The following is a 72,089-nucleotide window of genomic DNA, read 5'->3' on the forward strand; positions in this document are numbered from 1 at the left end:
AACGAGAAGTGCTTACCCTTTTTATTCAGCCCGGAAACCCTTATTTGAAGTGTTTGTCTTGTGTCCTTTATTTGTTGATCTCTTTTCTTTTCTGTTGTCACTAATGGTTTCGAGTGTGCTCTTTTTATCTCCCCCCCCCCCCCCATTTTTCTATAGTTTTTTCCAGTTTATAAAACCACATGTACAAAAATTAAAACATAGAAAAACAAATGTATTAAAATCATCGGTAGTTTTCGTGTATCAATATTAATTGGTGCATACTATTCCCCAAAATCATAACAGACAAAAAATCTATCAATTAATATATTTATTATCTTACCCTCATTTCATATACATGATATACATGATGAATAATATAAGCTAGTTAAAAATTATTCTAAAATGATAAAATTATATAAATATCTTATAAATTATATAACAACCATGACTTTGTAACATTCATTTATACTTATTCACACACAATGATATGAGGTAAGTTGTATCATTATAGATTGTACTGTAAATTAGGATAAACGTTCTACACTTCTCAACCAGATTCGAGAATTTTTCAAAATGGTATTTATATTTCTCATGAACTCCAAAATTGTAACAATGATTTACAAAAACTGAAAAATGAGACATGTTTAAGGTTTGTAAAAATATAAACTCCAATTCATAATTGTTATTGTAACCTTCTCTGTATACCAATATATCACGCAATTAGATCTGACATTTTACCAGTAATCAATAATTTGCAATATTACTGCACTCCATAATTTCTGAATTTACAGTACTGTTTTTAAAAAATTTGGATGTAAGGAAAAAAATACAGAACAAATATAACTCATTGAGACTGTTAATAACATACATGTTTTAAAAATGTCAAATACTTTTTTTAATACAATAAGCAACTCTAAATTCCAAGTGAACAAGTAAAACGGAAAATCTGTTTTAGGTAAAATTGTTTATGTTTGCAATAGGTAGGAAAATCCCTAGGGACATCAGGTAAGACTAATCTAGTTGATATGAAGTGTAGATATGAAGCCCTCTTCAGCACTCTTTAGTCAATCATGAGGTAAGATTGTTGACATTTGTCATACACATTGTCATGTTTTTTTTTACAAATGAGCAACTAACAAGTATGCATTGTTTTATCAGTGTTTTACTGCATATGTGACCTTAATGGTGTTTATTATCTACTGTTAATTCAGTAATTATTGCAATGTTTTTGTTATTGTGAAAAATGGGGTATAATGGCAATAATTTAAAATCGCATTTTATAATTTCTCATGGCAGTTTGAATTTTTTTGTAAAATAAAAACAAAAATTGTTACAAAAATCTAAAAATAAAAACACATAACTTTTTGAAAATATCTGTTTACAAAAGAGAAGACGGCTCACTAACTGAAAAGTCTTTAATTTGTTCCACTTAATATGGGTTGTGAATGTAGGAGATTTATGCATCAACTAAACATGCAAATATTTTTCTACTGAAATAAGTCCTAAAGGCTCTAAATCTCTGAGTATTACCAAACGCAAAAAGTAACTATAAAAGACGACTACCCAAAAAGAAGTATATATAGAAAAGGTGCCTTAAAAATATACATTTAACATCATGTCTTGCATGTGAACTAACAAAATATATTGCTTGCTATAATATAATTAACTATAATCGCATTTCAGTTACATCAGAATCTGTAATTTTGATTGGTTGAGGCATTTCAAAAATAAAAATTCTAGTTTTGTATACAAAAAATGCTTTCGTCAAAACTATTTACACCTCAAAAAACTTACAAACATGAAGCATTCATTTCTTAAATAAAAGACTCATTCCCACAATAAACAGCATATATATTCAAAGCACCCATACATTTCAATTCCTGAATACACCTTAATAGCTATTCCGGGTTGACCCAAGAATCTGTCCTGCTTGAACTATTGACAGTTTACATCAATCGCCTTTCCATTGTGGCATCAGATATTTTGTATTATGACGTCAAATTTTTAGGAGAACCTGTGTGATGTCTAGCAATGGCAGACAAATAGTTATAAGGTCTATTTATGTTCCCTATTAATTATTGAATGCAATAAATAATTGTCATTGAAATGTCAAATGGCAGCTATTTTGATCCAATATGCACATACATTCTAAGTATTAATTTGATTTTCATACATGACACTGACAAAAGGTGTTTTTGACAGATACATGGTAGATTAAAAAATTCGAAAATCTACTCTCAGATATAATCTAATAAAGTGATGAACAGAATTTTTTAAAGGAGCTAGATGGTTTTCTTGTTCTATGGAAAATTGTCCTTGCTACAATACGTACAATCAGGAACATATATATTGATGGGACTTGGACACTACCTGATTGTAGTCGATTTTGTTGTCGTGCCATCATTAATAAAGATACAATATGGAAACAGACATGTGTTTTAAATGGACTCACTATTATCCTAAATATTTCTGATAATATCAATAAAATGTCATTCAAACTAGTTTTATAGTGACGCTAGTGTATCAAACTTGTATTCTGTCACTTCAAATTTGTTAAAATCGCAAGCAGTTCATCACAGAACTGTGCAAAATGCAAACAAGGTAATAAAAAAATGGCAGCCATTGCCGCGATGATTTACAAATTCCAAAACTATTATAAAACACTTCACGTCAAATAAATCAAACTTATTTTAGTAATTTTATATGAAAAAAATATATCTTCTAAATGATACAATTTGTATTTATTTACAATTATAGAATTATGTGGTTTATTTATTGAGCAGTTCCAAAAGTTTTTCAGTCAGACACTACCAAAATCCATAAATCTCTGGAAGTCTCAGGGAGTACGAGATTTTTTCAATTTTATACTGAAAAGTGTATCAGATTCATTTCCAGTTAGGTATACTGTTCCCAGGTACAATGAAAACAGTTTGTGGACTATTATAAATTATAAACTAAAAATTTCCAAAATTGTTTCGAACACTCTGCCCACTTAAAATCTAGATTGTTTGACAGGTTACCTAAATGCCCTTTGTATGAAGGCATCTTTGTAAGCCCTTCATTTTTGGGAATAGTGTCTTGTCATGTATAGTTTTAAAAGCTCTAAAAAAAATATTTTTTTACATAATGTATTTTGAAAACTTGAACAACATTTCAAAACATTAACACTTCAGTTAACAATGAAAACAATGAATTTTAAAAACGAACATATCTAAAGAGCTAACATCAACATCATTTGGATCCGGTGGACAGTTGTCATATTGGCAGGTATAACTGAAATACTTATTCAATATTAAATGTATGGTAAGCTGTCACTGGCATAATCAATACATGTATGAACATTTGCATAGTATGTCATTTTTATCTTGAACATTCAAAATATAGATCTTCAGCTTATATCAGCTTTAATCGTTATAATATATGTAGGGCTATCAATAACACAGTATTTAAATGTATAGAGGGCTATCAGTCACATAGTATTTAAATGTATGGTAGGCTGTCACTGACATAAATAAGACATGTATGAAGATTAGCACAGTATGTCTTCTTTTCGATAAAAATGATCTTGAACATTCAAAATAAAGATCTATCAGCAGGTATTAGCTTTACTCATTATAATGTATGTAGGGCTATCAATAACACAGTATTTAAATGTATGGAGGGCTATCAGTCACATGGTATTTGAATGTATGGAGGGCTATCAGTCACATATTATATGAGTGTATGGTAGGCTGTCATTGACATAAATAATACATGTATAAAAATTTGCACAATATGTCTTCATATCTATAAACTTATCTTGAACATTCAAAATATAGATGTATCAGCTTTAATCATTATAATGTATGGAGGGCTATCAATAACACAGTATTTAAATGTATGGAGGTCTATCAGTAACATAGTATTTAAATGTATGTAAAGTCAAGAGCAGCAACCTTTCTTTTCTGTTAAAGAGGAATCTTTGGGACCATTTAATATTATTCTATCAGTGTCAGCCTCGTCTTTGGCTATTGCTTCGTCATTCTGTAGAATCTGAAAAATATTTGTTACAACAAATGACAATGAATGAGTGAATGGCAGTGTTCTCCCTAGGGCCCCTTAGCATCATGACAATATAAGGTGATTGCTAGAATGTGATGCTATCTGAAGTAGTTTTCTCATAGATTGTGTTATAGATGTGATGCTATAATTTTTAAAAACAAGATGGTATTTCAAATTTCTCTTTTTTGCCAGGATGCTATATAAGATAACTTGGGCTAGTTTCTTAGCGAGCATTATCCTTTAAATTCATGGTCCACTATGAAAATTCAGAAATTATTGAAAGTTTATAATTGAAGATAATGACTTGACTGTGTGAGGGTGGTTGGAATTTGTACAGTAGATTCATCTTTTTTGTGCATACGAGCTATTAAAGCAATGAGGAAACATTAAATTTTGAAGAATAGCTAATTTTCTGGTTTTGGCAAAGTCTGCATGTATGCAATAAAATATTTGTACTTTATTGCACATTGTAATCTATGCTCAACCAAGATCCAAGAAATCTTGGAAAACTGGTATCAATCAAATAAAAGTGGCCTCACAATATATGAAATATTGACTTGACCACTAAGTATTTCTCATTGTTAAAGGTGGTACAGTTACCAGTTATTGCTAACATCCACCTTATTTGAACTCAAGAAGATAGTTGTCTAATTAAAAATATTGGGTTTTCATGAATTTTTAATTTACATTACATAATTCATTTTGATACTTATCATGTGTATAACATTTCAAGATCATGAGATAACAAACTACTTTAATCTGATTTAAACTTGATATAGAACAGACACCAGACTAGGAATCTAATGTTCAGTAGTTGTCCTTTGTTGATGTGGTTCATAAGTGTTTCTTGTTTCTCTTTTAAAAAAAATACATTAGACAGTTGGTTTTCCCGTTTGAATGGTTTTACACTAGTAATTTCTTGGGACCCTTTATAGCTTGCTGTTCTGTGTGAGCCAAGGCTCTGTGTTGATAACTGTACTTTGACCTATAATGGTTTACTTTGACAAATTGTGACTAGGATTGAAATTTTCTCATTTATTCCAGGCACTCACACCACATCTTCCTATAGCTATATATAGAAAACATTGAGTCATTATGCCCCTCAATATTTGTAGGCATGGTATCAAAAAAAACAATTCTTACCCTGGTGACAAGGAATCTAGCGGCTTCTTCTATATTTATATTTTCTTTTGCTGACGTCTCAAACCATCCCACAAAACCTTTCTCTTTACAGAAATCATCCATCTGTGAGACATTGTTTACTAATCCTTCCTTGGCTTGATCACACTGAAAAATAAACAAAACCTTTCTCTTTACAGAAATAATCCATCTGTGAGACATTGTTTACTAATCCTTCCTTGGCTTGATCACACTGAAAAATAAACAAAACCTTTCTCTTTACAGAAATCATCCATCTGTGAGACATTGTTTACTAATCCTTCCTTGGCTTGATCACACTGAAAAATAGAAGGAATAAAACAAGTGTAGATAAATTAAAGTTACAAATGAAAATAGAAAATTACAATTTTAATGTAGAATATATATATAACATCAACTTCAATACTTTATCTCAAGAAGGTTATAAATGTGTAAACTGCCTAATTGGACACTAGAGTTTTCCAACATCCTGCTTTAAACGACACATTTGTGCAGTCCAGAAATATAGCTATCCTTGCAGAAAAACCTGAGTATTCTGACACTATGCTAAATCTGATATTTTTTTCTGATTCCCCAGTGTGTCTGATAAGACAGGTTTCACTGCACTAGTTTTCCCAGAGGCCCTTATAATGCACATTTTGTTTTTTTGAAAAACAAAGTTCCAATACCTGTACATGGTAAAGAGCCTCAGTGTCCCTCACCTAGGTCTTTGTGCATATTCAACAATGAACTCTCCCTAACATTAAAAACAAAAATAGACTTCATGACAAAAATCTCTTTTTTGTTGGTGAGCAAATGCAAAACAAAATGGTTTTAAATCGTCACTAAAGGGAAAAAACTCCAATATCATTAAAGGACAATAACTCCAAAAAAATAGTCTTTGGAAAATATCTGACAGAGGACATAACTTACTTTATTTATCAGAAAAGCACATGGTACAGGCCTAGGTGACAAGATTTCTGGCAGGGGAAACAACTTAATTTATTAGCCAATAAAACACATGGTACAGGCCTAGGTGACAGGATTTCTGGCAGGGGAAATAACTTACCTTATTAGCCAATAAAACACATGGTACAGGCCTAGGTGACAAGATTTCTGGCAGGGGAAATAACTTACTTTATTAGCCAATAAAATACATGGTACAGGCCTAGGTGACAGGATTTCTGGCAGGGGAAATAACTTACCTTATTAGCCAATAAAACACATGGTACAGGCCTAGGTGAAAAGATTTCTGGCAGGGGAAATAACTTACCTTATTAGCCAATAAAACACATGGTACAGGCCTAGGTGAAAAGATTTCTGGCAGGGGAAATAACTTACCTTATTAGCCAATAAAACACATGGTACAGGCCTAGATGACAAGATTTCTGGCAGGGGAAATAACTTACTTTATTAGCCAATAAAACACATGGTACAGGTGTTGAATCTGATAGTGTTACTTTACTATCTAAATCTGCTTTCCATTTTGTGACCGCTTCAAATGTTGATGCTCTTGTAACATCAAAAACTATAAAACATCCAACAGCTTCCTTGTAATAAACACGAGTCATGTTACCAAATCGTTCTTGACCTAGAAATAGAGCACATGAAAAGTCAAATATTTTTATTTAATGGTTGGTGCTGTTTGTGTTGCCCATGATCAGTCTTAAGTTTTTTATGTTGTGTTGTGTGTACTGTTATTAGTCTGTTGGTCTTTTCTTTTTAGCCATGGGGTTGTCAGTTTATTTTTTGACTTATGAATTTGAATGTACCTTTGGTATTGGTCACCTCTCTTTTATAGAGTATTGAGAATTTTCATATGGAATTGTACTTTGATTGGGGGTATCACATGTGAAGCAGAAGTTAGCTTTTATTCAGACATCAGGTTTTGTCTTGGCTCTTTGTGCTGGTTTTGCTGTGTAGTGTTCTTGTCTTTTGCTGTTTGTTTTTTATTATTTTTTGACATGGCATTGTCTGTTTGTGTCCTAATGCGACTTCTATGTTGTGTCATGTGTACTATTGTTTTTCTGTTTGTCTTTTTCATTTTTAGCCATGGCGTTGTCAGTTTGTTTTAGATTTACAAGTTTGACTGTCCCTTTGGTATCTTTTGTCCCTCTTTTCTAGTGCTGAGAGAATTCAGGTTAAGGGTTATGGTGATGTTATGATTTTTTAGCCTTCCACCTTACCATATGCATGTTCATGGTTAACAATAATTTGTATGAAGAAAAATAATGAAAGTTTGAGCAAAGACATATATCCAATATATACCATGTATACTCTTCACCCTTTTAAATGGTTCTTCAGTAACTCAATCTTTTCATATATTTTCAATAACAATTATTAGTTCATACTCTATCATTTTTTTTTTAATTTACCCAAAGCTATATTACACTATTTCATGGAGAGAAAATAATTTTTTTTATATAAACTGGTGCATTAAAACTGTAGTTTTAAGGATGTTTAAATTAATCATTTAATTACAGATTATACATAAACATCAAAAACAAGGACTCAGACCAGTATTTTTTTCTGCTTTTTAAGGTCTGTTATTAAATACTGTCAATTTATAACAGTCTTTTCAAAAGTTTGTTATTTCGAAAAGGAGGGACAAAACATCCTTATTAGGATCTTACAAAAATACTTCAAATACTTATTTTTGAAACAATTGAATAGGAGTTGCAGGTCATACAAACATGCCAATTCAGCTATACTACAAATATATATTAACCACATACCTGCAATATCCCATAACTGTAACCTGACAACTGTATCAGCATCCCAATTTAAAACCTTTAATGCAAAATCTACACCTATCTGTAGTCACAGCTAAGGAAAGCAAAGTTTCATAATATATCAATTCATATTAGAACAATTACAATTTACATGTATGTAAATCAAGCCTTGTGGTCACTTTCCACAGTGAAATAACAATAATTATTATTCTAACAGGAGCCAGTTGTTTTGTAGTTTTGGTTTGTTGCTGCATGCCATTAAATTGAGAATAGAAATGAGGAATGTGTCAAAAAGACAACAACTCGACAAAAGAGTAGATATATTTTTTATTTATTGATTTGCACATGATGATGACAGGCTGTTATCTTACATTTTTTTTATATTTCTGGGCCGTGTTAAGCTTGATATGTGGTATGTGCTTTGCTTATTGTTGAAGGCCCTAATTGAACTATTAACTCTAACTACTATGTTACATGGTCTCTGGTGGACAGGTTTCTCAATGGCAATCATACAACATCTTCTTAAATTTATATATTAATCATTGGCAATAATTCAAAGTTCCAATATTTCAACAGAGGTTTAATTAAGTTTAATTTATTTCATGACAAAGTTAAAATTGTGAGAATTAGTCTTGGTTTACAATACTATAAATTCAGAAATTATTGTGAGGCTTTTATTAATACAAATAATGCAACTGAGAGAGTATTGCAATTTATAATAGCTATTTCATTCTGATATCAAATACATATATCTGTATGTAGATTTTCATGAAATGGCAATAATTTAACTCAAATTTATGTCCATTATTCAACAGTTACAATAACAATTTCTGAATTTACAGTACTCTATATATTTCAAAAAATTTGTGACATGGTCAGTGACCCCAAGATCTCATACAGTTTGCAGTGGCGAATCCCAACCTTTTCATGAGGAGGGGGCGACGACATTGACTTACCTAAGGGGGACCTCCCCAGTCATATGATTTAGTGATTCCCTATAGAATCAATTTTTTCCCACAAAAGGGGGGGGGGCCCCATTGGATCCACCTATGGCTGGTATGTTTATATAAGGATACAGTAGCTCTGTAATGCTGTGAAAAGAACTGATGAACGTATCGTTTGATGATGCTGGTTTTTCCTGTTCCAAGTTCCCCGATCACTAAGATCTTGTATAAGTGCTCTTTTTTCTCCACTGCAGCTGCCTGTAAGAAATAATAATATGCTTAAAATTGTCATCAAAATTGACCTCAATGAATTTGAAAGAATATACACAATAAAATATTTATTAATTGATCATGTGTTGATACTAGGAATTCATATATCCTGTGAATTAAGGATACTCGATTCTGTGGCTATTACAAATTCCTCATACATCATTTATATATATGCCTGTAGACAGTGGAAAATTAATGATTTTTTTAATATTTCAATTCATCAAATCTCTGTATTATGTTCACCTGATTACCCATAATTCAAGATAAACAAAATCTGTATCCAGCAAAAAATAGAAGAACTCATGATAGATCAACATATACAAATACCTGTAAAACAGAACTACAAATGTATCAGTTTATAATTCTAAAATATAAATATGTTTTTTTGGTACAATTGTTTTTCTAAAGAAAACATATATATTTTAAGACAAAATAAGGTACCAGCTCAGTCTATTCTAACCAGATGTATAAAGAATTTTCAATTTTCAAAATGATAAAAAAAAAGGCATTTTTATGCGGCTTAAATATCCCCCACAGAGTAGTACAATGAATTTGATGTCTATACTTACACACATTTGACGGGAAACATGTTTGTATTTAACATGACCGTCACATGATGTAATTTCAGAAGTGGTCAAGAGTTCCTGCAGCTTTGGAGGCATTGATATCACAAACAACAAGACAGCATTTACAATAAAGTATACAGGCCCCTCTGATACATACCATAATACATTTACAATAAAGTATACAGCTGGCCCCTCTGATATATGCCATAATACATTTAATTGTATACATTTATGTAAATTCTATTAGTCAGTTAAATACTGACCACAATTATAATTTCATGATTGTGTAATTAGTATTGTACATCATGATTCTATTGAAATCTATAAATATTTCCTAACTGTAAATGATTATAGATTGTTTTAAATAGTTTAGGCCATGTAGGCCAAACAAATAAATATTTGTTTTGAATTTCCTCTTCCACATACAGGCCTCTTTTTAAAAACTTACATTGCTTAATGAAATTTATTTTTTTGATTACACGGTAAACCAATTCAAGGTTAAAAACAAAATGCAAACTACAGAAGAATTCCATAGCTAAACACACATTTTCTTTGATAAAATTGGCCTTTTAATATTATATTTAACATTAAAGTCAAATTTAAAAGTGGCCAAATTTGAATGGCTTTACACTAGTCATTTTTGGGGCCTTCACATTATAGCTTGCTGTTGTACTCAGTGTAATATAAGCCAAGGCTCTTTGTTGAAGACCATACTTTGATCTTTATGGTTAACTGTGCTTTTACAAATTGTGACTTGGACATGTTGGATAGAGAGTTGTATCATTGGCACTCACATCACATGTCTTATATCTATAAAGGCTTATTTTATTTTAACTATAAGTGACTGTCAAATTCTATGTTGACCTTGAGTTTTAATATCCTTAAGTCCTTTTATGGTCATTACATTTGAGGTCAGGATCAACCCTACCACATCTCACGTTTGGTTCATGTACATACTACAATAATTATAGACTAAATGTAGTTGACCTTTAGATAACCTTAAGTAGTAGGATCTCAGAAACTGACCTTGAAATCACAAAATCTAGTTTTGATTAAATATGATCAACTTTTGCCAATTACAAATGTGCCTCTTACAATAATTATCATAAATATAACAAATATAGTCAACTTATATCTTCAGTAACTGAATACATACTTAATATCATGTACGAGCTTCAGTGGTCAAGTGGTCTTAGTAGCTCTACTACTGTAATCACTAGCCAGTCAACACAGAGTTTGTTAGTTCAAACCCTGCTCTGATAATGATGGTACACTTTATTTTTTATAGAAGGTTGGTGATTTTCTCTTGGCACTCCGGCTGCCTCAAACAATAAAAACTTACCATCATGAAAGAGCCCAAAAGAGGTGCTTATAAGTATGTGGCATTAAAACCCCAACACTATCAATCAATCATTAGTATGCATAAATTCATAAGACAAAAACTCTGTACTAAATTTGTAGGAGAATATATATGCTACAAATTAAAGTTACTGTGATTAATTTCCAAAAGTCTTGCAACATAGTGAAGTTTAAGTAATCATTAGAAATCTGTGGGGACGAGACAAGTCAAACAATACGGAAAGTTCAAGAAAACGTTTGAAAATATTTTGCGTAAAAAGATGCACTATTTTCAAATGAGAAAGAAAATAAAGGAAAATGTTTGCCGCCAGTATTTGGCTATAAAAAAACTATCCACAATATATATTTATTTCTGAGATGAAATTCCAATTATATTCAATCTTACTTTTATTACATAATGTTGTGATGATTCAATCCATCTGTTTTGATCGATACATGTATGTGATTCAATAAATCCATCCATTTTAATTGGTTGATGATTCAAACCATACGTTTTGATTCAATGGTGGTTGACAATTATACAACACAGTACTCATGGTACTTAGTTCACAGCTGTATACACATCCATTATTATTGCTTATAATTTCATGTGTAATATCCTAAGACATCTTTATTTAAACACACAGTTAATTCACACATGTCACTGTATTCGATATAATTTTGATTTTTTTGTTTAATTCCTCTAATGATTAAATAATTCGATGCACTTAAACTTTCAAAAATAACTTAATAAATACATTCCATTTGACAGTAAATACTATAGTTTAGTTAATGACTAACTGCCAATCATATCACATCTTCCTTTTTTTTATAAAACAATAAAATTAAATGCACAAAATATCAAAATAACGATCCTGCCTGGTTTATCTCCCTTGCAGAAAATAATCCCAGCATGTTTTTTTAATTTCAGGATGTCCTCAGTTAAATATGGACTGAATTATTGATATCTTTTTATTTAACTTTAGTCTTAAATTTCTTAAATCATGCAATCTGTTTTAAAATCATGTTTCAAGCACTTGAATTTTTGGCGTATAGAAATCAACTTTGTAAAGTGCAGGCACGTAAACATGTTCATGTAAAAGACTTTGACAATCTTCACGCTGAGTGGCAGCCCAGGCTTGTAAAATTGCTCTTGGGACTGTAAAAATCATATATACAGGCCAACAGAATCTAACTAAAAATTTTCAAAAATTATCTCCGGGCCTGTAGATTCATTGTGAAGACTGCTTTGAGGCATTTAATTATGAAATAAATTATGAATTTTGGTCTGTTTAGTAGAATTCTTAATTAAATCAACTCATTTTTCCAACGATTACATGTGTACTTTGTTAAATAAGTTTTTTTTTTCAATCTAAAATAAGTAAATAGATGTATTGATAATCATCTGTATAAGGTTGATTTATATATGACACACAGATTATTTGCCTTGTTGACCTTGAATGTCATTACATTGTATTTATAAATAATGTACAGTTTTACCAATCAAGATTAGCAGATTAGTGATAGATCTGTCTGATCAGGATGTTATTAAACTTATTGTCATCTATCATGTCTAATCTCTATGTGAGTCATCTGTCAATGTAAAATCACAGTTATCATGGTGAAATTGAATAATTAAAATGAAGGGTAACCAGGTAAAAATTTGGAAAGGGCCATATGGACTTCTTTTGAACTGAATTTTAAAGTGCGTATTGTTGTGCGTTTACTTTTCTACATTGGTTAGAGGTATAGGGGGAGGGTTGAGATCTCACAAACATGTTTAACCCTGCCGCATTTTTGCGCCTGTCCCAAGTGACAGGAGGCTCTGGCCTTTGTTAGTCTTGTATTATTTTGATTTTAGTTTCTTGTGTACAATTTGGAAATTAGTATGGCGTTCATTATCACTGAACTAGTATATATTTGTTTAGGGGCCAGCTGAAGGACGCCTCCGGGTGTGGAAATTTCTCGCTACATTGAAGACCTGTTGGTGACCTTCTGCTGTTGTTTTTTATTTGGTTGGGTTGTTGTCTCTTTGACACATTTCCTATGTTTTGTTGTAATATATATCTAGCATTTAAAGTACAAGTTTAAAGTTTCATAACATTGCTATAATATAGGCAAACTAAAGTTACAGAACAGAAACCAACTTTGGGACAATTGTAAAGACAGACTTATATATATAGGGATCTACTGTAACAGACTGACAAGGGTTCATATTATGCCGCTCCGCTTTGGAGGGACCATAATAAAAAAAAGCACTCAAGTTTATGGGCTTAATATGAGGGAAGATAACTAATTGGAATCATTAATTTTTATTTCATTTTGCCTTAGTTAAAGAAAAATAATAAATTTGAAGGATTATGCCTATAAAATCCTTAATTTCATTTTAAACTGATGGTAGATTGATTGATTGATTATTGGTGTTCTAACACCACTTTTGAGTGCCAATTTTTTGCTATTTCCATGGTGGCCAGTTTTTATTGATGGAAGAAGTTTGAGTGCCTGGAGTAAACTACAAATCTTGGATAGGAAACTGACAATCCTAGTCAATTAAGATTAGAGAGGAGTGCACCTGCACGAGGAGGGTTCAAACTCACAACTTCAGTAATAGACCTATATTTAACTACATAAGAGCATTTGGTCATGCAGGCCACTATATAACTGATGATAGAGAAACGAGTTATAATGACACTAGACAATAAATGTCATTCTTACCCTGTTTACTTTTATTACATAATAGTCAGGTGATTCAATCCATCCATTTTGATTGGCTGCCACTTGATTATTACTATCCAATGACATTTTATATTTCACATTACTAATATCAGGTGACTGAATTAGACTAAGCCGCCCATTTCGATTTATTGACAATTTACATTATAAAGTAATTTTTAGCTCAAAATTTGAATATATATTTTTCTTCTCAGTTAGTATTATTGCTCTGACAATAGGATTTAAAAATATTCATAAACTATTCACAGGAACACATGTACACTTCCAATAATTCAGAGCTCATAAAAGTTGGTTCACAAAATTAACATCACATAACCATTATCATATATGGTCATTACGGTAACCTTGAATAATTCTTACATCCAAAAAAAATACACTTTCACAATAAAAATATGAATTTCATATTTGTTACAGTACTATCATGACTATAACACAGATATTTTTTCCAATTCTAATAAATGTCACATGTGTGCATCCCCTTACTAAGACTGATTATAACTTAATTATGTTAATGCATATAAATGCATGTAAAAGAATATATTGCAGCTTGGTCAAATCTTAAATTGTAATACACTTTTAACATGTTGTAAGAAGTTATCATCAAAGGTAAAACCTCATCCTATTGTTCATAAAGGATAAGGGATTATTTATGGTAAAAATGTGTAATTGTAAATTTTCAAGATAGTACATGTAGACTTTTTTTGTAGTACAAATAATTGTAATTATAGTGCTACCATAGCATTTTATCAATCTGAATGATTGGTGGGATTTTAACAACAGCCTTAAGATTGTGTTGATGGATCACTTTTCAATGTTTCATATAATCTACAGCCAATATAGTTCATGCTCTTACCTTTAAACAACTTTATATTTATTCAATGAAACAAGAATGTGTAGGGTGAAGTTCAAGCACATAGCTCCAGTATTTAAGAAGCGCACAGCAGAAAGCTATATAATATAGTACTTAAGGAGGCTCGCGGGTATAAAAAATTCAGCAAAAAATTAAACATTTGTTTTTTCATAACAAATTTTAATTATTACACTATTGGTTATTACTTTATCATGTGATACAAAAATTAACCCCAAAAATCGATTCCGTTTAGCCCCAGATGAATTTTAAAATGTTTATATCATAGAAAAAGCTCCAAATTATCTCCCTTTGGTGCAAAAATGCTATTTTTTGGCATTTAAATTGAAATATCTTTTTTTACTTATCGGTGACCTGTCTTTTTTATTATTGTTTTCAAATAAGCTATACATAAACTAAATAATTGTAAAATTTTAGCGATTTCTGTAATTAAGTTCTTTTTTTATTTCGATATTACCTTTTTTTCCCTATTAGTTCAACAGAAAAAAAGTACCTTTACAAAAATGTATGCTTTTTTCAAAGGCAGATTTTGAGCTTAAGGTGGTACCTAACACTACAGGGAGATAACTCTGTAAAATCAGCAGAACGTTTTAATGACGTTGTGTTCATAAGGGAATATTAAGCTTCTCAATGATCAAAATAAGTATTTGTCAAACTGCTATATAACCAGTGTAATTTTTCTGATAAAACGGTTGGTTAAAATTTTTTGAAATTTTTATATTTTTGTCAAAGGGGCAAAGGAAATACTTTGTCAAAATTTTAAGAAAATTAAACGAGCCAAATTATTTTTAGTTAAAGTGTTAGGTACCACCTTAAATGATCGGTGACCCCACTTTTTTATTTTATTTTTCTATTAGGTTTAAGATAAAGTTCATTTGTAGAAAAAAATAGCGATATCTTATATTAAATTAAAAAAAAAAGATTTAGACCCGCGAGCCCCCTTAAGTACTTAAAGCTTGAAGCCCAAATACATTTGCAGGATTTTCTCGCAGTGTTGAAGACCCAAATGGTAAAAAACAGAGCAGTTCATTCATAAAACTCAAAAACAGCTGAGGGCAGTTTATTCATAAAACTTAAAACCAGCTAGAGTAGTTCATTCAATTTGAAAACCACTGGGTAGTTTATTCATAAAACTGAAAACCAAGGCAGTATGTTCATTCATAAAACTGAAAAAAAGAATACAAACATGGATTTTGTACCTGACTGAATTTATATAATATCTTACCATCTCACTAGACAATTAAGCTTTTGATTATTTGTCAAATTTCAGTTATGCAACACAGATAATCCAAAAATTCAATATTATTATTTTAATTTATTCAAATATCTAAAAAGTGAAAAGAATATCATTCATATAAATGATTTAAACATCATTCCATTTATATCCCTTAAATAATGGTTACATCATATCAACCGAGTTCACCTACTTCATTTGGATTCAGAAAAATGAGGTTGAATTGGTTAATTTGATATTTTAAAATACATTGAGAAAAAAAATCTGAGAAAAAATAATACAAACATAGTATCTGACTGAATTTATATAATATCTTACAATCTCACTAGACAATTAAGCTTTTGATTATTTGTCAAAATTCAGTTATGCAACAAATAATTTAAAAATCCAATATTATTATTTTAATTTATTCAAATATCTAAAAGGTGAAACAAATATTATTCATATTTAAACATCATTCCATTTATATCCCTTTAATAATGGTTACATCATATCAACAGACTTCACCTACTTAAGGAAAAATGGGGTTGAATTGGTTAATTTGATATTTTAAAATACATTGAGAAAAAAAATCTGAGAAAAAATAATACAAACATAGTATCTGACTGAATTTATATAATATCTTACAATCTCACTAGACAATTAAGCTTTTGATTATTTGTCAAAATTCAGTTATGCAACAAATAATTTAAAAATCCAATATTATTATTTTAATTTATTCAAATATCTAAAAGGTGAAACAAATATTATTCATATTTAAACATCATTCCATTTATATCCCTTTAATAATGGTTACATCATATCAACAGACTTCACCTACTTAAGGAAAAATGGGGTTGAATTGGTTAATTTGATATTTTGAAATACATTGAGAAAAAAAATCCAATTTAAAATCTATTTATAATAGTATAAGATAAAGGTGAGAGTAATTGTTCGTCATTTTAATTCACAGAAAAACAATTACCATTGGAGGAATACATGTAGGTAAATGTGGGTCTAAGAAAAAATCCCTATCACCACAAATTTATAATTTTAACATTAAATTTTCAAAAATAATACCCAATATTAGATTTACTGCTTTTTGCTTTGTTCTACCAAGGCTTATTTCTTATTTCTAAAAGATGTGACAAGTTACAAGACAACAGTACATATTATATTGTCAGTCTGCTATATAATTTATGTTTGAAGACATAACAAAACATTGACCATGTTTACCTTGTAGAAGGGATGTTTCTATTCAAACCTAGCTATTATATAGTGTCACCTAATTATAGTCAATTAAACCAATAGCAATCATAAACTAAAGTCTGACAGCTTCTATTGTCAATGCAATAACAATGTCAGATGTGACTTCAAATGCATCAAACTAAAGAGAACAAGCAGATAAATAAACTTTGCATTATAATAGATAAGGTATAAATGCACATAAATTATGCTTGACCAATTTAATTTCATTGCTGAATTTATAAGAAGATAAGGAATCATCTTTCATAAACTCTGGACATTGTGACTCTCATAAACTCGTGGACAATTCAGAGCTTGATATTTTTCTGTTTTTGTTGTTGGGTTTCTGTCTCATTGACTTGTATCTCACATCTCCAATCTCATCAGTTTTATATCAAAACTTACTTCCCTTATTATATAAATAAAACAACATATATAAAAAAGAAGATGTGATATGATTGCCAATGAGACAACTGTCCACAAAAGACCAAAATGACACAAACATTAACAATAGGTCACCATGCGGCCTTCAACAATGAGCAAAGCCCATACCGCATATAGTCAGCTATAAAAGGCCCCGATAAGACAATGTAAAACAATTCAAGCAAGAAAACTAACGGCCTTATTTATGTAAAAAATTTGTAAGGGTTCCGCGGAACCCAGTGTCTCGCCTACTTTTGTTGTAAATTGCAGGCTCAACAACAATGAGGAAAAAAATCAATAAAAATATTCCTCTTGATACTATCTTTTGATTGTAAGAAGCTTCTGTCTAAGATTGGTAAAAATCTAGGATAGTTAATAAATCTTATAAATGTTTTGAAAATTTTAACTGCAGACTGTATGTACAAATGTAATATTAACTGGAAGAAAATTATAGACCATTTAAAAGTAAAATACAGAAAAAATGGAGTTATACTTTTACAAAATTTACTACTGGATACTATATTATAATAGTCCAAGTTTGGTACAAACCCAGGATAGTTAAAGAAAGTTTTTAAAATTTAACAACTTTAACCACAGAGTGAATGTAATGTTTCCCTGCAGAAAAACTAAGTCCATTTAAAAGTAAAATACGGAAAAATGGATTTATTTTTTTACAAAATATACCTCTGGATACTATCTTATGATCATAAACAAGCTTCTGTCCAAGTTTGGTACAAACCAAGGATAGTTTAAGAAAGTTATTAAAATTCTAAAAACTTTAACCACAGAGGAATAAAATTTTTCCCCGCAGAAAAAACTAAGTCCATTTATAAGTAAAATATGGAAAAAATGGAATTTTATTTTTACAAAATTTACTTCTGGATACCATCTTATGATCATACACTAGCTTTTGTCCGAGTTTGGTATGAATCCAGTATAGTTTAAGAAAGTAATTAAAATTTCAAAAACTTTAACCACAGAGTGAATATTTGTGGACGCCGCCGACGATGACGCCGACGGAAAGTAGGATCGCTTAGCCTCGCTTTTTCAAAAATGAACGAAAAACAAATATGTAACACATTTACAAACAACAACCACTGAATTACAGGATCCTAACTTGGGACATGCACATACATACATAACTGCTTTCTACATCCATCTTTAATATGCTCACCCTTCTGAGCACCCGAGGTCTACCCTGGCTTTGGTCAATCTTTAATTTTCTATGTTGTGTTTCATTTCAGTGTTTTATATACTTGACTGATTTGTCTTTGGGTTATTTTTCATTTTTTGCCTTGGCATTGCTAGTTTATTTTCTACTTTAACTTACATATGTTTAATATTATCCCTTTGGTTACTCAATCTTCAGCCTCTCTTCAAATGGGTTAAATTTCCTAATTTCATTTATAAAGATTGTTCAATTGATTTGTCATGATTGTCTGTTCGTTTGTATTATTTTTTTTAATATTTACTTTTATTTTGATTTGTTGAATGTATTTCATAACCAAACTGATAAATGATAACAATAGAAGGAAGTTTGGAAAATTTATCAAGTTAAAAATATTACTATTACATGTACAGTAAATTTAAAAATTATTGTGTACATTTATTATTGTGATTTTGTCATTTTTCACTTGAATGCGATTTTAATTTTTAGGATTTTGAGAAAAGTCATGCTAAATTCAGTTAAAATATTACAAAATGCGAGTTTTAATTATTGCGTTTACAACTTAGTCACATTATTCGCAATAATAAAAACCTTGCAATAATTTCTGAATTTACAGTATTACAATTGTATTATGTCATCAGTTTAATTTAACAGACGCAGATCAGTCATTTTGTGAAACAGGTAATTCCAACCACCCTGAGAACTATGAACCATTCTCATAACAAAAAAGAAAAAAGGAGAGGTTCTAATCTATGGATCACTCCCTGGATCTGCTAATGATGCAAGTTTAATACTTCACAGCTTATAAATCTTAACTTGCAGGAATAAAAAAATACCTTCATGACCTTATTCATGTTATAGTTACAACTTGATTTTTGCATTACAATTCAGTCAGTGGTTATATTAATACTTATATATATAAATACAAAATGTACAGGTGGGTCTGGGATTACAGGATAATGGACAACAATAGTGAAGAATAAAGAACATGAAGAACGATGGGAAAACAATTTTTTTTTTTTAGAATAGAGAAAAATAACCTAAAAAATTGAAGAATACAGAATTAAAGGACCTCCTATTCAGCTCCATTATACAAGTCAAATTTAGTTCAAACTTGTCAAAAGAAATCCAAGAAAAGCAGAAATTATGACATTTATATAGAATTAGTATATATGTTGTATACATAGTATATTATCATTTCTCTAATTCTTCGTCAATTTATCCCTTTCCGCATCCATTGTATAAAAAAATTAAATCAACGTGTTGTTCGTTTGATCTCAGACATGTCAGTTCTTTATTGGTTAAAATCGGATTGTGACTTCAATTTTTTTTGTTTTCCTCTGAATTTCATATTGTGACCCCATGAAAAAGGCGGCCATGCCTGATGACGTCACATAGAAAGAACACATCTTTTTGCAGATCAGTCACATGCAAAGAAGGAACAAGTTTGCCTGCGTATTGTTTGAAAATCATTAGAGAAACAGATTCCACCACCAAATCTTGTGTATTACGATATCTATCCATTCTCGACAATTAAATTTTAAATATTTAAAATGCTCGTCCAGCCTCGCCTAACAAGTCGCGTTTTAACTTTGAAAATTTAACTGTGACTTGAGTGGATAAATATCGTATTACACTCATTGGATGCAGTGGTAGATTCTATATGTATATATAGAGATAGTCTAATCATGCCAATCAACTGGTTAAGTTAGGGAAAATAGAGGATTCTGGATCATCCACATGTACAAATGTAGTACCAACCATTATAATATTGGAGCTGCAAGCAACTACTGCATGTACAAGCAGTTAATTTGATTTTATCAGGTATACCAAGTATATATTATGACCAACCAACATGTCAATTGGCAGATCCGCACAGCCCCCCCCCTTTTTCGTTGGAAAAATTTGGTTGATTATATAGGGAATCTGAAGCATGACTGGAGTGCCACCCCCTTTTATGTCAGACAGCTCATATCCCCCCCCCCTTTTTATGAAAAGTTCTGGATCTGCCATGGATGTCTGGGTCAGTTAATCATAAGTCTACCTTTAGATTTATGAGATTGAGATTTGGATTCCTGCTGGAACATTTGTTCTATCCATGTATTTACAAGTATATAGGTACATGTAGCATGTTGAACAGTTGTTATAAACTGTAATTTAAATGTCAAAATATAGGACAACGTGTTTGACCCAATAGGTTATTGTAAACATATGCGGATTTCAGATATATGATCATGTAATGACTTTTAATAAAAGCAGCGGTGGTCGTTTCATAGGAATATTTAGCTCTTCTACTTATTTTTAATAGGAGGGGGTCTGTACTTTAGACTGACTTTATTGTATCCACAGGTTATGCCGGAAGTTTTGATCTTGACAGTTTACTCTAATTGTACTTACCATTACAAATACATATATCGTATACAGTTCATGAATATATTCTGTGCTAAATTCCTTAATTAAGACATTTCTCTTCACTGTAAAAAGGGAAACTTGTCTTCTGATGTCTGTCACATGACTTGCATACGGAAAAGTTCGTAATCTCTTTGATATTTATATGGATTGCTTAGATAAGTCTAGAGAGTTAACTTATTTCCCGCGGTTACAGTCATACCAACAGTAATCATTTATAGACAGCGCACCCGAATGTACTTCCGATAATAATAGGGCCTATTAATAAAAGCGTTTCCGCTCTTTTTAAAGATTTTTTTAACTATAACAGAGACTTTAAGAATCTTGCAATCAACTTCAAAAATATTCCCTACATTTCTTTTTATTTTCTATTTGTTTGGTCATTGCGTTTTATATTTTATAATTGATTCATAATTAGGTAAGTCATGCGGGACTATTATACACGTTAATATTATAGTACTCAATACTAAGAGTCCCATGGTGTGTACATATTGTTTACTCATCCTTTTTAACTTATAAGTTTATTTTTTTTTAGTATGCTTATAAATTATCAATTGTGAATACATTAGTTTATCTTGAAAGTGTATGTTAAATTTGATGTTTTAATTTTAGTCACTTTGTTTACCTTTAGTTTTGCTTTTAAAAAAAGTGCTTGGCACGTAGTTCCATAAATGACCCAGTATATGTTAGCCCTTAACTATAAAATGTCATATGTTTAACATCCGGATATCAACATAAGAAATATTTTCTCATGTTTCTTAAGCTTACAACAACATAAAAATACTCAATTTCAAAATCTATTTTTTTTTTGCATGATCGATATGTTTATTCTTGTAACATTATTGTGTGTGTGTTTTTTCTCCTTTTTCTCGTTAGATCCGTGCGAATGAGCGTTAGTATAAATTGCAATGCTGTCTACTCGAAATAAATGTCCTGGGTTGAGTTCATTTTAGTATGTACGTAGCTGCTATCAATATCTATGTAACAACTAGTACTATGATATTGCTGTACACGCTCAACAGTCAAAATCTACGTAGCACTACGTAGCCGGCCTACGATATTGAACGCAACCCGGCTGTCCATTTGTCATCGATCCTTCTACATTATTTGACAAATAACGCGATTTGTCCCGGTGTTGTCTAGTTTCTATAGATAGTAGAGTAGAACAAAATGATAATTAGTTAAATGTGTTGTTTGTCATACTAGTACACTGAACATGCTGAAATGAGTCGGACAAAATATGACATGATCTTTTTAACTGTTTGTCCATCATAATCTTTTTAAATTTAAATGTTCATATTACCCTTGAATTATTTTTTTTTAAACCGGAATGTACCTTAGACTCTTATACAATTCAGATATTCTAAAAAAGAAACGAAAAGGGGGACATCTTTTACTCACAACAATGTGTTAGTGAAGTGCCATTTGTGTAATAAAGCGGCCTGACTTTGAGCCTCGCCCCCCCCACCACCACCACCAGCAAGCCATCTTGGGAGTGTGCTATCACTGCACATAATATTAACATGGAAAGCTAGATCTGATATTATTGGTTAGCTACAACATGAATGTTATTGTATTGTTCTCTGTTACCAGTCTTTTGTCACATTATATTGCCATAGCATGTTCAATATGCTTTTGCAAATAAAATTCATTCAATAACGAACTGTAAACATGTAACTGCGAGTACTCTCAAATCTGTTCATTGTGTCTTTTGTGTCGGGATGTACATGTATAAGTACGCGGCCACGTCCACTTGTATTTTTGTCCATCTGATGAGTTAAGCCTTTTTCAACTGATTTTTATAGTTCGTTCTTATGTTGTACTGTTATACCACTGTCCCAGGTTAGGGAAGGGTTGGGATCCCGCAAACATGTTTAACCCCGCCACATTATTTATGTATGTGCCTGTCCCAAGTCAGGAGCCTGTAATTCAGTGGTTGTCGTTTGTTTATGTGTTACATATTTGTTTTTCGTTCATTTTTTTTATATAAATAAGGCCGCTAGTTTTCTCGTTTGAATTGTTTTACATTGTCTTATCGGGGTCTTTTATAGCTGACTATGTTGTATGGGCTTCCCCCATTGTTGAAGGCTGTACGGTGACCTATAGTTGTTCATGTCTGTGTCATTTTGGTCTCTTGTGGACAGTTGTCGCATTGGAAATCAAACCACATCTTCTTTTTTATATGCATTATATAATATTGAATAGACATTTATTTTTCCCTATCTACACTCATGTTGACTTTCGATAATTTAATTATATAGGTATTTAGGTATAGGTAACTGATATATCCTCGATTATTCAACCATGCATTTTAATTCTATTTAAACTGCTCGTATACAGATTGAAATGTCTAATTTCTTCCGGGTTGTACAAAACAAGCCTTGTTTGAACTTCCTAACAGGACAAAAAGTAAGTTACTTGTATTTTTGGAGTAATTACTAAGTTTTTACGTTTCAGTAATGATTTCTTTGTATATTTTCCTAATTTACACATACTTCTCAGATTCATAATAGATCATCAACTACTAACGACATATTTTTGAAATTGAGGATATTTAGGAATAAAATTATTAATTTTTGTTTTTGACAAATAATTATACATGTATAACTTTGTACTTTCAATATAGTGTAGGTTTCAGTTTGAAATGTAGTTTTGATTCTGATAATAAATTGTTGTACTATCGATTTCCAATACATATGGTATCCCCAATGCGTGTTAGTGCGCATACCGTATTAGAAATTCAACAGAATATTAATACTGCGTAGATAACAAACATTATACAAATAACTCATATAGCTGAGAGGGTGGTAGAGCAGATTGGTACCCCGAAAAAACATTGTCAGGTTTGGCGAAACCAAGGTATATAATTTTACTGTGTTCAGTTGATTTGAATGAAGTAAGGAAGAGTTTGATTATTCCCTGCTGTCAAGAAACACAATCAGAAAACAAATGTTTTACATCTTTATTTGTTATAAGAGGTGCTTAGAAAAATCAAATACCTCCAAAGTAAAAAAATATTAGAGACAAACTGATATAACAAGAAACAGGTCGTCAAATCCATGAAACATATAGGGATATGCCTACCAATTGCAATCGAGAGAAGACCCATACAATCTAATGCATTTCACATTATTACTAAATATAAATGTATATATCCCAAAAAGTAAAACTATATATATTTTGTAAGAAAATATATCATGTTGAAAATTGGTACAAACTACCACAACTATGAAGACTGTGATAGTAGACTAACTATGTTCTCAATCGCCTCTTCTTCTTATCTTCATACTTTACTCTTTTCCTTCCTATTCACTAGTTCCTCTTTATATGTCATTTAATTTTCCTATCTCTTTTTTCATTCATCTCTTCTTCTCTGTCTATATCTCTGTTTCTCCTCCTCTGTCTCCATCTGTTTCACCCTCTTTCTTTTTACCCTTTTCCTTTCATCCCTTCTCTGTCTCTCTGTATATGTATATATAAAGTAGAACCCAGGTGGTCGTGCGGTCTAGCGGGACGGTTGCAGTGCAGGCGATTTAATGTCACGATATCACAGTAGCATGGGTTCGAATCCCGGCGAGGGCAGAACAAAATATTTGCGAAAGCAAATTTACAGATCTAACATTGTTGGGTTGATGTTAAGACGAGTTGTATATATATGCGAAAGCAAATTTACAGATCTAACATTTTTGGGTTGATGTTTAGACGAGTTGTATATATATATATATAATATATATATATATATACTAGAACACACCCGCGAAATCGCGGGCATTCAGAATATATATATATATACTAGAACACACCCGCGAAATCGCGGGCATTCAGAGCGTATTTGAAAGGATGTAAAGTGTTGTAGGAAGAAATTTGTAAAAGATTTAATGACTTGAGAATTTCAGGAAAAGTATCAAAATTCATAGGTACTTGGGGACAGGAAAATGTTTTTTTTTAAACCCTCCTCCTTTATTTCCAAAATTCCCATTTTTTTTGTTTTCTATTAATTTCATTATGAAGATACATTTAGTGTACATGAATTATGAACATTCCAGTCAGAAGCCTGTGATTCAGTGGTTCAGTGATATTTGTTTTTCGTTCATTTTTTGTTCATAAATAAGGCTTTTTTTGTAAAACATTTAGTGACTTGAGAATTTCAGAAAGGGTATCAAAAGTCATAGGTAATTTGGGACAGGATACTTGTTTTTCTAGCCCAGCTCCTCCTTTTTCCACAAAAAAATCCTTTTTTGTTTGTTTGTTCTCTATTAATTTTAATGACACATGAATAATTGTAGCGCTTATCTGTATATTATGAATATCCATTAAAAGGGGGGTCGGGGCAGAGGCGGATTTAGGGGGCCCGCCCCCCCCCCCCCACTTTCTGAAAATAATTGGTTGCTTATATAGGGAATCACTGAAGCATGACCGGAGCGGGCCCCTCTTAGGCAGTCAACGGGCCCCTGCGTATGAAAATTTCTGGATCCGCCACTGCGGAGGGGCCCCTATCCCAATATCCCGTGCTTAAAAACATGAAATCCCGAGGTTCTGAATTTATTATACAAATTAAATATCTCGACATCCCAAAATTCGAATAAAGAAATCCCGGATCCCGAAATGGTCAATCCTGAAATTTCGATCTTAAAAACACCGGTTCCAGACGTCCCGAAAATGTATTTTCTTTTTACAGTCAATTCTCAGTTTAATAATTGATCCACAGCGGTCATTGATATATTATTCAGACCCTCTCTATTAAATAAACCCTGTGACTGCCGTGGATAGTAAACTTGAGAATGATATCAGACAGAAAATACACTTTATTCGTAGTATATGTATTTGTTTCAAAGAAAAAAGAAAAAACGCAAACCAGAGGTATAATCTGACTTAAATTTCGTTCAATGACGGATTTAAGACAGAAAATACACTGTATTCGTAGTATTAAAGTATGTTCAAAGTATACAGAAAAACGCAAACCGGAAGACTTATCTGACTTAAAATTTCGCCCAATGACGGAAACATATCCGGACGTCTTTTTTCTCGTTTTTCACCCAAAATAAATCAATCTGATTAATCATATGAATGGATGACAAATGCGATTATGCACTGTACCCATAGGACACAGAGGCATGGTGATTAATTTATTGTGGAAAGAAGAGAAGCGACACCCAAAATGAGGTCTTCTCGATTAATAGTAATCAACCCAACAATCCCGGCGAGGGAAGAACACAAAATTTGTGAAAGCAAATTTACAGGTCTAACATTGTTGGGTTGATGTTTAGACGAGTTGTATATACATTATGTACACAGCAATGTATCACCATCACTGCTGGTGATCCGATGGATAGATCTGTTGTAGAGTTGTCACTGACTCAGACGTACTTATATGTATATATAACAAGTCAAAAAGGGTACAACACCACCATTAAATAACCATAAAATATACAAATATTAGATATTTCAAATAACAGATATCCTTCTTCGGTAATTGCACGATGACAAATGAATCATGTCAATTCAAATTAAGACTCTATCAAAATCTTGATTTATACAATTTAAGCGAACGCTGGAACAATTTTAAAATTTCCGCAAAGACTACAGAAATATGCCAAAAATAAAAATAGTAATTTACGATGTGAAATGGCACAACTCTAGATTTCCAAAGGTTGTGACAGTTGAGATGTTATAACTGCATTGAGGGCAGTCCTCAAAAAAAAAATCAAAAATGTCCTAACCAATCCAGGATGGTAAAAATTAGACAACGGTAGGGCAACAGAAACTACATATTTAAGCCTACCAAACGTTCAATTATTTTACCTCGGCCCTCATTATATAAAACTTATTTTTTCATTCATTATTAGACTGCTATTCGTTTAATTTATGAGCGCAAAACATTGTTTACTTATCATCTCTTAAGAATTAGATTACAGTGGCGTATATAAGGATGGACTATTGACTGATGGATTTTGCCTTGTTTATCGTCCAGCGGCAAATATTTCATTACAATATTTATAAACGAGCAGGAACTCTAGAAATATTTAATGTGCTAGGGCTTATTTCTTTATATATATAGATCTAGTCTTTGATCAGATCGGGTATAATTGTCTACCCACTTTTTGAAATAGTACAGATCTAGATACAAAAGTTTTAGTACGATGGCGATATGTCTTTTCTTTATATAGTATTTTGAGTAGTAAGTGTATGACCTTTCCGTTTTTAAAAAAGTACATATGTTTAAGTGATACTCAAAGTATAGTAGATCATAGTACACATGCCTAATAATAAGAAAAAGTCATTTTTCAAGTGTATTTCAAAAAACATATTGACTGAAAAATGAAAATGTGAGACGGTTGGAATTCAGACTAGTATCAGTCTGTTTATGCTCCCTTTATCAGAATAAATTGTCAAGAAAGTGTGTTGCCCTTTTGATGTGTGTTTTTCTTTCTAGGTTAAAATACACGACTTGATATATACTTGAATATTAATGTCTACTTTTTCTTCCTTTTTAATATTTTGAATAATTTTCTACTGAACATCCTATTGGGAGATTTTACAGCTTACTATCTAGTACGGATTTGCTCATCGTTGAAGGCACTACTGTGACCTGTGATTGTCTATGTTCATGGATAACAATACCCGGGTTTATCAATGTTATGGTAGGGTTTTCCCCATACATCAAAATAACTTTTACAGAGGTGTGATTTGGATAGATAGAATTACACCATCATAACAATGAAAATTGAATTGCATCCTGAACTTAATCGTTTTCAATTGATATATATTTTACAATATACCTGTGAGCTCTTTCAATAAAGCGTGTTTTAGCATGTATTTAAATAAAAATCGGTAAGCTTCCTCTTCAATAAACTATAACGGTCTGTGAGCATACATACGTTATTTATGAAAACATTTAAAGGAAGTAGGAAATATCAATTATCCATCCCTTTTTTAAGGGAGGGGTATAGCAGAGGATTTATTTCTTCCACTTTTTGATACAGGCAAAGTACCCGGCCACGTCCACTTGTATTTTTTTTTCCATCTGATGAGTTAAGCCTTTTTTAACTGATTTTTATAGTTCGTTCTTATTTTTACTGTTATACCACTGTCCCAGGTTAGGGGAGGGTTGGGATCCCGCTAACATGTTTTAGCCCGCCACATTATGTATGTATGTGCCTGTCCCTGTCAAGAGTCTGTAATTCAGTAGTTTTTGTTTGATTATGTGTTACAAATTTTTTTTTCTTCAGTTTTTTACATAAATAAGGCCGTTAGTTGTTTTACAATGTCATATCGGGGCCTTTTATAGCCGACTACATTGTGAGTGGTATGGGCTTAACTCATTGTTGAAGGCCGTACGATGGTCTATAGTTGTTAATGTCTGTGTCATTTTGGTGTCTTGTGGACAATTGTCTCATTGTCAATCATACCACATCTTCTTTTTTATAAACTCTTTTTTCAGCAATATCCACGAACAATATGTTCCTTATAACAATGTATAAAGCAGTATTGATTTTATCCCCTATCTTACCTCCTCCGGGGAACTTTATTATAAATACTTCCTATATACATGTACATATAAAAGCCATTTAATTTAATGCATTTGCATTATAAATGCTTTGAATTAAAAAATTTTATATATTTAAAATAAAATAATAAAAAAGCTATGTCACGTGTGTGAGAATACTAGCCTTAGATAACCAAGATAACGCATATATAAGGAAACGATGTTGGAAATCAGATAAATTTAGATATGATGTAAACGATACATTTTCTATTAAATATATTTAAATATATCCACTTCCTAAATTAAAGAAATCAACTGTTTATAAAAATCCATTCACCCCTTTCTATATTCAATTTGTTAATTCAGATGGAGGACTCAAATGATGTTCAGTTTGAAACATTATCAGATGAATACAGTGCCAGAAGTTTCTATGAGCATTACAAAGACAATCTACCTCAAATGGTCATGGTGACACAAGGATACATGGGAGAGGGCATCTTTGAGACTTTTGACAGGGGACAGGTATGTATGATGGTGACACAATGATACATGGGAGAGGGCATCTTTGAGAAATTTGACAGGGGTCCGGTATGTATGATGATGACACAAGGATACATGGGAGAGGGCATCTTTGAGACTTTTGACAGGGGACAGGTATGTATGATGGTGACACAATGATACATGGGAGAGGGCATATTTGAGACTTTTGACAGGGGACAGGTATGTATGATGATGACACAAGATTATTTGGGAGAGGGCAACTTTGAGACATTTGTCAGGGGACAGGTATGTATGATGGTGACACAATGATACATGGGAGAGGGCATCTTTGAGACATTTGACAGGGGACAGGTATGTATGATGGTGACACAATGATACATGGGATAGGGCATCTTTGAGACTTTTGACAGGGGACAGGTATGCCATGATGGTGACACAAGGATACATGGGAGAGGGCATCTTTGAGACATTTGACAGGGGACAGGTATGTATGATGGTGACACAAGGATATATGGGAGAGGGCATCTTTGAGACATTTGACAGGGGTCAGGTATGTATGATGATGACACAAGATTATTTGGGAGAGGGTATCTTTGAGACATTTGACAGGGGACAGGTATGTATGATGATGACACAAGATTATTTGGGAGAGGGTATCTTTGAGACATTTGACAGGGGACAGGTATGTATGATGGTGACACAAGGATACATGGGAGAGGGCATCTTTGAGACTTTTGACAGGGGACAGGTATGTATGATGGTGACACAATGATATTTGGGAGAGGGCATCTTTGAGACTTTTGACAGGGGACAGGTATGTATGATGGTGACACAAGGCTACATGGGAGAGGGCATCTTTGAGACTTTTGACAGGGGACAGGTATGTATGATGGTGACACAAGGCTACATGGGAGAGGGCATCTTTGAGACTTTTGACAGGGGACAGATATGTATGATGGTGACACAATGATACATGGGAGAGGGCATCTTTGAGACTTTTGACAGGGGACAGGTATGTATGATGGTGACACAATGATACATGGGAGAGGGCATCTTTGAGACTTTTGACAGGGGACAGGTATGCCATGATGATGACACAAGATTATTTGGGAGAGGACATCTTTGAGACATTTGACAGGGGTCAGATATGTATAATGGTGACACAAGGATATATGAGAGAGTGCATCTTTGAGACGTTTGACAGGGGTCAGGTATGTATGATGGTGACACAAGGATATATGGGAGAGGGCATCTTTGATACATTTGATAGAGGACAGGTATGTATGATACAGATGTTTGTTACAATTGCCGGAATTACTATCCAAACGAACCCCTAAAACATCATATTTGATTTCAATATCAGTTTATAAAAATCTAGTTTTAAAAATGTCATTATGTTTTCCAGTTGTAACATGCTCCCTAATCCTACCTTTTATGATTGCATTATGATTTAAAAAAACCTTAGTCTTTAGTTTATATCAACGCAACAAATCTGCGTTCCTAGGGTTTATTGTGTTTGATCCCTAGAGGCTTCGTCCTCCGTCTGTCCGTCAATCCGTCCCGTTCTTGGCATATCAACGCGTATAAAGCAACACAGCAGCATTTCATGAAACTTTGTTGACAATAGATCTTAATAAGGATGTTGTTTATGTAATTTAGTATACGTGTTTCTCGTTTCTCGTTTTTATATAGATTAGACCGTTGCTTTTCCCGTTTGAATGGTTTTACACTAGTAATTGTTGGGCTCTTTATAGATTTTTGTTCGGTGTAAGCCAAGGCTCCGTGTTGAAGGCCGTACATTGACCTATAATGATTTACTTTTATAAATTGTTATTTGTATGGAGATTTGTCTCATTGGCCTTCACACTGCATCTTCCCATATCTATATACCATGAAGATGTGGATTTCAATAGCAAGTTATGATTTTCCGTTTTTGTCTATGAGTTAAGTCCTTTGAATTTTGGATTTTGGCTTGAATATTCTACTGCTACAGTTTGTCTCTGAAACCATCTTATTTTGAACTCGCCAACATATATCGCTTTCAGAAATAAGTTTAACTCACGTGACACCCAACAAAGATTAATGATATATATTCTATTTTTATGTTAATACAATTGCAGGTTTTTAGAATACAAACATATACCAAACAGAAAAGAGTGATTGCACTGGTTGTTTCTGGTGAAAAAGGGATGTACGGGTTACAGGGAAGACAAATTAGTATTCCCGCTGATTATGACGTCAAGTTTCACGTTTTGAAACTAGGAAAATTCAAAGGTTACTTTTAAAAATTTGATACGTTATGTTTTTATAAAATGTGACGTTTAAAAAAACCATCATCCATGTTATTGTTTGAAGAAATTAAAAAAAAAGCAAAATGATCGGTTCGGCGTTTTGTGAATATAAAAGTTTTGATACAAACTATACTGTATTGGTATTTTCATTCTTTACTTGAAGAAATAAATATGTTGTTTTCCTATGGTAATTTGTTTTGTATATATACATATACATTTACTTATATAGTTTTGATTCTTCACAAACAATTCAACAAAAATTATGGAAACGACAAATAAGAAAATCTAGGTTCAGATAAGAACCTATTGTAGAAGGCTCATTCATTTTACTTCGTAACAAAACAATAGTTACCCCATTTTTTTCTTATTACTTTCAGAAAGCTTTTTTTAATAGCTGAAAATAGTTAAATAAAACAATTTTGTTACTATTTTATTTATATGGAAGTGACTTTTACCATGTTTTTAGTCCTTTCAAACTTTGTGAAAATTGCACCCCATTGTTGTTTGAAAAATGCGCTTGGTTACTTAATATCAAATCTTTATCTTTTTTAATAATGACAACTGTCCTAGTTTAAATAATATTTTGCCAAAATACAAAAAAGAGATTTTGTTCCCACACTATTTTGATCTTGCATGCAAAGACATATATTTGACAAAAGTATAACCCGATGAAAATATATCTCCAGGAAACATTGCAGTATCTTTATATCATTAAAGATAAAGAAGATTTTATTACGGAAAACAAGTTTTTCTAATAAACAGTCAGTTATCAAATGACATTTAACATCACCGAGGACAATTTTGTAGACAAATAGAAAGATCATGTAATAGCTATATCAATTTGTACTTTCTTTTCTATGTAACATTGTAGTCGGCAAACCAGCAAGTTTAAAAGAAATATTGGAGCGCAAAGAACTCCCGTTGGAAGTCCAATTTGCTGGAGACGAGACAGTTTTAATTGGTTCGACAGCAAGAGCGGCATCTTTTACCTTGACTCTTGTTAATACATATGAGGATTTCTATCTGCTTGGGAATTCTATTTGCGATGGTGAGTTTATTGACACACATACTCATTTTCATCTACCGCAATCTGCCATGTATAATCCATATTCAATCTGAGTAAGATAGTTGATAAAATCTTACACATGACTGCAAGACAAAGATGCTAATAAAAACATAGAGAAAACAATCGTTGCCATCAGAACTCCCACATATACCTTTTTATGCGTATAGTTGTACCTGCCTGAAAGTTTAAACAGTTTTTAAAAGTTTAATAAAAATTCAAAGAAATCATTAATTTAAACGTCGGATATATTTATTGACTGTACAATCACTTGCTTGTTCATTGTACTTTGGCCTGTCCTATACAATCGCTTGGCCATAGTCAACACTTTGGTAACCAAAAATGAAAACGATATAGAAATTATCTTTGTTATTTTAGAATAATTAACAAAGGAATTCGGAAAATATGGTTTTTTAGTTTTTATATTATTCAATCTCTGGGTCCATACAAGAAAGGAAATAACTGCTATTCAAATTGTAAACATTATGGTCATTAGATCTTTCGTTAATAAAGCGGACGGGTTTGTTTTGTACATGTAAGACTGAAACTCTCGATTCAAAGATAAAAAGTAAGTCAGTAGTGTATAAAAATTAATTTGATATTGCGAAGAAACACAAGAGTGTCTAATGTAAACATTTTCGGAAAACATCTGCAAACACTATATTTTGTGTTCCTGCTTACGTTTGTTTTCTGCAAGCTTGCAGCAAGTCTGCTGAAAGTATGCGGCAAACTTTTCAGTTCCATAAGGGATGTTAACGAGTCATAAAAAAATGATAATCACAAGTGAGCATTTATGATAATCCGTAAATACTCCGTTAAAAAAGTTAAATTAACCTTAATTAACAAATTGTTAACAAAACTGTAAGAGTCATTTACGGATACTACATGTATACGTAGCTTGCAGTTTTCTGCCACAGAAAAAAAACCACCTTATAAATGACCACAACAGTCAGTCCTCTGATTGGATAGATTTTCTTCGGCCTACCGAAAAATGACGATTCCCATATCGAGAATACAACATTTTCCCGCTATACTGAGCGAAACGCGGGAAAATATTATAACTCGTTGTTGCGATTGTTTTCACTATACTTACGATTATTTATGGGAAAGTCTGGATTCAGTAATAGGTATAGGTGGAACATACCATTGGCATCTATATCTGATTTAACTCGGAACTTAAACTTAAATTAAGTGAAGAAAACGGGAATGTAATTTTTAATTAACACCATTGTCATATATATTAGTTGAAGTGCAAATAAAAAAAATGTTGATGGCTGTTTAACCCTCCCATTTTTAAAATAGTCATACTTTTTTATCTAAATTAACTATTTGAAAGATCATTCCAGTCAGCTAAGAGGTATTTTTGAAAAATTAATTCTGTTTTGTCTTTATGTTTGTGTATGTGTTGCTTTGTTTGAATGTTATATATTGTACCTTGTTTTGTGGAGAGGACTTACATAGGCTATGCCTGTTGCCCAATCCAATTCAATTTATTTGAATAACAAATATTTTAAGCTAAACTAACCCTCCTATTACATCAGTTTCAGTGAGTGCAACTACACGGCAGAACAATAATAAATATCTAAACAATAAATACAATCATTAAAGGTAAAATCTTAGACAATCATAGCATATTAACTTTATGAAAATCATCCCAGGTCAAAATTCATTACAATAATTCATCTGAAATTTATGACCATCCTTAAAAGTAATGCTGGCGTCACACATTGGCGTATATACCGGCGTGTACCAGACGTACAAAGTACATTGACAACATCGGTATACGTAAGTTGCATGTCAGAGAAACGCTAAGCAATCGTTAAACGCGCGCTGCATAAGTTTGCAATAAGTCGTAATGTAAAGGTATTTGCTTGGTGAACGCTACAACTTCAAGAAACTTTTATGCAGCATACACATTTTCATCCACCTAAAGCGTTGGCCAAGCGTACACCTGTACGCTACAAACACATAATCCATACACTACAAGCGCGTTAAAAACGCTACAAATAAGTTGAAGACACGTTTAGGGCACGTTATATGACGTTACGCACAGTATTGGTGCTACGTTTGTAACGTCAGAAAACGTTCATCGACGGAACGTTGAGAGAACGTGATTGAAGCTAAATGTTAACGTTTGCATCTTAATCTTAGCATCCCGCTTTTTGTTCTCTTCTTCTTTTTTCCTTTCTTTCTTTATTTAATCTTATTCTTTTAGTGGTGGTTAAATTTGAACGTAGTTAATGCATAAACAATCAAAATGACGTTGAAAATCACGGAAAAATGTTACAAGATTGCACGGTAACAAATCAGACTAGACATTTCGATTTTCTTATTATTTTGTTGTCTTTCATTATTTATTCCTTTTATATGAGAAAGACTTTTAAAAACACATTACGAAAACTATACATAAATTAAAGAATAAGATACATAATTGATTTATATTTACGTTCGAATGTACAACATCTTTACGAAAACGTACATAATTTGTGCATTTAGCACACGGTAACAAAATGGACGAGACAAGCAAAAAGTTAAAATTCGATTAGAAAATTCCACTTCCAACCCATATTGTTGTACTATTTGTAAACGATATTAAAAGCACATTAAGAATATATGTTTTTTTTTCGTTAACATATTATTGCATTCTATAAAATTTCTTACCGTAGAATCCATTGTAATTTTTTCCCCTATTTCATATGTCTTGTTACATCCTCTTTTGGACATTTCAATGCATCTTCTAACTCGCATATTTGAAAAAAATGCCCAAAACGTCGGATGCGACGTCGTAGCGAATTGTGCTAAAATTTCGCATAGCATTTCCTGCTAATTTGTGTGCTAATATAAGATTTTCTGATTCAAATTACTAAAAAAACTCGATTTCCATGTTACAAGTTACGCTCATATTTTTTGACGTTTTTTTCCCTTTAGGGTTATTTGATTTAATTTTATGTTATAGTTTTATTATTTCAAAGATATTACTATAAATCTATAGTCTTTTAGACATTACATATCATACCAGTTTTCATTTATTCTAAAAGACATGCTCAAATTAGGGAGAAAAAACGCGGAACTAGTAGGGTTCACCAATACTGTGCGTACCGTCTAATACGCTTCAAAATAGTTCGACTTTATGCCGGAGTCACATATTGGTGTATAGACAGGCATGCACCAGAAGTACAGATAAAATTAGGAAAGTCCGTAAACGTTAGTGGCAAGCCAGTGGAACGCTAAGCAATCGTTAAACGCGCGTTGAATAAGTTTGAAGTACGTTGAAATGCAAAGATATACGCATAGTGAACGCTACAACTCCAAGAAACTTTTATGCAACATACACCTTTTAACCCAGATCAGGTGTTTGACAAGCGTATACCAATACCTGTTCTCTACACGCACGTAATATATATGCTACAAGCACGTTGAAAACGCTACAGATAAGTATGAGACACGTTTAGGGCACGTTGTATACGCTTCAAAATCGCTCGACTTTACCTAAAACATTTGTGGGTATGTTTTAACATACAACCAATAATTAAACGTCCAAGACACACCGAGAGCAGGGATCATCGTCCAATATACGAACGGGACGCGTCTGAAATACGTCCAATAGACTGTTTTTCCTTTGTAGTGTGCATTCCATCTACTTTAGACAAACACCAGCTCTACACAAACATACGTTAATTGAACGCCTGATAAACGCTTAGGTACGCTTCTCGTGCGTCCAATACACGCTTAAAGCTCGTTGTTCACACGATACAGATGTGATTGACAGGTTGAATGCAGCCAAAATTACTAGGGTATTGGCAGCGTACATGTTTTTAGCACGCCCGGCGTACGTCGGATATATACGCTAATGTGTGACGCCGGTAGCAACTAAAAAGTATACGGGTATGTTTGAAACAAACCTCCCCACAAATAAAAGTCCCAGACACGCTGCAAGCACGAATTATCGTCCAAAATACGACCGGTGTCCTATAGTCATTCTTCCCCCATGCCAATTTTTCCGGGGGGAAAAATTGGATCGGTCCAATTTTTCCCCCCGGAAAAATTGGCATGATCTAAATTCCCCCCTCATCGTAATGGGGGGAAAATTTGGATCAGTCCTATTTTTCCCCCTTAGAAGCATGATAAGCTACTTTTCCCCCAAGTAATATTACGTCGGCGAAAATAGTTACTTGTTTGATTAGTTTACCAGTACCAAACCTTCATCATACTAATATATTTTTGGGGCCCTTCATAGCTTGCTGTTTGATATGAGCCAAGGTCCTGTGTTAAAGACCGTACTTTGACCTATAATGGTTTTCTTTTACAAATTGTGACTTAGACGGAGAGTTGTCTCATTGACGCTCATACCACATCTTCATATATCTATGTAGAGAGTGTATTTTGGAATAATCACGCATCAATACATATTAATCAATATTTTCAACAATCAATTTCTTTCAATCAATAACTGTATGAATTTTAAAAAAAAAGTAATCCTGAGGTGAAAGTGTGAATCTAAACTTTTTACGATATCACTTTATCATCTGCAGTAAATATGAATAGGAAAACGCTTTTATGTCCACCATATATATGTGGTCGGTATTTTGACAAACTTTTTCGAATGAAGAGGGCACCCCTGTAACAAAGTTAAGGAATCCAATTCTTGATACCAGACCTTTCAAAGGACATGCAAACATAATGTATAATCAACAATTCTTAAAAGCATCAAAATTCGAAAAAACAGATTTTTTTAGCATTCAGATAGCATTGCAATATCTGTCATAAAGTTGTCAAATGTTTAAACGTATATAATATGTTAATAATATAAAATATTTTATGATTACTCAGCACAACAATGCTAGATCTGCAATTTGCGGAGGCTAATATTTGTTTTACAGCACAATTCATTCAGTATGTAGCTAATGGTAATATCTTCGGTTAGCTTGCTTGTTAGCTGAACCGTGAAGGCATTGTTAGGCAAGGTAAACCTCCCTCCTTTTAAAGTAGCTTAGTCCTACAGAGAGATAGATTTCTTATCTGTTGGGCTAGTCTACTGTTAAAGGAGGGAAGTTTACTTTATCTAACAATGACTTCACGGTTCAGCTAACATGCAAGCTAACCAAAGATATTATCATTAACTACATACTGACTGAAATGTACTGTAACCTCGCTGAGATTCTGCCCGACAGCTGTAGAATCTAGTGTTGTAACACAGTACATGCAATACATATTGAGGATAAAGATTTAATTGATTGCAGATGAGTTAAAATATATATCAGTCTTAAAATTTGCGCAGCGGTATTGATATAAGATATATATATTTTATACAATCGTGTTTATATTTTATATAGCGAATGTGGTAAAGTGCTCTAGAGCGCTGAACAGTTCATATCCCGCATAAAAATCTAATTCAACACTGTAGGGTTTAATTTTCAGACTTATATATAGTTAACTGTGGGGGAAAACTGGCACGGGGAAAAATGGCTATATGTATACGTATTGCCAATTTTCCGCGGGGGAAGAATGACAATGATCCAAATTTCCCCCGGGGGAAAATTTGGCATATGCCAGTTTTTCCCCCGGGGGAAAACTGGCATGGGGGAAGAATGACTATATAACACCGGGACGCGTCTCAACATACGTTACTTAAACGTCCGATAAACACTAAGATATGCTTCTCGAACGTCCGCACTCTTAAAGCCCGTTATGCACACGATACAGATATGATTGAAAGGTTGAATGGATCAAAAATTACTAGGGTATTGGCACCGTACATGAATTTGTACCATGCCCGCCGTACGTGGAAGCTATACGCTAATGTGTGACGCCGGTATTAACTTTATGACAATATTTATAGGTACACTTTGAGACAATCTTTACAAGTAAGCGTAATGACAACTATTTAAGATCATTTAAAAGGTAAACTTAATGACAATTATTACAGGCAAACTGTATTATAATCATTTCAGGTAAACTTTGAGACAATCTTTACAATTAAACTTATTGACATTCATAATAGGTAAACCTAATGACAATCATCACAGGTAAATCTAATGACAATCATTACAGGTAAAGTTATTGACAATCATTACAGGTAAAGTTATTGACAATCATTACAGGTAAACTTAGTGACAATTATTATAGGTAAACTTTGTGACAATCTTTACAGGTAAATTTTGTGAAAATCTTTACAGGTAAATTTTGTTACAATTTTTACAGGATTTGATTTGACAATTATTACAGGTAAACTTTATGACAGCGTCACAGCTGTTCCTGCATATCTACCTGACCTTAGGTTTTCTATTGTGAAATCTATAAAAGGATACAGCGATGACCAATATAAGACCTTCATGTCTGTCACTGACAAGTTTGTAAAGGATCAAATTACCTTTGACCAATCATTTGGTAACACAGGTAAGACGTTGGAGTTAAAGTATCATACATTACAATAGCAATGCACAACATACTTAGTCTTACGTTATAATAAACGATAAAACATAAGAATAACCCGTTAAAAGTTGTTTACGTCCGAAGCGCTTTTGTGTTATTTTACTTCACGAGGAACTATGGAAGCTAAATACTTGAAAGGTAAGGATGCATAGAAAACGAAACAGTCAAATAGTGTTAGGATCTTACAGGTCTAGCAAAAAATATCTGTATCCATCACAGGTCAACTTTGAAATTCGACAATGGTCGTTTACTTTTATAACACAGATCAGTATATCCATTATTAAGATAAAGCAAGTGCAGAACATGCATTTTTATAGTAAACGTTCACTCATAAAATCATGCATTTCACTAAAACTATGGTGCAACTCCTTAAAGGAAAATTGACTGTAGACAAGTTTGACTGATTAGTTTAAAATAAAATAACTGAAATACTGAACTCGAAGGAAAATCAAAAACAAAAAGTTCCTCGTTAAATGACAGAATCAAAAGCTTAATAGTATCAAACGAACAGAAAACAAATTGTCATGTTCCTGACTAGATACAGGGATTTTCTAATGTATAAGTATAAGTAAAAACTACTACGACAAAAAACACGAAAAACATGAAAAGAGACAGATCAAGACACATATTATAAGTTATATGGTTCGCTACTGACCCCGTATGGATCCACAGAGGGTTAGTAAAATCCATATGGATGAGGCCGGAGGCCGAGTTCCCTATGAACTTTACTTACCCTCTATGGATCCGTAGGGGGTCAGTAGTTAACCGTATAACGAATTTATCGGACGCTGGACTTTTTCTGCGGCGTTTTGTTGAAAAATAAACAATGAAACACAACACCATTAATAGATGACGTCGCCCATTAACGCGTCATGAACCCCATATGAAACTTGCTAACACCATACGGTCTCATATGGGGTCACCACGTGACGGCGTTTAACCAATCACATCGTGATAATTTATCTGTGGTCCGATATTGGTTGATATCACGTGTAGGTAAGGCACTATCTTCCATATTTATCATCCATAGTTCAAAGATGTTTGTCAACATCACAATCAGTAAATAGAGGTCGGAATTGAGTTTATGTCAATTTGTACAAATCCGTCCTCATCATTGTTACTGATATGTCATATGATTGCGTCTATAAAATTATTGTATAAAGTGTCTTTGCTAACAGCAGAACTTTATCAAGGATATCTGTAAGAAATGTATGAAGGTCTGGATGGGATTAGATAATACAGAATAATGAATAATATATGCTTCAAACAATTAAGATAGAAAAAATATGCCAAACAAAGAAGGATACGATAATAATGGGGTACTAACAGTGGGTGCTAACAATTGGCGATAAATAAAAAGATTAGAGAAAAATGGTCACGTTAATTTAAAGTGAAGAATTGAGGAACTCCCATCAAACATTCATGTATACGTATTGGTTTGTATTTTCAGAAATTGCGCTGTATTCAAATGAAAGAAGTCAGGAAGTTGAAAGCTCTGTTGTAGAAAGTTATGCATATATCTCACCATGTGAATACTATAACATCGGTGACCTTCTAAGACATGACAAACCAAAGCCTGCCACCAAAAAGGGAAAGAAAGGAAATGAAAAAGTTTACGATGTCTTACGGGTTTCAAAGTACGACAACCAAACTTACGCTTCAATGGATGCTGAGCAAACAGACACAGGTGATCTGTCGACGAGTGGAAAGAAAACTGAGGAGTCGACTCAAACAAACCAAATACCAAATACGGATGAAAAGGGAATAGCAGATAAAGCTAACACCCAATCTGAGACTGTAAAGAAAGACCCACCACCAATACCCCCCAAACCACCCCAGTCAATAACGGATAAACCGTCCATTATAACTGCAAATACAGACACCGTTTTGCCTCCCGCAATCGATAACAAAACATATATGTCGACTCCAAAAACAGACGAAAAGGTAGACAGCAAAGATGAAAACATTATATCTGGCGATACGGGAACGCTGCCGCCTTCTACAGTCGAAACAAAGGAACCTGTTCCCTTAACGAAAGAACAGCCTAAAGGAAGAGGACAAGAGGTAACTTAAGGGAAAATGAAAGTGTACACACCCTTAATAAAAGACCTTAAACTGGTCCAAACTTGAATGAAATATTATAGAAATAGAGTAGCAAACAAAGAATATCGCCAAATCCGGTGGTAGGGACCGACGTAAACTGTTCATTAAGTTTATTTGCTCCGTTTGTAAGGCCTCAATGTGAATTTCAGGTGATAAACAGGGACAAAAGCAATGTTTCTTTGGTTTTTTTGGGTTTGTTTTGCAGTGAATGTAACGAGTTTGTGTCAAGAATGAATAATCCAAATCCTTGATTTTTTACCAATAATTAAGTCGTGTACACAAAACAGACACACAAATTTAATTGTGCTCAATACATGGATGTTGCAAGCTATTTTTATGGGCCCGCAACGAAGTTTTACCCTTGTCAAGAAATTTCGGAATTCCGTCGTTCCGCAACAAACCATTATACGGAGTTTTTTTTTCTAAACGCTTTCTGATATTGGGGTGATCTTTTGGTATGTGAGTTACTCATGATGAGTAAGAGATCAAGTTTAAGTTTTGTTCCGCTCCGTTAATCTTTGCTAAAATTAAGTCTTTACAACTTTGAAAAGTGTTTGAGATGATTTTTGATATTTGAGACTACCATCATGTTTATGTCCACATGTGTTATTGAAATTGCAGATTTTTCAACTTTTTGAGACGGGGCATTCGTGTCCCTTTGACACATCTAGTCTACAATACATTTCCAAATTGTTTCTCGCTTAAATGTTTATTTAAATTAGTCTTGCTAATACTTCAATTTGTACTATGACTATAGTGTAAGCAACATCACAACTGAAGGTTGAAACAATCGCAGCTTTTAACATATAAAGCCATCTAGGAATATATTTTTTTTATTTTTTTATTTAAAGGCAGAAATGGTAGATGTTGAGTTTGAAACTGCCAAAGAAGATTACAGCGCGAGAAGCTTTTATGAGCACTACAAAGATAACCTTCCACAAATGGTCATGGTGACACAGGGATATATGGGAGAGGGCATCTTTGAGACTTTTGATAGGGGTCAGGTATGTATTATCGTGACCCAAAAAATATACACTGAAACCTGGCTAATCCAACACCTGATTATTCCAACGTCCTGCTTTAACCTACACATTTTCATGGTCCCAAATATGCCTATCCTTGCAGAAAAAAACCCCGAGTATTCCGACACTCTGCTTAATTCGACATTTTTTTTATTGTATAATGTATAGAAGCGAAAACATTTAAGACATTCAAAACGGGATTGTTATGTATGATAGGCAAACACAGGGATATATTAGAAAGGGCATCCCTACGACGTTTTACAGGGACAGGCATAAAATTGAGAATGGAAATGCATGATGGTGACACAGTGATATATAAAAGAGGGTATCTTTGAGACATTTGACAGGGGTCAGGTATGAATGATGGTGACATGAGGTTATATTGGATAGGAAATGATTAAGAAATTAGACAGGGGATTAGTAAAGTTAAATGGCCAAACGATATAAAGGAGAACAAATCTATAAGAAGTTGGACAGAAGAAAAGAATTTGGGATTCTACAATCAGATAACTACATGTTTCGTATCTCATCTTTTATCCGCCCTCATTCAATGTCATCTCTCGAGTCTACGGTTTTAGTGGTAGGATTACGGACAACGAAAGAAATACAGACACTATTTTTAAAACTTTGAAAAAAAATGAATTTATTGTATCATTTGTTTACCATTTTACATGATATTTTCCCCTGTATTGTATTGATTGTTTTGTACCCTACTTTGTTACATTTTCCACCCAAAACATGCTATGCATGTATATTTACCGGAATTTGCCGAATGACGTAAAAATTCCATGCGATAACGTTATGAAAAGGCTGTAGATATTTTTTTTCCAATCAGCCCGCGAAGCACAATTTTTGATAATATTTGATTAACGGAATTAATGCTATTATATTTCATGCTGTAAAATTATAACTTATTCAAAGCTTTATCTGAAAAAACCTATTCAGTTCGATAGGCGATTACAAAACAAGGTTGAATGATCAATTTGGTTGTCTGAAACAGGTTTTATATAATGAAGATATACTACCTTTATATGTACGTTGACGTGACATTCAATTAAGAACTGGTCTTTACCTTTTTTTAAATCTTGGTATCTTGGTATTTGTGATGTACTGCAGTAACACAATTTCGACCATGTTATATTTCATAGAATATCACTGTTTTCTATTGTCGTCGAGATAAGACAGCTAAGTTCATCTTTCTGCAAAACGTATCCAACAAATACTTATCTTTCATTACTGTTATGTGCAATCGCCTCGCATGATAATATGTTTCTCATATTTTATTTGAATAGGTTTTCAGAATCCAGACATATTCGACACAGAAGAGAGTTGTCGCAGTCGTGGTCTCCGGTGAAAAGGGGATGTACGGATTGCAGGGAAGAAAAATCAGTATTCCTGCTAATTATGACGTTACTTTTCATATTATGAAACACGGAAAACCTAAAGGTGAGTGACGTTAATACTGAATATTTCATTTTGTGATACAACTTTACAGAAAAAAATGCATACTTAAGAAATGATATACCCGGTGTGATATTGGGGTGATCAGCAAACATGTCATATCTCGATGAAATCCTTTGAGGTATTACTCATGCACGACCGCTTCATGTAATTATTCGTCCATATCCATTCCATTTTTTTCTAATTTTGTTTTAGAATGACTCTATGGAACAATACAAACAGATGATTTTTTTTCCAGGAAAGTCGATTAGACTAAAGGAGATCTTAGAACACAAAGAGCTTCCAATTGAAGTACAGATATCTGCACATGAGGATCAATATGCAGACCAACAACATCTCGGTCCTTTACTAAGGACAGGCCTATTTACCCTCAGGCTTCTCAATACGTACGATGATTTCTTCCTCCTTGGAAACGCTATATGTGATGGTAAGTGTGAATCCCAACCGATGGTTGTAGTATTTAGTCTCTATTCTTGACGTAAACCTGTTGATTGTAGAACATTTTTGAAAAACCTCTTGGATTCAAACAAAGAAATCTCTGAAACTGACATTATCATTATCAAGATGCTTGACTTGTTGTCTGACATGTAAAAGGTTAATAGAAATGTTTTTGACATTTTGAGTTTTTTATGACATTTTGTATCATATTTTACATATCATAATAAATTCATATCAAAATATCTTATTGGATAAAGAACGTTTGATAAATATGACAAATAGAAAAATAAAATCGCATAACTTCAATTGATGTATTTTCAAAAAATGTTCATTTTACAGGAAACTTGTATGGTAGTGTAACAGCAGTCCCTGCTTATCTCCCTGATCTTCAGTTCTCCATCGTGAAGTCTATAAAAGGTTGCACTGGTGAACAGTACCTCCATTTCCTTTCTGTTACAGACCAATTTGTCAAAGATAATATAACATTTGACCAAACCTTTGGCAATACAGGTATGACGTCAAGGGTATCAAAGCAATGGTAATAACACTTTATATATTGGGTGCGTTTGACTGCTATCCTGCATGAATCATTATCATCAACAACCGAAACCAAAACATTGAAAGACAAAGATATATAAAAGTATGGCACACATATCTTGTTCACATGCAAATCAAGAACCGAAGTTCAGAAAAACTGACAAAATCAAACGCTATTAACCATTAGAACAAGTAAAAACCAGATGTAATTTTCCTGAGTGACGTGTGTACTTAAAATAAATCGTTATGAATAAATATCGCCCCATACTCACCTAAACTTTAACTTTGTTGCTATTAACATACATCGTGCTACACTTTTCCGAACTTTAATTGTAAAGGTATTTACACAAATCGCGCTATACTCACCTGAACCTCTGATTGAATCATTATGAATACATATCGCGCTTTACTCACTTGAACTTGACTTGTATTGCTATTAACATATAACGCAATACACTGTTCTGAACTTTCATTGTATTTTTATAAACAAATATCGCGCTATACTTATCTTCACTTTAATCTTAAGGTATAAAACAGATATCGTGCTATTCTGACCTTAAATTTAATTGTATTGTTAGTAACATACATTGGACCTTTTGTTAACTTTAACCGATTAATATTGCTTTTATCAATATATATTGCAGTATGCTCAGGTGAATTGTAACTGCATTGTTGTTGAAAGACAATCTGCTACACTCTTCTGAACATGCTGAACTTTGATCGTATTCTTTTGAACAGTTATCGAACTATACTAACATGAACTGTAATTATATCGTTAGCAACTAATATCAGGTCTTTACCTGGACCTTAATTGAGCTAATTGGCCATTATGACAAAAGTGTGTCATAAATCATATCTGATATTCTTCCTCAGTAATAATAACCTTCCACCATTACCGAACTGAACAAAGAAATAACACGAAGGGTGCCGTATACGGTACAGGAAATGCTTACCCGTCCGGTGCACCTGATTTCACTTCTGGTTTTTAGTGGAGATCGTGTTGTTTCTTATTTATTATTCATAAATGTTGATGTAAATGTCCTTTGGTTTTTTTAGTCTTGTTTACTCCTTGGTTTTCATCGTTATTGTCTTGTACTGCTTTGAACCGATATCGCGCTATACTCAGCTGAACTAAAATTGTTTTGTAATAAACTGATATAAGGCCTTTACATAAATGTTAATTGTATTGTTATTAACATATATCGCGCTAATTAAGTCACCCTAACTTATATTGGATTGTTATGAACAGATACCGCGCTAAAATCACATAAACTTTATTGTACTGGTATTAAATATTAAATATCGCGCTTTACTCACATAAACTTAGTTGCATTGTTATTTACAGATATCGCACTATACTCACCTGAACAGGCACACGCTGAAGAAAGCTATTCCTACATATCACCCTGTGAATATTATAATATTGGTGACCTATTGAGAAACAACAAGGCAGAACCAGTCGTCAAAAGACAGAAACAAACAGACAAGGTATTGATTTAATATGCAATATTACTTACTTTTTCTTGTTAATATATTAATCGTATAAAAAATAGAATGTAGCACAGGAGCGACCCAGACCCAATAACTGCAACAATGAAAGAATATAACCTATGCAGAAGTTAAGCAGCTCCTATACCATATATATTTGCTTATGACGTTGAACAAATTAAGGATGATTTAAATTTTAATTAGAATATATAGTAGTTCTTATATGGATTACAATTACTTCAATTCAAAATACTTGTTTTTTGTCACATGAAAAAGAAGTGAATAGATACAATGTTTATACTTCAAATTAGATTTGAACATAATTTTGACTACTGCACTCCTTTTTTGACATGTTAACCTATTTTGTCCATTTCTGTTATTCACACATTGTTTTATTGGAATTTTATTCGACCATAATACAAGTGAGAGTTTTTGCCATTTGGTAAGATTTAGATTTAGATTTTCCTTAAGTTCGGTATTTCTGCTATTTTTTGTTTTGACGCAACTTGTTCCTTTGTTTTTGATGTGTTTTGTTATTTGATTTTGCTATGTGATTATAGACTTTTTATTTGCTAAGTTAGGATACATTACATTCAAGTAAATAAAATACTAACACCGAAAAAAATGTATATCCAGACCAAACTAATATACATAACTATTTAGAATAGTAATTAAATTACTGTATAAATGAAAAGATGAATATCTCAAACATGTATGGAAATTTAATTACAGGTTTACGAAGTAATCCGAGCATCTACAATATCAATGAATCAACAGGAAAGCCAGTACGAAGTTACAATATTCGGCGAAAAAACGGGGCCTACTAGTAATCCAAAATTTGATCCTAATACAATTAAGGACGCCAAAACGCAACTGAGGAATACAGGTAGTTTTGGATTGCCTAGAAAGGATCAGAAACAAGGAGAAAACAAAAATGAGGACCAAAAATCGTTTTCAAATTCGGGAAATACGCTTCAATCATCGAAGACAAAAGACCAACAAAAACAGTCAGATACATCAGTCAAACAAGAAAAGGTCGCATTAGAAAAAATAAGTGATAACAAAAATACGGATTCCTGTTCTGACTTAACACGTAGACCCAAACCAACCAGTCCACATAATAGTACAGACGTACCACCACGTATCCCTGAGAGGCGGTCAATCGTTGAAAATATAGGATTAGTTCGTCCTTCACCATCAACTAAACCTGCAACTTCTACGGTTCAAAGGTCACAAACATCGGAACCGGAAGTGGTTGTAGATGTCGCTTCGTTAACAATAGAGGACGTAAGCGAATGGTTAAGGAAATTGAAACTGGAAAAATATTCGGGTGTGTTTGAAGAAAACCAGGTTGATGGTTGTATTCTCATGTCTATTGACGAAGACATGTTAAAAGAAGATTTCCATATGAGTCGATTCGAAGTCATGAAACTGATGAAATTTGTAAGAAATGGGCACGTTCCGCGAACAAGACTAACGGAGAATTAACTCCATTCAATATTTGGATGTAATGTCACCATACGAATTTTAGTTTTTATGGATATATATATGGATACACTACAGCTAGAAATCATGTTTAGCTAATAGTTTTTCAGTAGTTAATGCCAAATTTGATTTGCAAATACAATTTGACAAATGCAATCGGCAAGTGCTACTCTGGTGCATTTATGTAGGAAAAAAATGTCATTTGCTGTCATCCTTGTTAAATATTATGTTTTATTTTTACAAGAAGTATGTTAAAAATCATCAACAAAAGTAAGATAAAATCATGTAATTGCTGTCTTGTAAGAACTACAATAATTCTATTTTACTATAAATTTTTACATTTTTGTTTTGAAAAAACAATCAAAATTAGCCCCTGCGATTTATTGAAATGGATTCCAAAATGATACACACATTTGAAATAAAAAGGTTTTTTAAGCTAAACCTATTCCATCGCAACGTTACTGCGTTACTGAAAACAAATAACAAATTTATTTTGTAAAGTATATAGGGTTTAAAAATTTGCTGACAATAATCCAGGAGTTGTCTTTAAAATTTTATTCTGATACGAGTACTTTTATTTTTCACGAAGAGAAAAATGATCATAATATATTGATATAATCCTATATTTGAATAATTTGTAGACTAAAACATTCAATTTGATTTATCGAGTGAATTATTTGTGAGTTACTAATAACAGGAACAAAAAATCGAAACAAATCAACTATACTACAAAAAAGTAATATATAATAAATACCGAACTTTTTTGTTGTAGCCGGCTATAGCTTTCACTTGTAAAATTACAACACACAAACTTATAACCTTCAGCAGAATGTGACTGGACTTGTTTTGAATTGTGATACATTTTTATCAGGAGATGCATACTCTGCTTACAAATTTAGCTTCAATTTTGAATATTTCATGTAATTCAGAGTGCATTTACAGATTTTACATAGTATGAGGATTTATCTTCTATTCTGGCGCACCTGGGATTCCCTGGATTTTTGGAGGTGTATATGTGACTCAGTCTCTAGTTTTCTACGTTCTGTTTTGAGGACTGTTGTTTATCTTTTTGTCCTTTTTAAATTTGTTTGCCTTTGTATTTTCAGTTAGTTTTCACCTTATGAGTTAGATTATATACTTGGTTTATTCCGCCTCTATTTTATGGGAGCTCGTTCGTCGCAATTTAATAAACCTGCAACTACTAATAAGCAGAGCTTAAAAAATATCGTCTATAGAGGTTGATTCGTTTACCACAGGTTACATGGGCACTAAAGCTTGTAATCATCACGATTGGGTACTTTGAAAGGGCCGTAGAAAACAAGAAATGCACCGCCATGTGATTTTTCTTGACCAATTATTTTTTTTACAGTCATATACTTCTAAAAATCAGGTTCAGAAAAAACAAAAGAATAATAGTGAAAAACAATCATGGTTGTATCCCTCCTACAAGAGGATTTTTATATGATTCGATTTGAATTTATAAAGCTAATACTAAATGTAAGAACTGGATGTTTCACGACAAGGACGACTGACCGTTATTTTTGTTCAATTATTGACTGAAATACCTTATAGAAGGATTCAATTCACATTAAGTGGAAAATATGTTATAACAAATATGTTCTTCAATTATGAATATTAATACTTGAGTGGACCATATCAAGGGAAACTCAACTGTTTGTTAATTTTATCATCTTCTGCAGGGACATAAAAAGTGCACAGCCAAATCCAGTTAAGTTATGAATTTTCTAAATCATACAACATGTACAATGCATTTGAATTCTATTTATCTAGGGCATGCTATCCCTTAAATTTTTTCCAGAAGCACAGGTTTGTCTGTACTCTGAGTAAACCCCAAGTTCATTGTCCACTGAACATAGAAAATGATAGTGCAAGTTTTAGGTTAAAGTTTTTGGTCAAGGTAGTTTTGGATGAAGTTGAAGTCCTACAACTTCAAACTTAGTATTCATGTTCCCTATGATATGATCTTTCTAATTTAATGCCAAATTAGAGCTTTTACCCCAATTTCATGGTCCACTAAACATAGAAAATGATAGTGCAAGTGGGCATCCGTGTACTATGGACACGTTCTTGTGTGATAATAATGAGTACACAATTCATTTGCGTTCTTAGGTGCTAGTAATGTATTTTACAATCAAAGATCAAAGATATGTACATGTTTATATATATAAAAAAAACGTTCATGCTGTACATTCGGTGCAGGCTTAAACATTTCATCATCTACATAACCAGTGTCTTGAATGCTTTCATAGTGGGAGCTTACACTGTTATTTCCGGTAATTTCAAGGCTATAACTGTATTTTGAAAGATGTGAATTGGCAGTAGCTATGTCTTGGGGTTTAGATAGTTCATGCTATAGTACTGTAGTGTTCTGTATACTACAATCGGTTAGATTGCTGTTGCTCCTTGCCCATTAACAATTTTGTAAAATAAGTATAATATAATGTTAATTCTCCGATGGTATAGAGGTATCCATTTAATATAAAAGAGAAGATGTGGTATGATTGCCAATGAGACAACTATCCACAAAAGACCAAAATGACACAAACATTAACAAGTATAGGTCACCGTACGGCCTTCAACAATGAGCAAAGGCCATACAGCCAATAGTCAGCTATAAAAAGCCCCGATAAGACAATGTAAAATAATTCAAGTGAGAAAACTAACGGCCTCATTTATGTAAAAGAATTGAACGAAAACAAATATGTAACACATAAACAACCGACAACCACTGAATTACAGGCTCCTGACTTGGGACAGGCACATACATAAATAATGTGGCGGGGTTAAACATGTTAGCGGGATCCCAACCCTCCCCTAACCTGGGTCAGTGGTATAACAGTACAACATAAGAACGAACTATAAAAATCATTTGAAATAGGCTTAACTCATCAGATAGACAAAAATAAAAGTGGACGTGGCCGGGTACTTATCCTGACACAAAAAGATACGATGAACAGATCTGAGAGTACTTATCATGCTTGTGACACATGATTCATTTAAGACATTGACTCTAACTGATTTAGTAGAATGACTCTGCATAGGTCTCTACCATGAATTGGTTTGCAGATACGATATGTCTGTGCCTCATCTCACTATTGACTGGTTTTCGTCGACTAAGAACATAATATATCAAAACATGTTCGTATAATTTGTAAAAAATATAAACCACACGTTATTTAAATTTCGTTTGTCAGAAGCACTTTCAGGATGTACCATGAACAAGAATGCTCAGTGTCAAATGTTCGAAAACCAAGGAATTATAAGAACCGAAACAGTGAGCTATATGAAAACATTCTACCGATATTTTATGGGAATTTAGGATCCTCAATGCTCTTCAACTTTGTATTTATTTGGCTTTTTAACTATTTCGATCTGAGCGTCACTGATGAGTCTTATGAAGACGAAACGCGCGTCTGGCGTATAAAATTATAATCCTGGTACTTTTGATAACTATTATGACTAATTGAGACATTTCGACAAAGTGAGGATTTGCATTGCGGATGTTGTATACACAAACTATTTAGTGGTATGGTGCATGCGAAATCTCTGTCCCTTTCCCAAAACACAATGTCAACAGTAGTATACCGCTGTTCAAAAGTCCTAAATCAGTACGAAAAAAAATGATGGATTGAACCTGGTTTTGTTGCTAGTCTATAACTTCATTTCATATAAACGGCTAGTAATACATGAATATACTCATTTTCCCATGGCAGTCCGAATTTCTGCGACCAGCAACCCAGCTCATAACCGCGATTATCGAGATGAATTGATAATTTGTTCTCAGCCTGAACATGCATGAAGTATTTGCCACTGATAGCTCGATCCAACAATCATGTACTTAGCAGCATACGCGTGCTCTGTTGACGCAATCTGTCGCGGCCTTTGTAGTTCATATGATGACCTCACTTAGTTATGGTCCTCTTAGTTGATTTTTGTATTATATTGTTAGAATAATCTTGAGAATAACTCGAAAATTACGATATAGAAAAGAAGATCATGAAGATGTGGTGTGAGGGCCAATCAGACCACTCTCCCTCCAAGCACCAATGTTTGAAAAAATAATAATTGTAGTTCAAAGTATGGTCTTCGACACAGAGCATAATAAACACAGAATATCAAGTTATAACGTGCCCTATAATGAAAAGCAGAATTCAAACATCATTACCAACAGTAAATAAAGGTAACAGTAGTTGGTTATCTTTTTAAACAAAAAAACATGTGGTACGAGTGCCAATGAAACAACTCGCCATCCATGTCAAAATGTGTCAAAAACTAAACATGCATAGGTCAAAGTACGACATTCAACAGGTCAACTTGGCTCACATCGAATATCAAGCTGTATAGGTGTCAATACTGAGTAGCGCAAAACAATTCAAACAGGACAACCAACGGTCTATGAATAAGACAAAATAAGTTGGTTATCATTTTAAACTTATAAATATGTCGTATGAATGCCAATGAGACAACTCTCCAACTAAGTAATAATGTGTAAAAAGTAAACATTAAATTTCATTGGTCAAAGTACGGCCTTCAAAAGGAAGACCTGGCTCAAACCGAACAGCAAGCTGCTAAGGGCCCTTTAATGACTGGTGTAAAAAAATTAAAGCAGGACAATCAACGGTTTATGAATAAATGCAACAGTAGTTGGTTATAATTGTAAACAAGTAAAGATGTGGTATGAGTGCCGATGAGACAAGTTTCCATCCAAGTCATAATGCATAAGGAGAAGGAATGTCAACTAGGTGAAGAATTGCTAACCGATTACTCGTTGTATTTACTGAGCGAAACTCGAGTACTCGCTCGGTAAAACATTTACAAAATGAAAATAAAAAAATGATACCAATTTTATGTATAATAGGGCGTTGTCTTATGATCGTAAAACCCTCAACATTATTACCTATGACTAGATAATAGTCCATGAATTTTATACCATAATTAATAGCTCACTTACTACATGTTCTGACGAACATTTAACTTTCGTATAAAATGCAAAAGAACTGGCCAAAGCAGCGAGCCGTGCTTTGGGTGCTTTTATTACAAAAACTCAAACCTGCGTAGGAATGACTTTTAAAGTGTACAATAAACTGTATACGTCCGTTATTGAACCAATTCTACTTTATGGTAGTGGTATCTGGGGCACAAAATCGTTCAGTGCTATATCAGCAGTACAAAACCGAGCATGTAAATTTTTCTTATCGATGGGAAAGCGCACATCGAACGTAGCTTCACGCGGTGATATGGGATGAACTTCGCCAATAACCAAACAACGAATAAATTGTTGTAGACTTTTGTGCAAATTGATTCGTACTGACCAACAAAGAATTTCATACAAAACTTTTGAATGGACGTCTAGAAGAAGAAAGGGTTGGTCATTTGAAGTGCATTAGATTGTTGATCGGATCAGACTAAAGGATCCGACGTATGACTTAAATAAAGGCAACAGTAGTATACCGCTGTTCAAAACTCATAAATCCATGGACAAAAAACAAAATCGGGGTAACAAACCAAAACCGAGCGAAACGCATTTAATATAAGAGGAGAACATCGACACAACACCGAAACGCAACACACAGAGAAACAGACCAATCATCACACAAAACACCACGAGAATAACAAATGTAACATGAAAACCAAATACATGAATTTGGGATAGACAAGTACCGTGCCACGTCTTATCTCAATATCTCAAAAATAAGAGAAAACACAAACGACTCAACGTTAAAATGCAACACAAAGAGAAACGAACAATATTATAACAATGACCATCTTCCTGACTTGGTACAGGACACTTTTAAAGGGGGAATAAAAGTGGTGGGTTGAACCTGGTTTTAAGGCATGCCAAACCTCGCACTTTAATGGCAAAGTTAAATATAACATTGAAATGACAACATAATATTACAGGACTACAATACAAATAAATAGGAGAACATATTAGACACAGAAAAACATGATTAATAGATAACAAAAAGCATCAGGTTTAAAATTCAATACGCCAAAAACGCGCCTTGTCCACACAAGACTCACCAGTGACGCCCAGATATAAAAGATCGAAAGTGAAAAAAGTACAAAGTTATCGAGTAAATCAGTTATGCATATGATAAGTGAAAAACTATGTGAGCTGGACAACACAGAATGGTATGAAGAACTTTTTGATGACCGTCGTGATATAAAAAACGGAAACAAATTGCGCACTTACAGATGTTATAAACAATGTGTGAAAACAGAACCTTATGTGCTTTTAAAAATTTCTAAACAGGAAAGGCGTGTTATGGCTCTGTTTCGCTCCGGGGCTCTACCGCTAGAAGATAGACTTTGTTTGTTTTGTGAAAGTTGCAGTGTAGAGACTGAAAAACATTTTCTGATGGAATGAACACTTTATGACGATATTCGGTATAACCTTTTTCATGAATGTTCAAAATTATTTCAAAATTTGTTCAGCCTTGATATAGATAACAAATTTATTGAAATTATGAACTGTTATGATATACAATATTTCCTATGCAAATTTTTATAGAAATTTTTCTGGCGAAGAAAATTGTTTAACTGCTCTTTATGAAATTTTTACTAGCTTCAGAGTTTTATTATTCTAATTTTACCAGGAAAGTAAGATTTCGATTATTTTTATATATATATATTTATTGAATATAGTGATCTTTAATTTTAATGGTGATTTTTTTTTGTGACTTGTATGTTTTTTACGGAATATATTTGAAATGTTTATAGAATTTTAAGCTTTTTAGTGTCTCATTAGTCGTTTTTATGGCTGGATTTTGATTGTTTTATTTGTATATATTTATATAATGTTGCTTATATTTATGTCAATCAATATGTGACACTTTAATAAACTATTTACTTACTTACTTTTTATTTCATTATGCAAATTAGTAATAATCTAATCAAGTAATTAATTAATATCTAATTAAAATTTACTACACAAAAAAGAGTATTTGGAAACTGTATAAAACACATTTAATAATCAACAAAGGGGGGATTACTAATATATTGCAAAATAAGGGCGAATAAATCATGTTTTAAATATAAATATAACACCCTTGTTGCAGTGAGTTTTTAAATTTGAGTAAAAATATCACTTAGACGATCTATTTGATTCCTTATCAACACTTATTTATGTGGTATAACATTCGACACCTCTTTTAGTAGATCTTGCAATGACTTTGTTCACATAGTTATTATTTATATATGTATACCCAATAAAATATTGCAAGAAGGGGGGATTGCCTCCCCTGACTCACTGCAACATCGCATGATCTATGAATTTATCAGAAAATTATATATTCAATTCATCTTGTATAGGAAAGGATTTGTATAGGCACTACCTTTTGTCCAACCCATTTGTTTAATGAACATTTGTCATATATTAATTTGATATTTGAACAATAAAATATTTTGAATTGAAAACAAATGACTTGAATTGAACAACGGGGTGATAGTTATAAATTACTGATTTCATTAATCATTTTCTAAAACAGGGTGCAACGATTTTGTTATTTATCTTGTGAACTTTTTTTGGGACGAAAAGGTGGATGAGTGAATGACAAAGATAAGCTACATATATTCTACATATACCACTTTTTTTTTTAGAAATTTTAGATGACAGTTAAATGCAAACAATCGAATCGTTTATTAATTTGTATTAATTTTGATAATATTTAATGTCACTGGAGGCACTCTCAATAACAATATGTTTTGTTTGAACTTATGGAAGCAACAACATTCTAAGAGGAAACTGATTAGTCGAATATCATTTTGGTACCAGATACTCGATAGTATCGAGCGATACTCGGATAGTCGAGTACTCGTTGACCTTCTTAGTAAAAAAGTAAACATTTATAGGTCGAAGTACGGTCTTCTGCATTGCGACTTTGCTCACACCGAATAAGCTGTAATGGGCACTATAATGACTAGTGTAAAACAAATCAAATAGGACAACCAACGGTATATAAATAAAGGCGATAATAGTTGGTAATCATAATAAACAAATAACTATGTGATATGAGTGCCAACGAAACACCTCTTAATCCAAGTAATAATGTGTACAACATTCATAAGTCAAAGTACAGCCTTCAAAACGTCGACTTGGCTCACACCGAATAGCAAGCTGTAAAGGGTACTTTAATGACGAGTGTAAAACAACAATTCAAACAGGACAATCAACGGTCTATATATAAATATACCAAGTCATGAACACTGGGGTTTGATGAAAGAAAGAATCAATGACAGTTGGAAACCGAAATGGACTTCTGTGACGGCCGTTGCATCCTCGTGTCAGGAACTTTTGAAATGCGGAGGTAAAAATCCAGCGGTGTTGGTAACTGTAAATGCTACCGTTCTGGCCTCCCTTGTAAGGGTTGTTAAGGCAACTGTCAGATAAATATAAGATAAGCAACCTGTCTGTCAAACCAAACTTGGCATTTAAACTCAACAAAGAGTGTTATCACTTGTTAACTTGATGGAATTTATAAAAATATTATTTACGTATTTGCCTCAATTTTGGAACCGGAAATCACTATTTTTCTTCATTTATGTGTTGTTTTGTCGTACTAAGAAACTGGTTTTAACGTTTTGTCATAACTAACATTGGATTATACCTATAATACATCTTTCCAGGGTTTACATCCCTTGTGAAATTGCTTGAATGTATAAAACTTGAAATTTTTGACTTTTTTGCCGGCATTTTGAAACCGGAAGTCACCTTTAGTTTCATTAATGTATTGTCTAGTCGTAATTTAGGAACTGTCATTTACTTTTTATCTATTCTAACATTTGATTTTACATATAACACACCTTTCAAAGGATTATCGAAGTATTGCCAATTTGTAATGACGCCATTTCCAAAATGTGTGGTGGCCATCTTGAAATTATTTTTTTTTTCTGGCCCAAGACCACAATTAATGACCCCGCTTTTCGTTGTCCACGACTATAGTTCCTTTTAATTACAGTGTATTTTGCCTTAATTTTTTTTCTTTCCCTTCCTCACTCATTTCTTAGATTTCTTTGGGTGGAAATGGAAGAAGAGAGGTGAAATAATTGTTTGCATGTTGTATTTAAACTGATTTTGATATGGAATGAGTGATTAGGCCAAGTGCAAAAAGGTAATATTTAAAGTTTTCGGAACATCTCTTGACTTGTCAATAGGGGTATGGATGTGTATTGGCTAAATTTGTAAGATGTGTGTAAGCAATCTTTCTGAATTTTGGATATATTTTTGGACTTGAACTATACATTACACACACAAAAAACTAGACAAAAAGATTCGGTGCAATTTTTTTAATGATACAAAACGTTCTAAAGAACTGATAGAGGAATTAATTGTGGTCTGTGGCCTAAGAGGTGCATTTCAGCAAATTTTGAAATTTTATTTTGACATCTTCTCTGAATGATCTATTGGTATTTATTTGTCAAACTACATGAGAAGAAATGATTTTCACTTTCATTTGATAGAAATTTTGTGAAAAAGTCACTTTTCAGGTTAAATGCCCAAAATGTAGCTTTTTCAATTTTTTCAATATTTTTGCAAAAACAGCATGCTTAATTTCTCTCTGGGAGGTTTTTTTCTGATATCTATTTGTGTTTGTGGTATTTATTTCACTTCTTTTATTCATTTGTGAACTCTGAACACAAAAAAAAGTAGATAAAAACATAAAAGGAGTGCAAAATGTGCTGTTTTTGTAGTCTAAGTCTAATGGTCAGTATACGCTGCAGGTGAAATGTGAAGTTCTATGCACTTAAAAGTTGTATTCCTAAACAGATCGCACTGAATCTATATCAAAAACACTTATTACTGGTTGTTTAACAATTTCTGTTTCACAGACTACCTTTATTTTCTTCTGTTGGATAGTAAGTGCTTAAAATATTGGCCTTTTGAGGCTGAAATTTCATTCAGGTTTTAAACAGTAAAGTTAATAAACTTTGCATCAGACCATACTGTCTACATATATAGTTGAAAGTGACAGTCTTGTTACATCCAGGCTCCATGTTTTATCATATCTAAGCACAGATTTAAGCAAAAAGAAGCATATATCCATCTCCCATATCATTTATATGCTTTTTAATATGCAAATGTGGGGAACGGCCTAAATTGACAACCTGTTTTTTTAAGCAAGACATTGCTAAAGACCATTTTATCCACATGTGTTATGCTATTTGAAACTTATATTTCCATTGAAAGTACATTTATAACATGTTAAAGTTTTTTTGATAACTTAACAACTTCAGAAAATTGTTGTAAGTGAAAAATATTACATTTGATATAAGGCCTCACTTTATTTGAAAAACCTCTATTTTTGGGCACAGGCTCATATAAAATTAACTTCTGGCCATTTTTCATAAGTCTGATACATGAAGTATGCTTTCTGTTGCTTTAAATAGATGTTAACTTATACATAGAGACATTAAAAAGTGTTAGTCTTGGTATCTTTTGGTTTTTAGAAGCTCAAATTTGATAGTTGAAATTGTTCTAATTCAACGCCACAATTCAGCACCTAAAGTTCAGATATACAAAATGCCACATTTTTTTTAATTTGGTATCATATGGCTTTGAAACTTTGTAAACTGTTTTATAATATACTAAGCTTAAGTCATGCCAAGTTTTATTAGAATTGGTCAAGTTTTAGGCCCCTAATAGGCCCAAGACCACAATTAATGACCCCGCTTTTCGTTGTCCACGAATATAGTTCCTTTTAATTACAGTGTATTTTGCCTTAATTTTTTTTCTTTCCCTTCCTCACTCATTTCTTAGATTTTTTTGGGTGGAAATGGAAGAAGAGAGGTGAAATAATTGTTTGCATGTTGTATTTAAACTGATTTTGATATGGAATGAGTGATTAGGCCAAGTGCAAAAAGGTAATATTTAAAGTTTTCGGAACATCTCTTGACTTGTCAATAGGGGTATGGATGTGTATTGGCTAAATTTGTAAGATGTGTGTAAGCAATCTTTCTGAATTTTGGATATATTTTTGGACTTGAACTATACATTACACACACAAAAAACTAGACAAAAAGATTCGGTGCAATTTTTTTAATGATACAAAACGTTCTAAAGAACTGATAGAGGAATTAATTGTGGTATGTGGCCTTCTGGCCAGCAGCGGGTTTTCTATAAGTATCATTTAGTCAACCTTTATACGAAATTTCATGCTTGTATCACGATTCGCACAATTATGTCCATAATATCTCCCACTATAAACGCAACAGTATATGGTTATTATTCAAAACAACAACAAACAATTCTGTATCGAGAACATATATTCTTCATTTAAGTTGGCTATTAAATGTCCGAAAATTTAATTTATGATTATAATCGGGACAAATGCTGTCCTATGAATGTTCTATCCTCTTACATCGCTTTGGTGTATGTAGTTGTTTTCAAATATGGAACACTCAGTTAATTGTTATAGATATCATTTAACATTTTGAAAGTGAATGTTATCCTTTTGAGAGAAAAAAATCACAATCTCTTCATACTATTTTAAATTTTGAAAAATGAAAAGCATGAATATGGATAAATTTGAATATTTGATCTTTTACATTTCAAAGAAACTGTATCGCCTACAATCAATTCTACCACCAACATGCCTGATCCTGATTCATAAGCCCCGGACCTCGATGAAATATAGGCACCACTTTTCTGAACTGAATTTTTATAAAACGTAAAATACCCATCTGATGTAATTGACATCATACTAGCAAAAAAAACATATTTTCCTGACATCTCACAAGTAAATATTCCAGATTGCGTAAACGAATTAAGACGGTCTAATCCTTGGTGCTCTATGATATTGCTGAACTTTACAATATCCCCGTTGTTATAAGTCCCAGATCCACATGCTGTTAAGGCAACTGAAATATAAATGGATAAAAAAGGTGTTAGTAAAATTACCGAACTTTTAGATTAATTACTGTCATTACCCAATCACCTTTGTGGTATTAAATACCTATTGCCTGACCAGTATAAATTGTCAACACAATTTGTTCATTTAAATTGTATGATAGGTATTGTGAGAGCTCATCAACAGGTGGTCATTTAACTACCCAGTAAAAAAAATCACTAAAAGGTAAAATTTAAATGACTGATAGCTACCTTGCTTTCCTCATGTATCATGACCAATGTCCTGAATAGACTATTCTATTTAGAGATGGGACATTTTAAGCGATTTCTTTTTGTGTTCCTTTACAGTGAAGATTGAAATTCAATCAGTGAATATAGTCTATAAAAAAAAGGTGATATATGTTTGCTTCATTGTGTTTTAATGTGGGATATATTTTTAGTTTCTGATTCCTAATATTGAATAAACATTTTTGTGAAATGGATATTTTTGGATAGCCCATCTAATTGTGAATGATTGTACAAGATGAATTATGTGTGGCTTGGTGTTTTCTAATGGGATATATTTTCATGTTATATTACGATTCCTGAAATGGAATAGTAGTGATGCTACATGTAAGTTTCATTTAATATTCAGGATCTTCTTCAATTGGAATTACTGTGAAAAATTTTTTTTTTTTCAATATATCAAAAAAAAGTACAAATGGCTAAGTGAATAGAAATTTCAGTGATTTATTCTTCATAATGAATGTGGGATTTACCGGCAATGATTTAATTGTGATTGTTAGCAAAAAAACAAAAAAAATACAATAATTATCCTTATTAGAAAGAACAAAGTGTGTATTAAATGTAAAATGTCCCAGACTTAAATAGAATAGTTCAATTAGGACATTGGACATGAGGAAAGCAAGCTAGCAGTCATTTAAATTAACTCTGTCAATTTAAACAACCAGGTAAATCTTCAGGTAGTTAAATAACCACCTGTTGATAATAGCTCTCACAATGCCTATTGTACAATTAACAATGATTAAATGGACAAATTGTGTTGACAATTTTTTAAACTGGTCAGGCAATATGTAATTCACTTCCACAAAGGTTATTATATAAGCATAGTAAATAAGTGGGAAGTTGATTAAACCTGACACCATATAACGTGATACTAAGTCATCCAACATAACAATATATGGTATCATGCTGTTACATTTATGGCATTAATGATGTTCGCTAATATGTTCGAAAGAACAAGCTTTTTAAAAGACTATGAATTAATGGTATATAAATAACGGAACTAAAACAGCAAAAAAGAGTTATACATGAGTACGTGTGCTTACTTCTACCTTCTCTTTTTACAGTACTTTCTCAATTTTGAATGAAGTATAATAAATAACCTTAACACATGTAAGTCAGTGAACCGGATATACGATAGTAATTAGGTATTATATGATACGGAACAGGTAAAACCAATTGTATTTGGTTATTTGAATACATTTATGTAAATCTATTGTAAGATTAAATTCATTTGATTTTACTCTGGTCAAGTTAGGCTGTTGAAATACCGGGGTCCCTAAGTATTCGACCAAATAAAACTTATCACACCTTGTCTCTTTTGTCACACTTGAGCAAAAATACGGTCCTAAAAAATCAATGAAAGATAACGACGTTTTATTCTTAGCACCCAATAAGGCGGAGGTTGTTTTTTCATATAATATATAAAAGATAATTGTACATTTTTTTATAGCACAAAACTAATTTTATGGCTTATAACAAAATATCATTACTTTGATATTTTACCTTGTTTGGTGTTCACCTGCAACGAATAATTCATGATTTTTTCATTCATTTCGTTAGACATATTAACACGGAGACCGTCCATGAAACCAACTGTAAAATTCCTGAAATTGTCAATTTTGCTTAACATCGATGCAGTATGTCGAGATAATTCCATTTTCATTTGTGATGCATCTTGAACCAAAGCTATAAAGTCTTGTTTCCTCGCCGTGGCATCGGATTCGAGAACATTGATATTGTTATTTGTGTTCTGAATTTCCTGCTCTAAGTGATTTGTAATGTTATTCAAATGTTGCACGGATTGCATTTGTACAACACTTTTTAGGGATTTTAATCCATTAACTTAACATCACTCCGTAATTCATTAGCTTCATGTTTTAGTACATCAAGCTCACGTTTAAGGTTTGTATTTTCTAAAAGTAGCTTATCATATTTGTCATCTGTAACATTGGCTAGATGTTGAAGACCAATAATCATATTCAACAAGTCATTTTGTGATTGGGTTTTCTGTAGGATTCCAACTTCTGATCTCGTATTCAAAATCTCGTTTTCCGCACTTGCAATCTTTTGATTTAACTGACCCACGTATTGTTCCAAACTACGACGAGATTTTCTCTCTTGAATAAGCATATCCATGAGTCATTGTAATGTTCATCCGTGAGAAAGCTTCCTCCACCAATCACTTGTTTCGGTGTAGATGTTTCTAATAAGAAAGAAACCACAGGCGCAATAAAAAGGAGCGATGCCACACATAACATGGCTGACTCCTGTCTTTTTATTGTTCTTCTTATATCATCGAAGAAATAAGTCAACTGAAATAAGTTTTACATTAATGATAACGAATCTTAATAATTTTCTAAATGCATGATTAAGTATGTCAAGAACATACAGTTATTCGGTTAAGTTCGCTTACTTTAAGATTATATTTCAACTAAATATCTTTATCACTGTTTGAAAAAGATTTACTGAGCAGCAAAACTATTTTCATTGATTTTGCCATTGGATTAAGGACTTTCCGTTTTTAATTTTCCTGGGAGTTCAGTAATTTTGTGTTTTAAGTTTTTGCTCTCCCATATAATTTTCAAAGTTATTCGGATGAAAACAAATTAAATGGAAATATTATTTTACAATCTGTATGCATCAGAAGTACTTTTCTGGGTTAACTTTCATCAAGATTGATCAAGTAATTTGAGGTCAAATTTCCATACATGGGATTTAGAACTATTTTTGATTATTCTTATACGATGTTCTATACAAGAAAAAAAAACTCGTTATAAGAATATTTATGTTTCAATTATAAAAAGAAGAATGTCAAACAAGACTTGCAGTTTAGGGGCATTCGTAGTTTCAATGAATTTTGACGGCACCCACAACAAGGAGACGTCCCTTACATTAGGTCAAGAAATGAGGGTTGCACACTCATAACCGGAAGTCAGGCGATCAGATGAATTGTATCTGCAGTGCTTGTTTGAAAACTCTCGGTTGAGAAGGTGTTGCAAATGGTTCTCAGGTCTTTACCTTATGTTTCAGAGGCACAAATTCGTGCAAAAATGTATGAAACGTATAGAGTAAGTAGTAGTAGAAGTAGCAGCATAGCATTAACGGTACCAATTTTCCTGTACCAGATGCGCATTTCGACATTACATGTCTCTTCAGTGATGATCGTGGCCAAAATATTTGAAATCCAATGCTTATATAAATACATTTGCTTTGGTGAAGCTACCTAAAGGTTTACATAATACTCTATATTCTTCTGTAATTTCTAGTGCATAATTATTTTCTGTAGCTAAGTCTATATCGTAAGTTCGATATGTACACAAATGTATAATACTAGTAGCTCGTTTCTAAGCAGTGACGTTTTAACATCAGTGGTTAAATTTTCGAGGAACAAAGAGAGATTACTTTTTCCGTAAATAAGTATAACGCGACAATCTTTTCGCGATGTTGCTTATTAACTTGTTTTGTGTTGTCTGTATGTATTTGTTCTACTTTTTGTGATTATGGGTATTATTATATTGGATATTTGTTTTATGCATGCAAGTTTGATAAGTTATCATAATTTCTCTTTTATTGCTGCTAGTTTTAACTGATTTAGCAACAGCTTCATTGATTTTTTTATGCTTTTGAAGTCAAAAACTACCTCAAAAGCCAACGTTAAATTAATAAACTTGTTGATTAATCGATTGAAAAAAAGTATATATATTAACTAAGTGAAAAGTTAAATAATTAAACCATGAAACATCAGTCATTCTTTCCACTTGATGATTTTTTTAAATAACTGAAATAGAAAGATCATTTATCGCTTTTACAATTTATATTTCAAATAATTTTGGATGCCGAATTGACTTTAAATTGGTGCCGATTTGACTAGCATTGGCTAGATGCCTATACTTTTTCTTTGGGTGCCGATTTCACTTTTACCCTTTAAGGGCTGACTATAATGCAACGAGGGCTGTTAATCTTTGCCAGCATTTCGAAAATTGAATAGAAAATCGGTTCGTAATCTTCAATATAAATGGAGCTGAAACTGTATATCAGAAAAAAAAACTTGAACAGTCTTTGTCAGAGAAAGAAAGACTTGTCACTTTCAATATCCAGTGGACAGCATGATCAATGTGTCACTCTTCATTGCAATGGTTTCAAGAACGTCACTTGTCGCGCACAGTTGATTTTAGTTAATGCTATGTATGGGTTAAGACATTACTTTAAAATCTTACACAGCATCGTATGCTGTCATATTTTCTATTGTTATAGGTTACGAATGCATGTCAGGAGAAAACACCGGCTTCCCTATTTTGATGACGTCAATATTACGAAAATTAGAAAAACCTCAATTTCAAATAAAATGATGGCGTTGAACCCTACCTGTGTTGATATATGACATATGCACAGGTAAACCAGTCAATTGGCAATTGGACTATTGTTAATACCATTTTTCGGAACTCTTCCTCAATAGTCTATTTGACAATTATCGTAATTGACCCTATAACTAGAGACCCCTTTTTAGTTGATCCGTTATAAGGGACATTCACTTTTATTTACAATCCCATGGTGAGCTAAAAGAAAGAGCAAATTTACTTGTGCGTAATGTGAGTAATCTTTAAGGTTTTAAAATCTTTTAATTACATTTATTGGTTGTTAGGCTCAATATTTTTGAATTCAGAAATTGTTTTCTCTGAAAAATTAGTTAAACCGCCGATACATCACTTTTGACTTTTGCCAATGCAAACCATTTGGCAAAAGCCATTTTTTCCGGTAGAGAACCAGTAACCGAATCAAATCGGTAATTGGCAAATGGACTATTGTGACTTAAGATAAAAGTTAATTCCGAGTTTGTACTTACCGTGACCAGTAAGAAGGGTTCATCATGTGGAGCGGAATCTAGTACTTTATGAATGCCCAATATCCGCTCTATAATTGTTGTGGTTCATATTGTCTGTTTTTGCTAAATTATTATCCTGGTACCTATTTAAACCACTGGGTCGATGCCACTGCTGGTGGAAGTTTCGTCCCCGAGGGTATCACCAGCCCAGTAGTCAACACTTCTGTGTTGACATGCATATCAATAATGTGGTCTTTTTTTTATATAAATTTCCTGTTTACAAAACTTTGAATTTTCGAAAAAAAATAAGGATTTTCTTATCCCAGGTATAGATTACCTTAGCCGTATTTGGCACAACTTTCTAGAATTTTGAATCACCAATGCTCTTCAACTTTGTACTTGTTTGGCTTTATAAATATTTTGATTTGGGCGTCACTGATTAGTATTATGAAGACGAAACTCACGTCTGGCGTACTAAATTATAATCCTGGTACCTTTGATAACTATTTGCCGTACCTTCTTTTTTTGTAGTATTTTTGAAGACTTTGTTTTTTTATTTCCATGTTTTTGTACCGACGAAACTTACTTAAACTCTACATACATTAAGAGTACAAACATATAAGTTTGGTATATTGGATGGATGAGTATTATGTCACATTCTACTAAAATATGTGGAATCCATTTAAATTTTTTTAATTGTTAGTTTTATTTTGGTCTTGTGATAGTCAATGAAAACCCTGTTGTTTTCCTCCATGCAGTTTCATTAAGGTATGTGTTACGTTGTAATGTAACGACAATGTTCAAGGTTAGGGGAGGGTTTGGCACCCTTTGAAATGTTTAACCCTGTCAGATTCTTTATGTACCTGTCCCAAGTTAAGGGCCGGCAATTCGGTTGTTGTCTTTTGTTACTGTGTAACATATTTGTTTTCGTACATACATTAGGCCTTTGTTTCTTCTCGTTTTAGTATTTAGTTCTGATGTTGTTTGTTATTCTCCATCGAATTTTGTCTAATGCTTAGTTCGTTTTTATTTGTGTTACATTTTAATGTTGTGTTGTTGTTCTCCGTTTATATTTAATGCATTTCCCTCAGTTTGTAACCCGGATTTGTTATTTTCTACCGATTTTTTAGTTTCAAACAGCGGTATACTACTGTTTCCTTTGTAGAATATGTTTGCATTTATCATTTCGCGGTCTTCTAAAACGGACTATGGAGTTTGTGCTTTGCTCATTGTTGAAGGACGAACAATGACCTATAGTTGTTAAGTTAAGTGTCATTTTATTCTTTTATGGAGACTTGTCTCATTAACAATCATACTTAGGCCACACCAATTTAATTTCTTGTTCTACGGATTTTGGAACTTCTAAAATTTGGGGCGAGCGAGCGATTTGAAAATTTTAATAAACAAATATTTAATTTGGAAATTTTTGAGGCGAACCTTGAAAAGTAAAGGCGAGCGATTTTTTTTTGTAAACATAAAATAGTAGGTTTTGACATTAATTATTAAAACTTGATTTATCACTTGTACATAGACATTTCTTTAATTTCTGAGGTATTTTTTCCCTGTTCTCAAAGAAATAATTAAATCTGGTCTATGTGACTGACAATGAGACAATTCTCTATTCATAATCAGTTTGGGGGCAACCCCTTAATGTTATAAACATCCCTTTTACATGTTTTTTGAGCCTGGCTCAATATAAGTTATAATATAGGTGTACAAAAGGGCTCATAATTTCTCACAGAACTATATATATCTATCTGGTATTAAATGGTCAAAACATGTCCAAGAATTTTGTAATATTCCTGGACTTTAACCATGTTAACACATTTGCTTTTATATATTATATATATACAGTTTAATATTATTCAAAATAAGTGGACCCCTCTGTTAGAAAAAGTTGTTTAACATATGCTGCAACTCTCCTCTTTTTGAGTACAAAATTCTAAGTTTTCAAAGGTTTTGTATAGAACACTATACACATCCTTGGTATTTCTTTTATCTTTTCTACATCAGTAAAATGACCCCTAGTCTGAGAGAGGGTTGTTCTCAACCTGATAATAACAAAATTGTTAGCGTACACAATTCGAACAGGAAAACCAACGATCTAGTTTATGTATCCAAACGGGAAAATACCAATGAACAACATCAACAAACGAAAACTGCTGAACGACAGACCCTGCATCAATCAGGTCAATCAGGATTTACAAATATAGTATCATATTACCCCACTTCCATCTGCTGCAAGCAGTGATTTTGATATTCCTTTTTGCGTAACAGTTTGTTTCAATGTTCTGTTGTGGTCCATATTAAACTATGTCGAGTACTTTGAAAAATTAGAGACACTGATTAAGATTTTCAAAAATAAAAATTTAAGTGTGTAATATTACTTTCAATTTAAAAAAAAATATGTACATTGTTGTAATCATGATTTATAAAAGGTATCTTTACTAATTACTCACTTTTCTTCTTGTTTCTCGAGCTCACACAATTAAATTTTATATTTTTCGACAATGTACATTTACCATTAACTGTATATGTAGATTTGCTGCGTCCAAAAAGTTTTTTCCTTTTTAGGATTTACCAACTTCAGTAACGTTCAAAGCCAAAATATTATAATGCGAATGATATATAAGTACCAAAAACATGTGCAGAGATATATGATCAAAAGAGGTATAACACAATCTGGCCAACATAGCTTGAATAAGTTGTTACCTTTGTTTCTAAATAAAACATAAATTTCATTCGGAAAATATGTGAAACATGCGAAAAGTATGTTATAAATAATGTCAGTACAGAAGGCCTTATTATGTTTTCTGAACTGATGGTACCTTTGGATAATACTGGTCCACCAGAAGCGTTATATATTCAATGGTACTATTTACATGAAAAAGTATGAAACATGGTGTAGTTAGCCGAACAAATAAATTATCCTTTGCTCGCTCCCTCATCAACTTACTTGGTTTCTAGACAATGTCAATACAATACTACATGAGTCTGCATGTACAAACAAATTAATTACAATTTCATTGTGTGCGACACAATCATAATCTTATGATAGGTCTATTGAAACTTAAAAATTGTAATACAAGATGCTCCATCTATATGTGCATTTGAATAATTGACACTTTTTAAGGTGATAGTATCGCCTACAGTAAGTTGTACTGCCAACATGCCAGATCCTGATTCATAAGAAGAAGGCGTATGAGAAATATAAACATTACTTTGGGGCACTGAATTCTTATACCACTGAAAACATACATTTGGTGACAACGAAATCAGACTAGCAAAGAACACATACATTCCTTTCACCTCACAAGTAAATGTTCCGGCCTGCTTAAACGAATCAAGATTCCGAAATCCTTTGTGTTGTTTTACATCGCTAAATTTCGCAATCATCCCATATCTGTATGTTCCACCTCCGCATGCTGTTAAAGCAACTAGAAAAATAACATGAAAAATATCATGAACATATATACATGTATCTTTATTTGATATAATAAGATGAAGTATCACATGCATGGAATTAAGATTGTAGACATTTAGTACGAAGTTCGTTAAAACATTATTCTAATTAGAAAAAAAACAATGTTTTGTTGTGTACGTTTAATTGTGTCAAATTCATTATCAACTATAACTACTTTGTGTTCAGTTTGTCAGTTGTGTTGTATGTCTGTGACGTACGTATCTTTATGTGGTTTTGGTTGCTGGCTTCCAGTTGCTGTCACGTTCAATGTTGGTTCCCTCTGATATATTTCGCACCTCTTTTATGTCTGTCTACTGCTCAACCAATGTTGTCAATACAATAAATTATCGCTATTTTGTGCATTTGTCCTTTGATCTTTTTTTGTGATAATTTTCATATCATGCTTCTCGCTTGAGATGGAAAAATTATCGCTAGAAACTAAGGAGGACACGTGGCGTTGCTAACGAAATTGACATGAAATTGACAACGTCGTCATTGGTAAAATAGCGATAAACAGATTATCATTGGTCATCTCAACTCGATTGCTTTTCTCACTTTCGCTCTACCAGCTCAAGCGAGAAAATCAATCTCGTTGAGATGATCAACATAATCTATAACTATACACAAATACTGTACAAATATACGGTTTAGCTATATGTAAAACCAGATTTTGTCAACAATTTTCTTCAGAGAAATCCTCTTCCAAAGTCATGTATATTAATGTTGTTTTCCACTTGTTCTATATGTTGATATTTTTAAAAAGTTTTGCGTGTGCTTGTGCCATTACCGACATAAAAATGCTTTAAACATTAAAAACTGATTGGAAATTAAAATTAACAAATAAAACGAAAAATTAACAGACAAAAACACAAACAAATATTTGACGAATGTTTAAACCAATTGTATTTAATCTTTTGATGTTATTCGTAGTAACTACCTACTCGCTAAATACTTTTTCACCTTATCTGGTTTGTGTGTTTCTATATTTTATGATTTTACTTGACAATATGATTATAAAAAAAAAAAAAAAAAACATAGTAAAATATTTCATCATTTTCTTTATCTCACAACTAAACCTTTTACAGACGATTTGTTGAAAATTAAGGCTACGATACCTACCGATGCTCAACTTATCAACTAGTTAAGACAAAAAAAATCACGATGACATACAAAAACTTAAGAAACCCATGACCTCCGTAAAGAGCGAGACATCATGCGTCGACAAGTAAATAGTTATCAAAAGTACCAGGATTATAAGTAAACAGTCTTCTTATTGATATGCTTGCATCACCCATCATGCAAATCCATACATACTAAAACCATGCATAGATCGGTGCAGACAAACTGCTGCAATGGAGAAAAAGACACAATCACTTAATAGCAAATCAGACTTCTATACTGATTTTATAGATCTTATGCCCCGGAAAAAAAGTGAGTAGACACCAATCAATATATCAGATTACAAGATGGAAGAAGTACTGGGATAACCATATTTCTATAACCAATTGCAAATCATCCTTGGTGTCAAATTTCCAACCAAAATTTTAAATAATTAAATGGTACGGGGCGCCGAATGGGACTCTTGTGGTTTTGTACAAAATTCAATTCTGTAATAACAAAATCATTTTTGTCTTACAAAACTATGTGCTACTGACTTGTTTTGTGAGAACTTCAATTTTGTGATGACAAAATTCATGTATGTAGACAAAATTCATTTTTGTCATGACAAAATTCATTTTTGTAGACAAAATTAATATTTGTCATGACAAAAGTCAATTTTGTCTAAAAGGTATGCAAATATAAACATATTTGCATACAAAATTGACTTTTGTTACCTGATATGGAAATTAAATCACAAAAGTCAATTGTGTGAGACAAAATTGACTTTTGTGAGACAAAATTGACTTTTGTGAGACAAAATTAACTTTTGTGAGACAAAATTAACTTTTGTGCGACAAAATTGACTTTTGTGAGACAAAATTGACTTTTGTGAGACAAAATCGACTTTTGTGAGATAAAATTCAAGTTTGTCAATTTTGTTGAGACAAAAGTCAATTTTGTCAATTTTGTTGAGACAAAAATCAATTTGTCAATTTTGTTGAGACAAAAGTCAATTTTGTCAATTTTGTTGAGACAAAAGTCAATTTTGTCAATTTTGTTGAGACAAAAGTCAATTTTGTCAATTTTGTCTCACAAAAGTCAATTTTGTGTAACAAAAGTCAATTTTGTGTAACAAAAGTCAATTTTGTGTAACAAAAGTCAATTTTGTGTAACAAAAGTCAATTTTGTGTAACAAAAGTCAATTTTGTGTAACAAAAGTCAATTTTGTGTAACAAAAGTCGATTTTGTATGCAAATTAGTTCACAGAAACCAAACTAAACTAATTTGAATACAAAATTGACTTTTGTCGCCCAATTTTCAAATTAGGTAACAAAAGTCAAGTCTGTGTAACAAAAATGAATTTTGTCATGACAAAAGTGACTTTTGTCCGCTGATAGATAATTTTGTATGACAAAATTTTAAATTTGTAGTATGATACAAATTTTGTTAAACTGAACTTATTTTTGTTGAACAAAAGTCACTTTTGTCCGTACAAAATTGAATTTTGAGTACAAAACCACAAGAGTCCCATTCGGCGCCCCGTAAATGGAACGTACCTGTTCTGTTTTGGCTTGCAAGATTAAAGTCTGATCTACTTTCAATTTTGTCTTCTAGTCCTGTTAATAATGTACTTAAATTCTGCATCCTGAGATTCGCATCTGTATTTATGTCACTCACTAACAAGATGGTTGAATTCTGTAACTCACCGAATTGCTGACACAGTCTAGATTCAATATCCGCCGTTTCCTGTCTCATTTGAGCAGCATTGTTTACCAAAGCAGTGAAATCATTTTTTTGGTTAGCAGTATTGGCTTCAAATACAAGTAGTTTAACAGTATCATTGGTGTGTTGAATTTCCTTTTCCAATCGTTTTGTCACATTATGTAGTGTTTCAACAGATTGCAGTTATGCAACCGACTGAAGATATTTTAAATCAACGACTTCATCCTGAAGTTTCCGTGTCTGTTGTTTGATAATGTTAAAATCCTTTTTGAGAATTTCATAATCAGTAAACAGTTGTCCACAAGTTTCACTGCTGGGATTCGTTTGATTTTCGAGTAAAGCAACCTCCTCTCTCCATTCTTGTTTAACCTGGGATTTCTCAATGTTGTTAAGTTTCGGATTGTGTACGTTCATAATCCTTTTCTATTTTCGAAAACTTCTCATTTAATCGAATAACTTATTTCTCTAGATTTAACCGTGCCTGTCTTTTGTAATTAACGAGATCCAGTAAGACATTATATTGAGCGTCCGTTATGTAGTTCCCAAGTGTTTGGTTTGATGTTCTTGTCTCAATAGAAAAGGGGTAAAACGGCAAAGAAATAAGAAGAAAAAGGAACAATACTGTCACAGACATGTTAGACATGTCAGTCAATATTTTAAAATAATGGTATCTTTCCATAAATCCTTGATACTATTTATAATATCTCTAAATGAATGTATACTGCTTAGCATTCTGGGTAACAAAGTTTCTTTTATCGATTTCACAGTCTTGTTCAGACAGGGACAATTAACTATAGAAAACAGAGATATTGGCAAACGCATTCATCAAATTGCATGCAACATATGTTAATTATTTTGAAAACAAAAAGTTATTTAAGTAAAATCAAGAATATTTCGTTAGATTTCTTTTTTGATAAGATAAGAGGTTGACGTACATTAGCAAGAGAAGCAAACATATATATCAAAAGCGTAAAAAAACTTATCGTACCAAGAATAACAGTTTACGTAAGCAAATTATTTTGTCTTCCCTCGTCGGATTCGAACTCATGCTAATAAGATATCGTGGCACCAAATCGCATTGCGCTATGCAAGACCACATGGACCACTAGGTCACCTCGACCCTTTAGATAGAGCTTTCAGTGGCCGGGTGTTATCTTTTCTCGTCCGTTTTTATCTAGCGTCTTAATACCGGGCATGATACATAAGGCATGAATATAAAATGTTACAGATGACCTAGTATATCTATTGTAAAGAATCCTTCAAATTAATATAAGATGCAGTCACAGAAATAGTTTTTTCGTCTGAACCAGGGACGACTCTACAACATATTGTATTCATCAGATCACCAGCAGTGATGGTGATACAAGGCTGAACATACATTTTGTATAATATAACTCGGCTTAACAACCAATATTCCCTGTTGTATAAGTCAAACAACTCCCCTCCCATGGCCA

The 72,089-nt window shown here is 32.6% G+C and overlaps 3 protein-coding genes across 3 annotated transcripts; 2 read left to right on the top strand and 1 right to left on the bottom strand.

Moving 5' to 3' along the window:
* Positions 1 to 292: 292 nt before the first annotated feature.
* Positions 293 to 21,186, bottom strand: LOC134690689 (ras-related protein Rab-32-like). The gene is made up of 6 exons (XM_063550698.1): positions 21,055 to 21,186; positions 8,966 to 9,091; positions 7,893 to 7,971; positions 6,567 to 6,748; positions 5,164 to 5,307; positions 293 to 4,011 (listed from the first exon to the last, which is right to left on the bottom strand). The coding sequence occupies exons 1-6, from the start codon at positions 21,055 to 21,057 to the stop codon at positions 3,901 to 3,903; spliced, it is 645 nt and encodes a 214-aa protein (XP_063406768.1). The 5' UTR covers positions 21,058 to 21,186; the 3' UTR covers positions 293 to 3,900.
* Positions 21,187 to 23,358: 2,172 nt separating this feature from the next.
* LOC134689682 (uncharacterized) lies at positions 23,359 to 40,912 on the top strand. The gene is made up of 6 exons (XM_063549648.1): positions 23,359 to 23,475; positions 28,919 to 29,074; positions 31,174 to 31,327; positions 32,216 to 32,392; positions 38,633 to 38,803; positions 40,290 to 40,912. The coding sequence occupies exons 1-6, from the start codon at positions 23,413 to 23,415 to the stop codon at positions 40,910 to 40,912; spliced, it is 1,344 nt and encodes a 447-aa protein (XP_063405718.1). The 5' UTR covers positions 23,359 to 23,412.
* An 885-nt stretch (positions 40,913 to 41,797) lies between these two features.
* LOC134690691 (uncharacterized) lies at positions 41,798 to 47,563 on the top strand. Its single transcript, XM_063550700.1, has 6 exons — positions 41,798 to 41,946; positions 43,257 to 43,410; positions 43,664 to 43,852; positions 44,203 to 44,373; positions 45,746 to 45,888; positions 46,621 to 47,563. Exons 1-6 carry the CDS (start codon positions 41,800 to 41,802, stop codon positions 47,374 to 47,376), a joined length of 1,560 nt encoding a protein of 519 aa, XP_063406770.1. The 5' UTR covers positions 41,798 to 41,799; the 3' UTR covers positions 47,377 to 47,563.
* The last annotated feature ends 24,526 nt before the right edge of the window (positions 47,564 to 72,089 follow it).

The sequence above is a fragment of the Mytilus trossulus genome, chromosome 11 (genome assembly GCF_036588685.1).
Source record: "Mytilus trossulus isolate FHL-02 chromosome 11, PNRI_Mtr1.1.1.hap1, whole genome shotgun sequence".
Lineage (NCBI taxonomy): Eukaryota > Metazoa > Mollusca > Bivalvia > Mytilida > Mytilidae > Mytilus > Mytilus trossulus.

Excerpts from the sequence above, each read along its gene's own strand:
- LOC134690689 (XM_063550698.1), bottom strand. Across the intron at positions 7,972-8,965 it reads CACAGCATTACAGAGCTACT|ATAGGTGTAGATTTTGCATT; the intron begins GTATCCTTATAT and ends CTGTGACTACAG. Across the intron at positions 4,012-5,163 it reads CTAGATTCCTTGTCACCAGG|ATTCTACAGAATGACGAAGC; the intron begins GTAAGAATTGTT and ends AATATTTTTCAG.
- LOC134689682 (XM_063549648.1), top strand. The coding sequence starts at position 23,413 with ATGTCTAATTTCTTCCGGGTTGTACAAAACAAGCCTTGTTTGAACTTC. Across the intron at positions 29,075-31,173 it reads AGACTTTTGACAGGGGACAG|GTTTTTAGAATACAAACATA; the intron begins GTATGTATGATG and ends ATACAATTGCAG. Across the intron at positions 32,393-38,632 it reads TGGGAATTCTATTTGCGATG|GTAAACTTTATGACAGCGTC; the intron begins GTGAGTTTATTG and ends CAATTATTACAG.
- LOC134690691 (XM_063550700.1), top strand. The coding sequence starts at position 41,800 with ATGGTAGATGTTGAGTTTGAAACTGCCAAAGAAGATTACAGCGCGAGA. Across the intron at positions 44,374-45,745 it reads CCAAACCTTTGGCAATACAG|ATATCGCACTATACTCACCT; the intron begins GTATGACGTCAA and ends TGTTATTTACAG. Across the intron at positions 45,889-46,620 it reads GACAGAAACAAACAGACAAG|GTTTACGAAGTAATCCGAGC; the intron begins GTATTGATTTAA and ends ATTTAATTACAG.